The sequence below is a fragment of the Euleptes europaea genome, chromosome 5 (assembly GCF_029931775.1).
Source record: "Euleptes europaea isolate rEulEur1 chromosome 5, rEulEur1.hap1, whole genome shotgun sequence".
NCBI classification, from domain to species: Eukaryota; Metazoa; Chordata; class Lepidosauria; order Squamata; family Sphaerodactylidae; genus Euleptes; species Euleptes europaea.
The window spans coordinates 93,404,246-93,476,334 of record NC_079316.1 but is presented as its reverse complement, the minus strand read 5'-3'; the positions used below and the strand labels follow the sequence as shown (position 1 = coordinate 93,476,334).

General features: G+C 45.3%; 1 protein-coding gene and 1 non-coding gene across 2 annotated transcripts; one reads left to right on the top strand and one right to left on the bottom strand.

Annotated features, from left to right (window-relative positions):
* Positions 1-35,589: 35,589 nt before the first annotated feature.
* On the top strand, positions 35,590-35,671 carry TRNAS-UGA (transfer RNA serine (anticodon UGA)). Its single transcript has one exon. It is a non-coding gene; the product is annotated as a tRNA-Ser (tRNA).
* A 12,615-nt stretch (positions 35,672-48,286) lies between these two features.
* DNAJC12 (DnaJ heat shock protein family (Hsp40) member C12) lies at positions 48,287-59,101 on the bottom strand. Its single transcript, XM_056850202.1, has 5 exons — positions 58,963-59,101; positions 56,592-56,670; positions 53,165-53,304; positions 49,766-49,964; positions 48,287-48,465 (listed from the first exon to the last, which is right to left on the bottom strand). The coding sequence occupies exons 1-5, from the start codon at positions 59,038-59,040 to the stop codon at positions 48,371-48,373; spliced, it is 591 nt and encodes a 196-aa protein (XP_056706180.1). The 5' UTR covers positions 59,041-59,101; the 3' UTR covers positions 48,287-48,370.
* Positions 59,102-72,089: the final 12,988 nt, after the last annotated feature.

Sequence of the window (72,089 nt, the reverse complement as noted above, 5' to 3'; positions counted from 1 at the left end):
AGTGGGGCCTTCAGTTCTGTCAGAATTACAGCTGATCTCTCAGACTACAGGAATCAGTTCCACTGGTGGAGAACATGGCAGCATCAGAGGGCAATACACTATGGTATACTGTAGATTCTAGGTGAAATCCCTCCCCCGGTTCCCCCCTCTGAGGAGTATCCAACAGGGACCTGCATCCAGTCCCTGTCTTAATAAGCCATTATGATGCTTATGTTAGCATATTATGTTACATTCATGCAGTATGCTATTAGAGGTACAGCACACAGGAAAAAAAAATTCAGGTACATGCCCAAAAAGGTAATGTATGATGTGAACCTACCTTATTACAGCATCTCCAAATTGCATTATTAAAAGTAGTGCCTCCAGGAAAATCACATTTTCCCAACAAAACTCTACAATATTAATCTGGTCAGAAAATGAGCTAACTTTCTCAAACACACTCCGCCCTACCCAGCCACGTGCTGCCAGAATTTTCTGTTACCACCATGAGCATAATAAGGGCCATGGCTGTGGGAATATCATAAGACTAAGCAATTGGTGCCTGCACCACTGCTTACAAGGACTCCAAAACTGACGACCTTCAAGCTTGTTTCTTTTGTTTTTTCAAAAAGTATATATATAAAATATGTACTGTATTACTTGCATACTGAACTGCATGCACATCCTTTGTCAGAAAGAGCAAGAAAGCCAACAGTTGCCTTTGCTTCTTCCCACCACTTTAGGGTTAGGTTTCCTCTCCTTGCTTCCAGACCATGAGTCAGGAGGGAACTATGAAAGGTTGCAGCAGCAGCAACAGCTGTGAAGGTATAAGATGAGGCATGATGGTCCTGCCACATGCCTGCATTCCTGTGACACAAAATAACCTCTGGGCAACCAGCAGGGAATCTTGTAAACTGGAGATTATATTATAGCAAAATTCTAAGATGTAGCTTGCAAGGGCTTAGGATGGCAACTAAGCCCTATATTGTCATATCTTGGACAGCTGCTGGTGCCAAACCCTGCCAACATCGTGCCAGTGTAACAACTATGCTAGTGTAGAACAGGGCAGCATTAGGAACATGTAAGTGAAACAGGACTTAGCTTCCTAAGGTGGTAAGTTACATCACTGCAAACCCTGGCATAGCTCAGATCAATCTCAAAGGGCCCTATTCAAAGGAAAAAATAACTCCCTCCACGCCTCTCCAAGCACTGGTGCACATGAGGATGCCAACTAAGACAGTAGCCAATGACAGCCCCTCCCTCCAGCCCTATATAAATCCTAGCCAGGGTACCCATAGCTCAGATTATAGGGCTCACAGCATGGAGCTGTATGTGGCTGATCCATGTTGTCCTACTTAGAGCACCCAGCCTCATTCTATGGTGGAGGGAACTGCACACAAAGGGTACTTAGCGCAAACAGCCAGGGGACAGAACAAACATTGTAATTGCATCTGACTAACACTGCTCTGCTCAGAACCCGTACAGGTACTACATCCCAGAATACAAACACCAAAGGGTGCAATGCACCAGGAGTTACAAGGCCAACGCACCTCACACAGGTAAGAAAAGGTGGGGGAGTCCCTGCCCCCACTTGGGACTGTTGTAACTATCACATCCTGGTACCCTCTGTGTATTGCCTAAACTATTTTGACCCCCACAACTAACTGTGGGTGTATACAGTGTTGGAAGGGGAGGGGGAGGCTGGCAGAAAAGCTGGCAGTACCATACGGTCAGCATGATACCATGCTGGTGTAGCCCCCTTCCCACAGCATGATACCATGCTGGTGTAGCCCCCTTCCCACAGCCTGGAGTAACTACCAACTCCCCTTTTCTTACCTGTGCAGGTGTTGGCCAAACACTGATGGTGCCTGTTGCCTTGAGCTCACCAGCAGAGACACGGTTCCACTGCAACTCCCCACAAGGGATAGTTAAATATTGGCTTGATGATTTTGTCACAACAAGGAGCAGCTCACAAGGAGCTTTGAGGTGTAGCTGACTTGCCAAATACGAAAGAGGATTTTCGGGTGCACTCTCCACCAGCTTCCCTGACATTTCAACGGAACCATTTGGCTATCTTTTTTAATTCTCAGACTGATTACTATAGATGGAGCAATTTTAAAACCATTACCCTTTCATTGAACCAATTGCTTAACTGCAATATCTCAACTATATCCCTGCGTTCTTATTTAAGACTCCCCAGAGTGGGAATTTATAACAGACTGGTTTTACAATTTAAAAATGGAGATATCCCTTCTAGGATGCTGCACCTCCAAAAAATTTTATATAGGAAATACGGAATTCGGGTGACCAGAGTTTTTAAGAACTGTGTGCAACCTCCCCTGTGCCTCAAGATAAGGGGAAAAGATTCTCTATTTAATCCAACAAAGGACGCATCAGGAGTAGCCTCTCTCAGTACTATTAGAACAGAGCAGAAACAGACAAGAGATGGAGACAACCCTATCAAACCTGGCAATTCGAGTGTAATTCCAATTGTTCATCCTCTAAATGGTGAAAGCCTTTCTTCCCTGAAATCATCATCTCAGGACGGAATTTCCAAGACCTTTAAATTGCCAGGGAATCTGGCAACCAATTGTCAGGATGGAGCTCAATATGAGATGGATTTGGACTTAAGGTCGCACAGAGTTACTTTTCAGACACCATGTTTCCCGTCGCATAATAAATCTTTGGCTACTGAAATTTTGGAAGCCGAACATGCTACTGCTCAGCAGACTACTTTACCAACTTTACCCTTGAACCTCCACTTAGAAGGGTCCCCTAAGGAGATGGAAACTAATATCCCTCTGTCTTATCTTCTACCCACTTTACCTTCAACGCAGTCTTCCTTTACTACTGCGACTGTTAATTTGGTCTCACCCTCCCAACAAAATATTCAAACAGATGCTGAGGTGGAAGAATTGCCTTCTCAGGCATCCCAAGCCAGAGAAAATCTGGAGAACTTAACTAAAGACTCCTTTTTACTCTCATTTGGAGATCTCCCTGCCCAGGAACAACAAGCCGTAATTGAGAGATTGGAATGTACAAAAAAACGTTTATTGACACTAAAAATGAAAAAGTCTGTTAGTCCTTCTACTACATCGGATCCTACATCGGATTTCACCCAGGAAACAGATTTGACTGACATTGATGACCCTTATACTGCTTCTCCACAAAAACTGACAAATATATCTCCATCTTCCCCATTGGATGCAACTGAGCCCACTATCGTCTTGGAAATGTCAGGAATGCCCATTGGTACTCTAACCCTTCCTCAATCAAATGGCTGTATTCTTAATGACCCTCTGAAACAGCTTGATCTGATAGAAGAAATGGATTGACTATCTCCAGACTGTAATAACAGAGCTTTTAATGTGTTATCATGGAATATTGCTGGGTGGAATAACAAAAGACAGGATACTGATTTTATTAATTTTCTTAAAGGGTTTGATGGTATATTCCTACAGGAAACTTGGGAAGCTACTGACTTGAGTATAAATGGTTTCCAAACTTTTCTCCTCCCAGCCTATAAAGTGTCCTCAATGGGTCGCCCAAAATGCGGCCTAGCCAGTTTGATCAGGAACAATAGCTTCTTTAAGCAAACCTTTTTGGGAAATTGTGATTGTTTTGCTCAAGCAATATTACTCTCCTCTCCTACTCTGAGCCTTATCATGATTAATACCTATCTGCCACCCTCTAATAATATTAAGGACTTGGACACTATGAGGTCCAACCTCTCTAAATTTACTTTTAAAATTGCTCAAAATCATCCGTTGGCTCAAATTGTTTTATTGGGAGATTTAAATGCTCGAATTGGGTCAAACCAGCAGGAATGGTCCACCTCTATGGGTTTTGATGGGGAAGACTTGTTACCTCCCCAATTAAGTTTGCCTCATTACTCTACTGATAAAATATATAATAAGGCTGGAGTTAGACTGATAGAGTTCTGTGTGACTCATTGCTTAATAACTCTAAATGGACTACCACAATTCCCTTCATCAACAAACTCCACCTTTTTATCTACAAGAGGCTGTAGTGTGATTATGGTTTATGCTCTTTGAACTTATTGCCTCTTGTCAAGTCAGTGAATATTGAAACCTGTACTGAAAGTGATCATCTCCCCCTTTCATTTTTATTAAATTTCCCAATAAAGACCTTCAATTTTTTAAATCCCTCCCCTAATGAGAACAAGGTTTTAATCCTGACAAGGATTAAATGGTCAGAATCTACAGAAATTGAATTGTTCAATATCCTCCAATCTGACTTATTGTCCAAATTAAAGATGTCTATAATTGGCTCTTCCTCTCATGAGGAGGTACTAATAGCCTTTTCTCTAGTTATAGAGAAATGTAGCTCTATAGCCAAACCAATATGTAAAACTACTTTTGAAACATCAACCTGGTTTGATTACGAATGTTTAACTCAAAAAAGGAATTTGCGATCGGTTTTTGTGAAATCTAAGAAAGGAGGCCAAACAATCGATATGGAGCAATATTTTTCATCAAAAAAAGCTTATCAGGAATTAGTGGCTAATAAAAAGAAAGCCTATTATCAAAAAAGATGGGACCAGCTGTTTTTATCTCTGAAATCAAGTGACAGTAAAATCTTTTGGAGAACAATTTCTTGTCTATTAAACAACAAACCCTTTCCTGACTCAAATATTGTCCCTCAAGTATGGGTTGATTATTTTTCCAATGTCTTTGGCTATGCTGTGGTCCCTCCATCTGATAATGAGGAGATTATTCCCTCAAATATCCCTCCATGGCATGCAGTAAGTAGGGAAGAAATTATGACCCTAATTTCTAAACTAAAATCCGGTCAAGCACCAGGTCCTGATGGGCTCCCTGTTGAACTCTTTAAGAAATATGCTGACTGGTGGGCTCCACTACTAGCCAGCCTTTTTACATCAATTGATCATTATGGTATCATTCCTGATTCATGGCTGAGCTCAATCTTAATGCCAATCTATAAAAGGGAGACCCCAATTTACCGGGAAATTATCGTCCTATTAGCTTGCTATCAGTACTGGGCAAGTTATATGCTAGACACCTTGAGACCCGCCTTTCGGAGTGGTCTCAAGCTAAATCTATTATTGGCCCAGAGCAAATAGGATTCACTAAGAACAAATCATCTTTAGATCACTGTCTCGTTTTATCCTTTCTTGTGGAAAAATACATGAAGATTGGGAGGGAATTGTTTGCTGCTTTCATAGATCTAAAAAGTGCTTTTGACTCTATTTCTAGAGAGAAACTGCGGGACAAATTGTCAAATCTAGGAATTGACCCCAGGCTGCTAATACTTTTAAAGAAATTACACTCAAACACCACCTGCCAAGTTAAATACTCACCTAATGGTGGACTAAGAAAATTTTAATTCAAAGAGGCGTTAAACAAGGGTGTGTTTTAGCTCCCCTACTTTTTAATATTTTTCTTTCTGATTTAGCGCAGTCATTGGGTTCAGTTAATGGTCACCCACCTAAATTAGGGTCCCAGTCTTTACCTCTGCTTCTTTATGCGGATGATACCGTCATTCTTTCTTTCACCAAAGTAGGCCTCCAGCGATATCTAGATGCTTTTAATAATTATTGCCATTCGAATTTACTTTCTATTAATTCCTCCAAATCAAACGTAGTGGTATTTTCCAACAAATGGTCCTTATACAAATGGCATATTGGGAAGGATTCAAACGAACAAGATAAAAGCTATAGGTATTTGGGAATTACTTATACTATAATCTCAATTGGTCTATACATCGACAAAATACTATTAAAGCCACCAGGATTTCCTTAAATCAACTCAAGCAATTTTTCTACTCGAAGGGGAATCAGTGTGTTCCTGCAGTGATCAAAATCCTGAATTTGAAAATATTCCCCCAACTTCTGTTTGGTGTTCCCTTATGGCTTGGAACTCTTAATCAAGAAGTGGAGAACATCCAAGCCATATTCCTTAGACAAATATTGGGGATACCTAAATGTGTTTCATATTTTACAATTTGTCTTGAAACCGGGCAAAACTTGATTGCCACCAAAGCCTGGATTCAAACAATAAGATATTGGCTCAAATTATACTTTCAAACTGAGCCAGGTTCCCTTTTATATTTCTTGAAAAGTGAACTTCATTATTTCTCATGGGACATATTGATTAGATCTAGACTCTGCCAAATTGTAATTGATTTAGATAATCTTGCTCTGGCCAATGAATCTTGCATCTTTAAAAGAATCAAGCAACGTCTCCTTGATGTAGAATTGCAGAATTTTAATCCAGCTCTTCCCATCTGTTCTCCGGCAGCCCTAGGCCTTAATAATGGATCAGGTAAAATGGTTAGGTATCTAGATAACCTAGAGATATCTTCTCATCGCCGCGCTTTTCTATTAGCTAGGGTTAACGCATTCCCATCTAGGATGCTCTTAGGCCGATACCTTCAGATCCCTAGACACGAACGCCTATGCACGTGCGGTTTAAATTTGTTGGATACAATTGACCACATCCTTTTAGATTGCCCCTTCTATGTGACTTTGCGGGATAAACTGCTATTTACTTTGCTCCAGTACAAGAGTTACAGGAGTAATGAAGTGAAATGCAAATTTCTTTTGAGTGATCATGATCCTAAAATTACGGCTACCGTGGCTGAATTTCTTTCAGGAGTTCTTAAAGAACAAGAAAAGTTTTATTAACCTGACTTGTAATGTATTGCCCTTTGGAGGTATATTGTTGTTGTTTTTTATCTCTGTCTTTTGGTATGCCAATAAAGGTTAATGAAATGAAGTGAAAGAAGACCGCAGACGAACTCAGTGGTTGGTGGTTTTCTTTTTAAAACCTGTCAACATAAAAGACTCCTATGCTTCAGAGTGCTTTAATTAAGACTTACAACTTTAATTAAAGTTTATTAAGTTAATAAACAGTGTACCTACCTATATAGTTTAAGAAATGAGGCTCTCTAATATATGAGGATGGCCAGATTAACGGACATTCTGCATGGAAATGATTTGGAAGAATTTAAGTTAACATGGTTTAAGGCCACCTCATATTGGGATAAGTTGGCAAAAATGGATTTTACTTTGTTATTTAGTGAGCTATAGAAAATTATTTTTTAAGCAATATTAGAATTTAGATAATTAATAAATAAAGCTACCGGACACTTCTATGGAAGTCATGGTGATGGGTCACTTTTGGTGGGTGGGGGGAAAGGGTATTTTCTTTTGATGAATGTATTAAAAAATGAAATGTATTCAATATGTTATGTGAATACCCTTTTATATCTATCTATATATATATATATTCTTTTTTTTCTTTTTTCTTTTTTTTTTTGTATTGTAAAATTCAATAAAAAATTATAAAAAAAAATAAAGAAATGAGGCTCTCAAAAGAAATCTCAATAGTTGTACTGTTGATATTTGGCTCTGTTGACTAATGAGTTTGCCGACCACTGATCTAGCACCATTGACCCTCTCATAGGCATGCAGGGATTGGTACACCCTCTACCTGTGACTCTGTAGTCTGTTGGTGAAGCTTGCAAAGACACAGGAGCCTGACTAGAACAAGATTGCCACCTGGCAATCAAATTCATCTGACTTGCTTTCAATGTTCCTGATGCTGTTCAATAAACACATGGGTTGTTCTACTGCTGTCTCTCTGTTTAGATTAGGCTCACTTCCCACCCCCAGCTGTGTTCAGTGTGGAGTTCACACTGGTGCGGTAAGGGTTATCCAAGGAGGGCCCAAGTATGCTGTTGCAAGTGGAAGGGGGAAGAAGGGTCTTAAGAATGCACACGCTCTCATCCCACTGCAACCGTCTGAGGGCCTAGCTGTGCAATAGGCATGATGCAAGCCAGGTCAGGTGTCCCCCAACCCAATTCTCATAAAAGGAATTTGTAGGGGTAATTAAAAGCTGCTACCAGTACAGAGGTCTGGATCTTAGTTATGGCTTATTGAAAGGCAGTGAGTCATACACACGCACACAAAAAAGGACAGAGTCGTTGCTCTTATTAAAATAAGGTTTACTTACTAAACTCAGGGATAAGGGATCACTGGGAAAATAAAATAACAAATCCTTTTCTACATTCTAAGTTCCCTATTCTTGCCAGAAGCCTCTGGCAGGCACTAGCTTACTCACGAGTAGGCTTTCTTAAAATAGCAAGATAGCCTCTCCATCTTAGCAGGCTGAAATTGAAACTCAAATTGGACTAATTGCTTTCACTTCTAACAAAGGATATAGGAAAGCAGTTAAATGCAAATTATTTGTGTACGTGACAAGATGCATGTGGTCAACGGATGCTCTCGATGACCAAAAACTAAATTAACATATTGCAGGTTACATCATACCTTGAACTGGTTAACAGCATTATTAACCCTTGCCTGTCTGACATGTAGCAAAGCTCGCCATACCCAACAGAATTGCCTACCAAACTGCACTGTCGCTTGGTGCAGTTTCAAACACGATGGGGGGGAGGGGCTTCTGCTTTCCCTCCTGTGTCATTTTCCCCAGTGGGAATGGCTGCAGGCGGTCTGTGCACCAGCGTGCACAGTGTGGTGTAGTGGTTAAGAGTGGTGGTTTGGAGCGATGGAGTCTGATCTGGAGAACCGGGTTTGATTCCCCCACTCCTCCACATGAGCGGCGGCAGCTAATCTGGGGAACTGAACTTCTGCTTCTGCTGCTTCTTTTTCTTCAGCATCTTCTTCTTCTTGGGCTTCATGTTTCCAGTCACATAATTCCAGGACTTGTGGAGCCTGATAAATGCCCCCCCCAGGCCATTTCTGCTGGGTAAAACAATGTGGAAGGGAAGGCAGAAACCCCTCCCCCTGGCAGCCCTCAGCAATGGAGCAGTTTTTAAGATAAGTCCCTGACGGCATGTGTGACTGTGTGACAGGTTGGGGAGCCCCCTATCCAGCTCACATTACATCCATTTTATAGCTAGGCCCTAATAAGCTCTGAAACGGGCATGAGAGGCGAGCAGGGGCAGATGAAACACAAAGGTCATTGGGCAAATGGGAGCAGGCTGTGGTAATGAGCCCCAGAGCGCAGGAGGGAAATAGCACATGGCAGATTGCTGGCCAATATGATGGGCATGTAGGGCAGCTAATCAGCATGGGATGGCTCATCCTCCATGATGAAGTTTGATGGGACAGAATTTCAGCTGTGCGTGGGAGCTCAGCTGGACTTCCTCAGCCTTTCCCCCCCCCCCACCCGGGACTCAGACCCAGGACCCATGGATGCCTTTCCACCTTGGCCATGCCTGTCTCTGCACCCTTTCTTCCCTGCTTCAGGTAGCTGCTGTGGGATGCCTAATGTTCTATGGTGTGCCTTGTTCCTGAGCATCCAGTTGGGAGAGTGGTTAGAGAACTTCTCTTGAGTGTGGGAGGTGTGGGTCCTAGTCCAGCCTGTCTCCTGTTTTGTTGCTGCCCAGCCAGTTGCCGAACAAAAGGTAAGCTTTGCCTTCTGGCCAGCATCCTCCTTACTGGCAACAGAACCCCTACCTCCCATGTGCCACGTGGTTTCTTTTCCCCCGTGAGCTACTAGCAGGGGATATCAGGATTGCCTTTAGAGAGGGTACAGTTATGTATTCTCTTGGTTCTGCCCCAATGTCTGCATTCCCCTTGCCAAGTTAAAGGCTTGTGCTTCCATGCCCAACCCTGGCTGGGCTCTGAACAATTGACAGGAGGAATCTTGGATAGGCCATCATGGTTCCCTGTGCAAATTAAATGTGAGAACACCACTGCAGATGGAGACTCAAACTCATGTCCTCAGAGTTTGCTGGAGAATGTTAATTCTGGGGCTCCTGCCATTTGCACCACTAACCTCCTTGTTCTTCCCTACCTTCTGGCCTTCTGAGTGTGGGCAGGTAGCTGTGTGATAGCACGGGTCTGTGGACACATCAGCAAGTGGCAGTGGGCTGTGTCCATGTGCCACTTCTGGGGGCATTAGCAGCACATCTGTCCATGATTGGTGGATGTTGGCAGGATTGCTATTTGCTCCAGTGTATGAGAACAGTGCAGTTGGAGCCTAGCCAAGGGGTGTTTGTGTCACTGACTTCTTCTCTGGAGGATGGCCATAGGATACTGACTTACTGATGCAAGCACTCCATTGGTGTGTGTGTGCCACCAGGGTAAAGCTTTTAAGATGGGGAGATGGAGCTGCACAGATGTATGTGTGTGAGCAGGCTAGTTAACAGCCCCCCCCCCGAACTTATTTACAAGGCTGGAATGTATGATCCTTGCCTTGAACATGTGGGAATGATGTACATTGCCCATCCCGCTGGTTGGCTGCAACCTCAGAGTAGGAGCAAAATTCACATACCCCAGCCCTACATGCCACTGCTCTTGCTTACTTCGCCACCAGAAATGGAGATCACTCCCAGCTTAGATATCCCGTGTCAGAAAAACTCTCTAGTCCACATCAGTTGCACAGAGATAGATTATTTTAGAAGGCAATGGCAAACCACCACGTAAACGTAGTCTGCCTAGTAAACGCCGGGATGTGACATCCCTCCATGGGTCAGTTATGGCCCCGTGCTTGCACAGAGGACTACCTTTACCTTTTTAAGCCAAATACTAGTATAGCGTTAACAAAGATTGTTTTTTTAATATATTAGCAAAGCTGCTAAGGAGAGAAGGGAAGAGGGAACAGTCATTCCTGTAATACGAAGAAGAGGAAGGAAGAATGGAAGAGCTCCATGGATGACCATTGCCCTCCTCTCAATTCTCTCTTGTGAATGATGGACCAATTTCCTTGCTGTTCTTCCATGCTTTGCTTTAGGGTTAAACCCGTATCTGCAGTTTCCACCAGTGAATCACTGGGAGCAAGTTTGATGGGACAGTTACATTTGGGACTTTAGAAGTAGTTCCTATAAAATTCCTCTTTGCATCACCTGATAGACGCACACCAGCTGTCTTTGGCTGCATCCACATGGTGACAATTCTCTGTTGTGGACTCACTGCTGTTGTGGATGCACAACCATTCACAGTGGCCATGGAGTGTCCACATGACAGTTTCCTCCATGCTTTCCTTAGTCATCCCTTTGTAGGCACCATTAAACATACATGCACACATACATCACGCCAGAATGCTATAGTGATATGTGTGTGTGTAAAATGCCTTCAAGTCGCAGCCGACTTATGGCGATCCCTTTTGAGGTTTTCATGGCAAGATATAGCAACTACTAAAAGGTAAAGGTCCCCTGTACAAGCACTGGGTCATTCCTGACCCATGGGGTGATGTCACATCCCGACGTTTACTAGGCAGACTTTGTTTGCGGGGTGGTTTGCCAGTGCCTTCCCCAGTCATCTTCCCTTTACCCCCAGCAAGCTGGGTACTCATTTCACCGATCTCAGAAGGATGGAAGGCTGAGTCAACCTTGAACTGGCTACCTGAAACTGACTTCTGTCGGGATCAAACTCAGGTTGTGAGCAGAGCTTGGACTGCAGGACTGCAGCTTACCACTCTGTGCCACGGGGTTCATGGAATAGCAACTACTACTCTCTTTTAAAGCCAGCAAAAAGCCATTGGTGCAGAAGGAGAAATGGTGGGTGTCAGGAAGGTAACAGTAAGGAAACAGGAGGTTCAAAAATGTGCATCTACATGGCAGCAAACCCATTTGGACTGCCATGTTTCAGGAAAGATGACAGCAAAGCAGGTTTGGGAAAGATCAAAGTGATACCTTAAGGCCCTGCAATAACGGGGGGGAAACATTGAATCATGCCCAGTTTAAGCCCACTGCCCACACAGGCCCTGTCTGACCATACTTCCAATTTATATTCTCAGTGTTTTCCCTATGGGGATAGTAAAGTATTATTTTTATCTTAAACTCACATTGTTTTTGGCCTAATATAATCTGGCAGTGCCACTAATCCCAAAAAATTTATCCCTGATTTATCTTCTTATAAATTAAGGCTGTTGTTTTTGTTCTGCTCCCAGTGCTCAAGGGAAATAAGTTTTTCCTTTCCCACACAGATCGCTTGTCACAGCTGTTTAAAGCTCCAAATTATGATAGGGCCACCCATTCCCATCACAGAGCTATTGTTTGCTGTACTTCATCTGCAGTCTGCACAAAGAACACTTGAGGGCGCTGTAGTACTGTATTAATTCCACTTACATGCAACCCACTGGTTTCTTCAGAAAAATACTTGACAAACTTTCTGCCTTCAGGTTCTATAGGGGAAAAAAACACCTTATTTGTTTAATTTCAAGACACATTGAATTGCAGTTAATCTTTCCTAGCACACCTTTACTTCAGCTCTTAAAAATACCACAGTATTAAATGCTGATGAAGTTTTCAACATACAAAGCATGAAAATGCGAAGAAGGGGAGGGGGAGAATTTGAATGAATGTCCAGGACGAATGTAGCTTAGGCTTTCTTGCAGAGATTTATATATTCAAAGACTGCATTATTTATTTTAAAATTAGTTGATGAAAGTCCATCAAGTTTAAAGACCAGAATGGGGAATTCCATCCTTCTCCATCTCATATGGGTTGGGGAAGGCGGGGCAAAGATGAAATAAAATAAATAAATATTCTCTCTCTGGTAACTAGGGTTGCCAGGTCTCTCTTTGCTACCGGCAGGAGGTTTTGGGGGTGGAGCCTGAGGAGGGTGGGGTTTGGGGAGGGGAGGGACTTTAATGCCACAGAGTCCAATTGCCAAAGCAGTCATTTTCTCCAGGGGAACTGACCTCTATTGGCTAGAGATCAGTTGTAATAGCGGGAGATCTCCAGCTAGTACCTGGAGGTTGGAAATCCTACTGGTAACCCACACTCAAAGCAGGAAAACTAGCCTGGACTTGCCCACTAAAACAATCTTCATAAGGCTATTAATAAATGCTAGGCTATTATCCCTCTTTATGGTGGGCAGGAAGGACCTGCTACATATTTTTCATATAGCGATAGTTGTTTACATGTATGGAAGGGTGGAGAATCTATTTACTCCTGTCCTTCATGATCCACAACCATTAAGAATGGAGTCTGATACTATCTGTAAAGTCTTACCCTGGATTCTGTTTCTTGGTCATTCAAATGGCTTTTTAATGTACCTAGATAATTTCAAACACATGATTTAAAGCATTGGCAGAGCTATTCTTCATATTTAAAAAAAACCCTGGAGCCAAATGTATATAACTGTCTTAGCAAAAAATTAATGAGCGTCTACTTACCTGAAATGCCTAACAACGAACACTTTTTCCACTGATTTGAGCAGTAGAGAGTCATTTGCTCTGCTCAATCAGAGAAAACAGTTTTGCTCAATCAGAGCAAAACAGTAGTTTTTCTGGCTTATTTTGATATGTTGTGTTACAAATGTAACATACTGTATTATAGGTATACTGAATGAACACTCCCTTGTTGTAAGATTCGTGTTGCAAGGACCGTGGTTCAGTGGTAGAACATCTGCTTGGCATGCAGAAGGTCACATGTTTAATCCCCGGCATCTCCAGTCAAAGGGACTAGATGTGAAAGACCTCTGCCTGAGACCCTGGAGAGCCACTGCCAATCTGAGTAGACAGTACTGACTTTGATGGACCAAGGGTCTGATTCAGTATAAGGTAGCTTCATGTGTTCATGACCTTAGCTGACAAAAATTGCATTTCATTTGCTGGTAAGCCATAAACCTCAAGGATTTGACACCTAGATGGTTGCCGAGTACTCTACCAGTCTGCTGGGGGGGGGGGCACAGACACTTGATGGCCCATTTCAGTGATGTGCCCCCATCTAACACCTCTGGAGCACACAGCACAAAGGACTTCTGGAGCCCACCCAGTGCTTTTGTACCCTACTCCAAGCTCTACACACAACCTCAAAAGAGCAAGGGAAATAGTTCATTGTTATGTGTAAAGTGCCTTCAAGTCACAGCTGACTTATGGCAACCCCACAGGGTTTTCAAGCCAAGAGACTAACAGAGGTGGTTCGCCATTGCCTTCCTCTGCATACAGATCCTGTAATTCCTTTGTGGTCTCCCATCCAAATACTCAACAGGGCCAACTCTGCTTACCTTCCAAAATCTGATGGGATCAGGCTAGCCTGGGCCACCTATAGTCGGATCCCCCACTTTCTTATTGACCAAAGATGAACTCCGTCCTTCTTATAAAACCCTTGAAATAAGGGCTAACAAGAAGAGAGACTTGCAAGGAAGGCAGAAAGAGCAGTATTTCCCTTTCCCAATACCTTCACTGGAGTGTATGTGCTTAGAATAAACTTTTTAAAAACTGGATCTTAGTTCTTAGAGACGTTGTGCTAAACGTCTTCCACAGGCCAGTTGCTCAGCTCATAAGAACAGAAAAGTAGTGCTGGATCAGACCAAGGCCCACCAGCAGTCTGTTCACACAGTGGCCAACCAGGTGCCTCTAGGAAGCACCACCAACAAGCTCAGTTACAGGAAAGGCTGTGGGTCATGTATAATGCCAATTTTTAAGTGTACATGCAACACAATGGATCATATGTTATCTTACAACAGGGTTATGTACATTCAGGACTGATTCACGTATCACAAAATCTGGGTGTCCACCATATGGACCTTGTACACACATATATTGGGAGTTTTCACTTGGGAACATAATTCCTGGATGCATGTAGGCCTGATTCAGATCAGACAGAGGCCACGAAGAGCCTGGCTCTGAGCTCTGAGCTGTCACGTGTGGTACGGCTCTTGCTCTTCCTTGCCAAGCCTTTTTAGTGCTCGAGGGAGGTGTGCCACGTCCAATCCACCCTGGCCGCGAGGTCTATAGGTAAAGGATAGCGGCACCCCTCAAGGAGTTCCTGCCCCAGGTCCCTGCCAGGCACCGAGGCCCAAGTCCTGGTCTGAGGGTTACTCCTTCATCTTCCCAATTGATGCCTCAGGGTGCTCACCGGAGTTGTACCATAATCATGAAACCACATTTTCCCGCACTGCTCCCGCATACTACCTATCATTTTCAGAGTAGGGTAGGCGAAACCCACCCCCCGGCTTGTTGCCAATTGCGCGGGGGGGGCCCCAAAAATTTTTACCTGGCCCCCAGACGGGCAACCAGTTTGTGCCTACTCTGAATTCGAGGGAGGGAGGGTGGGTGTCTCCTTTGTTCGCCTTCCAAAGAGGGAGGGTCTACGCGACCCAGTCCATAATATCCCTTCCCTTGGCTCCACCCTCATCGCATGTCAGACCTGACGATGCACAGCACTCTGCTCTCTTCTCGCGACCACAGCCAAAATCCACCCCACCCTCACTTCTTCGAAGGCAGGCTGGGGTGGTCTTGTCCACGGATGCGTAATAACGAGAGCTGACACCAGAGCTGGGATAATAAAAGGGGCAACTTTATTTTTATTGTTCAAGAGGGATCTGCAGCGCACACAACCAAAACATCCCCCATAACTGACTGCAGTGCGGGCCATTGCTGGGATGCAGAAGAGTCAGGCCTCCTCTTGTTTTTTGCATCCCCATTCTTAGGGAGAGACCCACCCTGGCTCTGAGCTCTGAGCCGTCACATGTGGTACGACTCTTGCTCTTCCTTGCCAAGCCTTTTTAGTGCTCGAGGGAGGTGTGCCACGTCCAATCCACCCTAGTTGCGAGGTCTTTAGGTAAAGAATAGCGGCACCCCTCAAGGAGTTCCTGTCCCAGGTCCCTGCCAGGCACCGAGGCCCAAGTCCTGGTCTGAGGGTTACTCCTTCATCTTCCCAAGTGATGCCTCAGGGTGCTCACCGGAGTTGTACCATAATCATGAAACCATATTTTCCCGCATTGCTCCCGCCACAGGGGCAGATCACCTTAATGCTTGGTCCGCCCCACGACCCCACTTGCCCTTAAAGGCCCATGAGGCCACGCTGCAGATCCCCCAAGAAGATGTCATAGCCGACATCTGAAACTACCCCACGCCATATTTTGCCATTCACTTTCGCCCGTGCCCTTTCCAAAAGCCCCGGGTTCAAAGCACCCCTCCAGACCCGCCGCTGGAGCATGTCCGACCAAACCAACTGTACCCCTGGCACCCGTGTGCTCAGGTGTTCCGTCCGTCAGGGCTTGCCAAACAATGGACTTCCCAGCCCGTTTTTCTATGCCATTCTCGCCCAAGTGAATGACGATTACACGAGGTGGGGGAGACGCCGTCAGGTAGTCGTGGAGGGTTGGCAAACAGCTGCTCCCATTGCATGCCCCTTCTGCCCAGCCATGTAATCCGCATCGTCTCGCTCACACCCAGCTGTGAGCCGAGGCCTCCCGTGGCTGCCCCGTGGCTTGCCCAAGCCAATGCTGTGGCCACAGATGAGAAACCTGCCTCCTCCGGTGGAGCCCACCTGAAAAACAACATGTCAGTGTGTTGCTGCAGAGGAACCCTGGCCCACCCCAGTCCTTACAGCTGGGCACCAATACCATGGGCCTGACGTAAGACCTAAAGGCAAAGGAACACCACCTGTCAACCGTCTTTACCATCTCATCACCCTGTCCCAAGGCGGCTGCTGTGGAGGCTGCCCCAATACGAAATGAGTGTGTGCCAAAAAGGTGGGGGGGGGGCTCCCAGACCAGCTAACATTTTCTACACCACTGCCCCGAACTGGTACCTGGTAAGCGGCCTGCCATCACGTGTTGGAATAAAAGGCCCACCCCCTGGCCCCGCAAAGCAACATAGCCCGGCAAGGCCTGCACGGGGCAAAGGGCAACTGCTGTACATGGGTACAGGTGAAACACCTCCCCTCTCCCCCTCTGGTCCATCTTAGATGACCACAACCTGACAGCCAATCCCGTGGCCATGATGATAACAACGTGCATTTGCAGTGCTCTGCCTGCTTGATCCCATTTTGACCTCACCAGCCATTCGCCGATTCGCAAGGCCCCAAAGAAGGCCAACAGGACCGCTGCACGGTACAGCTTGACCTCAAATGCAGAGGTACAGTGCAACTCTAAGGCCGGAGACAAACCCGAGAGCAATTCGGGGGAGACTGGGGCCCTTACGCACAGCTTCCGCGGCTCCGCTCCGACCCACCCCTCCAGCATCCTCCTCCCCTAAAGTCCCCTTCCATGTCCGCCCCCCGGTGGCTTTGCATAGAACGGCCAGGCAGACAGGCGGCCGGCGATAGTGGCCACTGTGTATCCCGCACTGTGAGGCAGGACACAATACTGCATGAGATGGTCTACTGGCATAGGCCAGGCTGGCTGGAGCTGTTCCTTCTCCCTAAATTCCTCAATTGCCCAGAAACTCCTGGCATAGCCCTACCGGTACTCGGGGCCACAGAGTTGTGTACAGTTCCCCAGGCCTCACCCCTCCAAGACTCCACTGCGCCTCGGGCATCCCCGCTGATGCTTCCTGAGCTGGTGGAGCCAGGATCCTGAAGCACTCTATCTGGAAACGGGATAGTGCATTGGCACAATTATTTGTTATTCCCGGAACATAGCGAGCTGAAGAAGTGAGCTGTGGCTCACGAAAGCTCATACCCTACCAGAAAATATTTTTGTTAGTCTTTAAGGTGCTACTGGACTCTTGCCCTTTTTGACTACTGCGAACTACTGCAAACAGACTAACACGGCTACCCACTGTGAAAAAAGGATGTTATATGTGAGCTACTGGAATACAAAAACCCGCACTAATGACATGACCTTAGGAGATTTGGGGGACAATGTGCTAACGTTGTGCACCATGGCCCCATCGTCACACCAAAACGCACTAAAGGATTGGCCAGAGCCTCGGGCCAGCTGTAAACTGCCACCACCGTTGGGAAGAATTCTAGGAAAGTGCAGTCTCTCATAATGTCACGACGATTCCCCTCGGCGGGCCATAGCTTGGCACACCACCTGCCCCAAAAAAACACACGCCGAACCCGTGGGCATCAACTGCATCAGAGCTGCATCAGAGTGTATCTGCAGCACAGCCTCGAGCAGAAGGCCTCCCCTCCAGAAGGAAACCCCATTGTAACTTTCTAGCAAGCTGGCCCACGTGCAAAGGTCCTGCCTCCTGTCGCTAGTGCCCTTATGCAGCGGTGGGTGGCCCGCACACCTTCCCTGGCCCTGCAGAGGCGACAACACAAAGGCGCGCCCCGGTGCAACCACCCTGCAAGCAAAATTCAGACGGCCCATCCATGACTGGAGCTCCCGCAGCGTGACTTTCCTTGCCTTGATAGTACCTATCACGCAGACTCGCAGTACAGCAAGCTTCTGGGGCGGCAGCCTAGAAAGCTGCCCCACCGTGTCCAATTCTATACCCAGATAGGTTAGCTCCTGGGACGGCAGCCTAGCAAACTGCCCCACCGTGTCCAATTCAATACCCAGATAGGTTAGCTTGGTAGATGGGCCTTAGCTCGCTTTATGGGCCAGGGGCACTCCAGGGGCACTTCCAACTTCCCCCATAAGGTAAGAAACCGCTGCATTAGCGCCGCACACTGAGGTGACCTGGCGGCGCTTGCAAGAGGAAATCATCTGTATAACCTGTCACGCTGTGGTGGCCAGAAAGCACCTGCACTGCCCACTGCAGCATGGAACTGAATTTCTCGAACGCTGAGCAGGATATGGAACACCCCACGGGCCATGCCTCGTCAAAATAGAATTGGCCTCCCACTGAGAAACCCAGGAGAGAGAAGTCAAGGGGGGTGGATGGGGAGTAGGCAAAAAGCCGACTTAATGTCGCACTTCCCCCACAGGGCGCCCTCACATGTGCGGACCATCTGCACTGCACTGTCAAATGATGAATATTTGCCTGAATAGAGTTCCGGGGGAATGGTGTTATTCACCGACCCACCCTTTGGGTATGAAAGATGATGAATCAGGCGAGACTCCCTCGTAGCCTTCTTTGGGATTATCCCTAGTGGTGAGATGCGTAGGTTTTATAGGGGCGGGGCAGTAAAAAGGGGGCCGGCTACTCGGCCCTTCTTGACTTCCATATCGATCATTTTCCGAACTATGCCCTCCGTCCCATTCACTGACCTCAAATTCCTGCCCACGCTCTGCACCCTAGGAACTAGAGTCTGGATCAGAAAACTAAACGTGAAAACCCCCAATTAAATACAGTGCATCCAATTCTAGGGGGTAGGTGGCCAAAATGCACCTGAGTTCGTGAACTTTAATTGGACTGGGCGCCTTCTGGTGCAGTGTCTGCATTGGTTTTTCCCCCTCCTTTTTGCCCCCCAGCCCTGGTCTCTACGTCTGTGCCTACTGGGCCGCCCCTTGGGGCAGGAAATGACGGGGTGGGGTTCACCACAGATGGAGTAGTCATGCTTGTACCTGCACGGGCGGTGAGCACAGTAGCCGGTAGAACTGAACTCCTGTCAGCCCTTGGCCCACAGAACCAGAAATCACCACAAAGTCATATAGAGTCCAAGCAGATGGCTTTTACTGGTCAAATAGGCATACAGTGCAAACGAATAAAATGACAGCTATGAGAGACTCACTAGCTGGGAGATAATATAAAGCAGAAAAGGCGGGAGATTACAAGCATAGGCTGAATACAGTTTCCCAGGAGCTGAGTTCCCAGGCCTAGGTATGCGACCTTGAGGGCCAGACAGTACAGCGCAGAGACAGAGGCAATAACGAAACCGAGATAGCAGCCTGACATTCTGCTCCCCTCAAGGCCCCCTCCCAGTTCGCAAGGGGGCTGGCTTATCCGGGTAAGCAATGTGAAAGGCGTTGACGAGGTCGGGGGCGGAGACATCCCGTGCGCGCACCCATTCGTCATAGGCAGGGGGGAAATGTTTCCAACGGACTAAATACTGCAGGTTGCCATGGTGAACACGGGAGTCAAGGATCTTGGAGACTTCGAAGTGTTCCTCCCCCCCCACCATGATGGGTTGCGCAGGAGGTGGATCCGGATGCCACTGTGGAGAAGCAACATGGGGTTTGAGGAGGCTAATGTGGAAAACAGGATGCACACGCCTCAAGGATTTGGGGAGAGCCAGTTCCACCGTGACAGGGTTTATGACCCGGGTGATGGGGAAAGGGCCAATGAATTTAGCACTGAGCTTATGGCACGGACGGGTGGAACGGAGATTTTTGGTGGAAAGGTAAACCAAAGCACCCACTTGCAGATCACCCCCGGGGGAGCGATGTTTGTCAGCTTGCGCTTTGTATTTACGCTTGGCCCGGTCGAGGTTGCTAACGAGCCAGGGCCAAGTGGTACGGAGGGCGTGTGCCCAGGAGGCAATGTCGGGGTTCCCCTCCCCCTCTACATCATCTGCAGGAGCAATAGGACTGAAATCTTGTCCATACACAGCAAAAAATGGGCTAAAACCTGTGGATTGATGCATGGCATTATTGTAGGCATATTCTGCTAAAGGTAACAGTTCCACCCAGTCATCCTGGTGGTAGTTAACATAACAGCGTAAATAACATTCAAGTACAGCATTGACACGTTCAGTTTGACCATCAGTTTGAGGATGGTATGCACTAGACAACCCTTGTTCCACTCCCACCAACTTGAGGAAAGCTTTCCAAAACTTAGAAACGAAACCACTTCCGCGGTCACAAATTATCTTACGCGGAAACGAATGTAAACGAAAGATATGCGTCACGAAGAGGCGGGCCAGTTTCTGAGCAGAGGGGATCCCTGCGCATGGAATCAAATGTATTTGTTTAGAAAACAAATCAGTAACAACCCACAACACAGTTTTACCCCCACTGAGAGGGAGATCAGTCATAAAGTCCATAGCAATCACTTCCCAAGGTTTGCTGGGCGTTTCAAGAGGTTGTAGCAGTCCCGGGGGTTTGCCCTGCGATCGTTTCGCAGCGGCACAAACGGGACAGCTGCGGATGAAGGAGTCAATGTCGGAACGCATTCCCCCCCACCAGAACTGTCTGCGCAATAAGTGAAGGGTTTTCAGAAACCCAAAGTGCCCAGCTGTTTTGGCTCCATGAGCTAAATGTAAAACGTCCTTCCGGAGAGCTTTGGGTACATACAATTTCGAGTCCTTGTACCAGGACCCTCCCTGTTCCAAAACACCAGGAGGTAGGGTATGAGCGGAGCATTCTAAAAGGCACTGGGCCCGAAGGACATTTAAAAAGGACTCGGAGATGGGGATTTTGGAGGGGGGCCCCCCGTCGGTCATGGTGATCTTAGAAACAGTTATGGTGCTAGTGCTTACGTGCGGCGGCGCGCAGACTGCAGGCGGCTGGGCGGCCGGAGGGGTAGGAAGGGCGGGAACGCCGGTCTGTTGCGGTGGCGGCTGGGCAGCCGGTTGGGCTGGCGGAGCTTGTAAGTTGGGTAAGGCGTGCTGATGCTGGGATCGAGTTTGCACAGCCAGCACAGGTAGGGCCCCACGTTGCATAGGGGTGAACAGAGAGTTGGTGGGTCTCTCGAGTTTTACCGGATATTGTGGTAAACGGGAGAGGGCATCCGCGAGAACGTTCTGCTTCCCAGGGACGTGCTTCAGGGTGAAACGGAACTGAGCAAAGAACTCCGCCCACCGTTGTTGTTTCGCCGACAGCTTATGGGACCCCGTGAGGGCAGCTAGATTTTTGTGATCGGTCCAAACCTCAAAGGGGACTTTAGACCCTTCCAAGAATTGCCGCCATAGAGTCAGTGCATGATGAACTGCTGAGGACTCTTTCTCCCAGATGGGCCAGTTTAATTGAGCGTGCGCAAATTTTTTTGAAAAGTAAGCGCAAGGGTGAAGAAGACCATCCGGTCCTTGCTGGAGGAGAGCCCCTCCCATGGCTACATCAGAAGCATCGACTTGCACAATGAACATTTGATTTGGGTCTGGGTGCCGTAGCACCGGCTCCGAAGTGAAGAGGCGTTTGAGGGCCAGAAAAGCGGCTTGGCATTGCTCAGTCCATAGGATTTTTGCAGAGGGCAAGGCAGCCGAGCTTACTTTTCCCTTAGTTTTCAGTAGGTCCGTAATGGGTAGAGCCACCTGGGCGAAGTTAGGGATGAATCCCCGATAGAAGTTTGCAAATCCCAGAAATTGTTGTACTTGCTTACGGTTGGTGGGGGGAGTCCAATCGAGGACGGCTTGGACTTTGGCGGGGTCCATGCGAAGACCTTGGTGGGAGATGATGTATCCCAAAAACGTGAGTTTGCTTTGATGAAATTCGCACTTAGCTAGTTTTGCGAAAAGTTGATGGTCACGCAGGCGTTGCAGAACTTCCCGGACCAGAGCCACATGCTCGTTCATAGTTTTCGAATAAATGAGAATGTCATCTAAATAGACCACCACCCCACGATATAGAAGGTCATGTAGGATTTCATTGATGAGTTGCATGAAGACCCCCGGGGCCCCTTTTAATCCGAACGGCATCACAAGGAATTCATACATTCCGAAACAGCTAGAGAAGGCAGTGAGGTGCTCATCCCCTTCGCGGATACGGACTCGGTAGTAGGCTTCCACCAAGTCTAACTTAGAGAACACACGGCCTTCCTGTAATTGTCCCAAAATATCCGATATTAATGGGATAGGATAGGCGTTGGTCTGGGTAACCGCATTGAGCTTTCTGAAGTCAATGCACAGGCGAAGGTCGCCCTCTTTTTTCCGGACGAAAAACGCGGGGGCCGAGTTTGGGGCATTCGAAGGGCGAATGAACCCTCTGGCGAGGTTTTTGTCCAAAAAGTCCCGGAGGACAGTGCGCTCGGAAGCGCTCATAGGGTAAATCTTACTCTTGGTTAATGTGCAGTCCTTTACCACTTCAATCGCACAGTCTGAGGCCCGGTGGGGGGGTAAGGCATCACATTCCCTAAGGTCGAAGACATCTTCAAAGTCCCGGTATACAGCAGGTAGAACCGGTGGTGCTGGGGCAGTAGAGGTTAATGCTGGAACGGGCGGATATAGCAGAGCAAAGTTCTGCCGATGCTGGTCGCAGGTGGGACTAGCGAAGGAGATAGTGTTTGTTTCCCAATCAATACTGGGACTATGTCCTTTAATCCAGTTAATTCCCAAGACCACTTCAAATCGGATAGGGGCTATAGTGAAGTCTATTTGTTCCCAGTGGGAACCAATTCCCATCGCTACCCCTACGGTTCGGTGATCAACTGGACCCCCCTGGAAATCGCTCCCGTCCATTTGGGCAAATTGGACAGGGTTTGGCAAAGCCTCAGATTCGGCTTTGAGAGCAGCAAAAGTGGCCTCGCTTATGAGAGTGCGACAGCAACCGGAGTCAATGAGTGCTTTGACGGGCAATTGGGGGCCACCTTTATGGTGTTGTAGAACTGCGTCCACGTAGACAGTGGTGTCCACTTCCTTGATTTTAGTGGGAGCATTCGGTTTAGCAGGGGAATCTGCAGAGGTCTGTGGAGACGCTCCATTCACCACAGACCGAAGCTGTTTTTTGACAAGTCGAGGGGAGATTCTAGGTTTAAGGCTGGAGAATTCCATGGGTCTCCTTCATCCGAGGATGGAGAGTTGTCCCCCAATGGGGCACTTGTAATCCGAGACCCGGCAGGGTCATCAGTAGTAGGCAGGGAGGTCGGGTCTCCAACGTGAAGTGCAGAGGGTGTGGGTCTTCCCGGCGCTGCGCTGCGGGTGGCCGCGGTGCCTCTGCGTGGTGGACGACCTCTGGCTCGGGTTGTCGTGCTGGGGCGAGATGCTTCCGGGCGGTACGGGCAGACAGCTGCAAAGTGACCCATTCCTCCGCAAATAAGTAAGGCCCCCCTCTGAAACCGGTCTTCCCGTTCCTGGGGCGGGCGTGCGGGATTCCGTGGAGTGGGCGGTGGCGCCTTGGGCTGAGGCTTTTGGGTGCCTTTTTCCCTGTGCTTTTGGCGGACATGGGAAACATAGCGTCGGCGGCTTTCCACTTCCTCGGCTAACAGGATCCATCCCTCAAGAGTATCAGGATCCCCTCGCATGTAAGACCAGTTCAGAATATCAGGGTGTAGGGATTCCCTGAAATGATGAATTAGGGTGGCCTCGGGCCATCCCACAATTTTACTCGCCAGTCTCTGAAATTCATCGGCAAACTCTCGAACCGGAGTGGAGCCTTGCCTGAGTTGTAACAGTTCTGATTTGGCTCGTTCCCCCAGGAAGGGGTCTTCAAACCTCCTCCGCAATGCAGTCATAAAGTTGTTGAGGGTACGGATAGAGCGGGAACGGGTGTCGAACTGGAGGACCATCCATTCCGCTGCTTTACCCGTTAGAAGGGAAGCCACATAGCGCACCCTGCTATCCTCTGTGGGGAACAATTGTCCCTGTTCCCGCATATAGCTGTCCACTTGATGTAAAAAACAAGGTAGAGTCTCGAGGGACCCATCGTAAGTAGTTCTCAATTTGAGTTGCTTCCAAGGTCCGGGTACAGGCTGAACCGGTTGAACAGGCGGTCCGGGTGGCGGTACAACGGGAGCTCCGGGAGGCGGAGGCAGAACAGGCACGTTAGCGGGTGGCTGGCCGGGAACCCCCGGACCCGGGGGTAGAGCGGGCTGTGCCTGGGCTAAGAGAGCTTGTTGTAACTGTCTATTGTCCTGAAGCATACGCTCCATTAGTTCTTGGAGCTGATCGACACGGTCGGAGAGTTCCCGATTCCGGGCATGTAAGAGGTAAACGTCCTCACCTGGGCCGCCAGTGCGCTGAGGTTTACTTGTCCGAAAACTCGTGGCCCATTGAGAGGTGTCTTCATAAAGGTTCTCTTCCTCAGACTCCTCTGGATCCTGACGTCGGCCAGCAAGGCGGCGTGCGCGTTGGGTTGTGCGCGACGGAGCAAAAATTGGGGAGAAAGAGAGACCTAACGGGCCCCCTGTTCTGTCTTTGGGACGGGTGTCCATTGGTGCCCGCTCCTTAGCCCTGGCAGCTTGAGCCTCGGCCTCCTTAGCTGCTTCAGCAGCTTCCTTATCCGCAAGAACCTTGGCGTTCTCAAGTCTTTGGGCTATAGCTGCAGTAACACGCGGTAACAGCTCCGTTTCCAGAAGTGCAAGTATGGGATCGGGGGCCCCGCCCAGTAGTGGCTGTAGCCGAACTGCAATTGCGGGCGCATCGGCCTCGAATGTTGAGGCCAAATGTTGGGCCAAGGTGGCCACCGGGGTGTCCTTTGTACAGTCCACAAGGAGGAGAGCTGTGTGAACGGCAATCCGCTTGGCCTCAGCCTGACAATCGGCTGCATTAGGTACCAGGGAAAAAACTTCCGGCGCGGCTCCTGCCATCGTAGCACTTTCCCGGGTAACAGAGCACGTCAACGTCCTGGATGGGAGAGACTCCCGAGAGATGAGATTGTCCAAAAGTTCAGTCAGTACTTGTAAATCCTCGGATGCCAACCGGGCATCATCCAGTAATTGATCAAAATCCTGAAGATCTAAACGAGTATCAGTAGCTTCCGAAGTTAACATCCAGAGAACCCCCTTTAGAGACTGCCACTGTGTCTGCACCAGTCTCCGCAAGCGGCAAACCTCTAGGGTAGTCCGGAAAAGTTCAGCGATTAAGTCTTGTAACAGAGTAGGATCCTCAGAGAAGGGCTCCAGGGTAGTAGATCACCTGGAGAGCTGCACAGCTCCCATCCAAGTGGCAGGCGAACCCTCCTGGGCTCCAGCCTGGCTAGTAGAATGGTGAAGAGATAGCTGTCATAATGTCAGCCCTTGGCCCACAGAACCAGAAATCACCACAAAGTCATATAGAGTCCAAGCAGATGGCTTTTACTGGTCAAATAGGCATACAGTGCAAACGAATAAAATGACAGCTATGAGAGACTCACTAGCTGGGAGATAATATAAAGCAGAAAAGGCGGGAGATTACAAGCATAGGCTGAATACAGTTTCCCAGGAGCTGAGTTCCCAGGCCTAGGTATGCGACCTTGAGGGCCAGACAGTACAGCGCAGAGACAGAGGCAATAACGAAACCGAGATAGCAGGCTGACAACTCCCAGCAAAGCGAGCGGGGTTAAACCGCCTGGCCCCCTGGGGTGCGGAGGCTTGGGGAGCGATTGAATGAGGTGTCCCCCGCAGGACCTCTCCCCCTGCACTGCCCTTGCCGGCATCATGCACTGCATCCAATAACTCACCCTGCGGGACATCCCACGCGAGGGCTGGGTTGTGAGCTGCTCGCACTCTAAAGTACCTGCCATATTGCAGCCATGCCTGACCCGCCAACTCATTATAAGCAAACACTTGAACACATGAAGCTGCCTCATATTGCGGCCACGTCGGACCCACAAACTCATTATAAGCAACCCTTGAACACATGAAGCTGCCTCATACTGAATCAGACCCTGGGTCCAACAAAGTCAGTATTGTCGACTCAGACTGGCAGCGGCTCTCCCGGTTCTAAGGCTGGGTCCTTCCCCTCACCTAATTGCCTGGTTCCTTTAACTGGAGATGCCGGGGGTTGAACCTGAGACCTTCTGCATGCCCAGCAGATGCTCTACCGCTGAGCCACAGCCCCTCCCCGAGAGGGCCGTGCAGCTTCCCTACCCGGGGCCCCTGGGTCTGTTGCCCACTGTCCCTGCCCTGGTTGATCACGAACATTTGCCCCTAGGCAGCCGCTGCAGGCTGTTGTGGAGCCTGTCGCCCCTGCCCAGATGGGGCTGCCCCCCAGGAACAGCCCCTCTAACTGTGGGGATAGCTGTGGGCCCCTGAAACCTGCATTGATTCATTTGTACAGTAAGGCGGTGGTAAATTCACTGCCTGAGTGCTAACCGACCTCTCTCCATTAGGTTGTGTCACCCCTGAATGTGTGTGCAATAGGGACTCACCTGTACCTGAGGGCCGGGCTGCCGATCCAGACTCATTGCTCTCCAAGGGCTCCTTTGCAGTCCCTCGCTGCAGTGCATCCAGCAGCCCTGAAATCGCAGAAACAATCCGATAGATGGATTAGAGATCATGGACCCCTGAGGCGCCGCACTATCCCCGGCGACCTGTACCCCGCCCGCTGTTGGAGCATTACTGTGTACCCTGCTGGTACCCCGCACCTTGTTTCGACCAAGGGCCCTGATGGCCTGAGTTCCAGCCACTGGCTGCGGATCAATATGCACCCCGCCAGGGCCCTTCTGGGGGGCCGCATCGGCGGCTTGCTGCTGCCGAGCGGCGTGGCTGACTAACCGCCCTCAGCCCGCTTGCCCCTCCTGCACTTTTTGGGTGGACCTTCTCATCCTACTGGGCCTCTTGGCTTGCGCCAGCGGCCCCGTGTGCCCTTGTCTGATCCCATAGCCGGCTTCCGTAAATGTACTAAAACCCCAAGCAGCTAAGCCAAACTTTCGGGCTGCCTGCAGCAGCAAAAACAGATAAAGTTAAATGCGTCAGGCAGTAGGACCCTGGAGACACCGGGCTGCCGAAGCACAGTCCGGCCATCGAATGCACGCAGAGAGGAACAAAGAAGGAGCCGAGAGCCGACCAGTTGGCATATCGCAGCTCAGAGCAAGTCTTCCCCCACAGAGGCAGAATATCCCAGGGGAAAAATGGGGTATTGTGAGTACAGAAGCACCCCCAGTCAAACCCCCCCCCATACTTAGCCACGTGGCCCGATCGGGATTCCTTGCTTCCTAGCTCCCTGAGGCATCAATTGGGAAGATGAAGGAGTAACCCTTAGACCAGGACTTGGGCCTCGGTGCCTGGCAGGGACCTGGGACAGAAACGAACAGAGGTGGTTTGCCAGCTCCTTCCTCTGCACAGCAACCCTGGTATTCCTTGGTGGTCTCCCATCCAAATACCATCTATTTCGATGGGATTTAGGCATGCCTAACATTTGCAGGCCCTGACCTGAACGGCCCAGGCTAGCCTGATCTCGTCAGATCTCAGAAGCTAAGCAGGGTCAACCTGGAGGTTGGCAACCCTAATAGCTATCTTTATGTATTAGTTTCTCTAGCTGGTAAACAGCAATGCCAGAGGAATCCCGATCAGGTCACGTGGCTAAGTATAGGGGGGGTTGACTGGGGGTGCTTCTGTACTCACAATACTCCTTTTTCCCCCTGGGATATTCTGGCTCTGTGGGGGAAGACTTTGGGGTGGAGCCTGAGGAAGGCGGCGTTTGGGGAGGGGAGGGACTTCAATGCCATAGAGTCCAATTGCCAAAGCAGTCATTTTCTCCAGGTAAACTGATCTCTGTCGGCTGGAAATCAGTTGGAATAGCAGGAGATCCTTCCAAAGAGGGAGGGTCTATGCGACCCAGTCCATAATATCCCTTCCCTTGGCTCCATGAAAACCCAAAAAAAGGGGTCGCCATAAGTCGGCTGTGACTTGAAGGCACTTTAAACACACACACACAACATTTGCAGACTATGCCCATGACTAGGAGCTGGCATAATAATTTAGTTTATTAGTTATTTGTTTACATAATGTATAGGTAGCTTTTTCATTAAAATTACCCCAAAGCAGCATACACAACTTAAGACCTCATAAACCATTAAAAGTCACATAACGTAAAGCCAGTATACAGATACCACAAGATTAAGAAGTAGCAGTGAACATTATTGATCAATTCACGTTTAAAAGACCCTGACCATTTTTTTAAGTCTTATTAGTACAGGGCAGCCCTGGTGGGAACCATTGCTGAAAAGGCCCTGCCTGGCCGAGTAAGAAGATCAAAGGATGTACCGTTTTTAATGATGACTTACTGTCTCCAGCTCTTCTAAGAGCCACCATAGGCTCCCAGACAAAGATTCAATCTGGGGGGCCCTCACACATTTAAAGAACAGTTGAAGAAAATATAGAAAAGAATGGTGGGAAAGAAGCAAAAAAGGAGCAGCAAACAGTACTATGAAAGAATAAAAAGACAAATACAAAATGAATATGTATACTCCCCATATGAATATTCAGAGGAAGTAATGGTGGTGGAAAAAGATCCCCGTGGCGCAGAGTGGTAAGCTGCAGTACTGCAGTCCAAACTCTGCTCACGACCTGAGTTCGATCCCAAGGGAAGTTGGTTTCAGGTAGCTGGCTCGAGGTTGACTCAGCCTTCCATTCTTCCGAGGTCGGTAAAATGAGGACCCAGCTTGCTGGGGGTAAAGGGAAGATGACTGGGGAAGGCACTGGCAAACCACCCCGCAAACAAAGTCTGCCTAGAAAATATCGGGATGTGACGTCACCCCATGGGTCAGGAATGATCTGGTACTTGCGCAGGGGACCTTTACCTTTTTAATGGTGGTGGAATCACTTCAAAGTGACTTTGCCACATTAAAACTGGCATGAAAACTAGACATTAGACACCATTTTGTGTTGAGGCTGAAATACACTACGGTAAATAACCGTAGCTTATAGGACACCTAAAGACAAACGTGTCTTCTACATACATTGTAAACCATCTGTGTTTAATGTCTTTGCCTAGTTGGATGACTTCTGTATCCATTCCAGATAGATCAACCTTGTCATTTAAATGTGGTTATTTATACACTCAAACTGTCTCCTGACCCAGTCATAACCCTGTATTACAAAATTAAACCCAAAAATAATCATTAGAAAGATATTATTAAAACAGATGTATCGGACCCACATCTGTAACCTTCAAGCTGCCCGATAAGCTCTTTGAAATAGCTTCATTTGCCAAAAGGCTTTGAAGGTGGGTGCCTGCCTGACCCCTTCTGAGGCTGCTCCCCTGCCAGAGAGCAGCAACAGAAAAGACCAGGGACCCAGGTCATGAGACTATATCCTCAAGGGCAAGGGGACTGTTAGAAGACCCTGTTATGAGGAGGGCAGTTGCCAGATGGGTTCATACCGAGACAGTCCTTCAAGCGTGTGGGCCCCATGTCATGAAGGGCATTAAAAGTAAGCACCAGCACCTTAAATTCAACCTGAAAATAAATGGAGATTTCAGGACTGGGCTAATGTGATCTTGCAGGAGGCCCCCAGTAACAAACGGGCTGCAGTCTGCACCACGGACCTTTCCAAATCATCTTCACAGGCAGCCCTTATGCGTAATAGTACTCTAGCCTGTGTTACCATAGCATGGATCAGTGTGGCTAGATTAGAGGTCTAATAACTTCCAAGCTAAAGGCAGCTGGAAAAAAACCCATTTTTTTACTGCTATATTTAGCTGAGCTTTGAAGTGAGTCCTTCAATAAGAGATCCATCCATTGCCAGCAGGGAGAATTACCCCACTCAGTAGAGATATCTCGCCAGCCAACCTCACCTCAGACACCTGACCACCACATTCAGGCACCGTCTCAGCACAGAAGTGGAAGCTCCTGGCGATTTAGTCAAGGTGTGATCTTATGCAGGGGTCTTACATAGATATTGAACAATGTGGGAGAAAGACACAAACGTTGTGAGACAGAACCCCTCCAATTGTGCATCTCATGGTTCTGGTTTTATATCTCCTACTACTCTGAGTAGGGCATGAAAAAAAAAACCATTTTAATGCTGCTCCATCTAGACCTGCCTTCTCTTCTAGGCCCTTCAGTAGATGGTGTGGTCCATGGTGTCAAAGACGGCTGAAAGATCTAACAGCAGCAGCAGGGATGTATTCCCAGTATCCATTGGGATATGAAGATCATAAATCCTGATTGAAAAGGGTCAGAAATATGCAATTCTTGTAAACCCAAAGTTGTCCTGCCTCTATGTAATCAATAACTATTCCCCGAAAGGGCACATTGCACACAGGTCTATAGTTAGCTAATACCTCCTTATCAACAGAAGGTCTGGTAACCACCTCTTTCAAAGGACTCAGAAAAAAACTCATCCTCCACTAAAGAAGCATCCACAATTTCCTGCATCAGAGGTCATTACCTCATAACAAGAGCTTATAAGCCATGAAAGGCATGAATCTGTACTGTAGGTGGTTGTTTTCGCATTCCCCAGGATCAACATTGCTCAGGTAAATTAAAATGAACTGATCCAAGGAACTGTGGTTAGATGGTGCTGTAGATGCCCCTAATGTATGGTCAATCAGCACAGAGCTGAGAGATTGTATCAGCAAATAATTGTGTAAATATCACCACCAATTGCCAGTTCACAAGCTTTTGTAGCATCACTTGTGGTGGTGGAAAGTGCCAGCAAATCACAGCCAACTTATAGCAACTCAGTAAGGTTTTCAAGACAAGAGACAAACAGAGACAGTTTGACATCGCCTGCCTCTGCAAAGCAACCCCAGACTTCCCTGGTGGTCTGCCTTCCAATACTAACCAGGGCCAATCCTGCTTAGTTTCAGAGAACTTAAGAGATCAGGCTTACCTGCTCCTAGAAATAGTCAAATTGCTGAATTATTCTAAATAATTGTGAAAGCAGTTCAGTTGACACAATGGTAGTGGAGAAGTAACATTTCTCCATTACTATAACTGCCACCTCACAGGCTTTACGATGGGCTCGAAAGCACGTTCTGTCAGACTCAGTAAGTATTCCACCTCCATCCTTTTAGACATCTGTCAGCCCTTTTTAAAGCACCCAGCTCTGCTGTAAATCAGGGAGCTGGAGCTACAAAAGATGATTGTTGAAGAATTTTTGCACTTAGAAAACTCTGGTTTCCTTAAAATAAATCACTCTAAAAGTCTTACCACAACATTTAATTGAACTGAATCATATATCTGTACTAAGAAATCAAATGTTAGCCCAGTAATACAATTTTATGTGACAATAAGATTAATTCTTGTACTCTGTTAAACTTGCCGTTCTATAAATAATTTTTCTATAGTATGTTACTTAAAGAATCTGGATGCTTGACAGCCAAAATTTAAAGCGATAGTAACAAAAACACTGTTTAAGCTTTCTCTCTCGCTGTTTGACCACCTGCCAGCAGTGTGTCCTCTCTGAATCCCTTTCCATCCCAGCTTAAACAAATCGCTACAATATGTGCAATGTGTTTCCTTTCACAAGATAGATTCCTTTAACAATAAACAACATCAATTTATTTTCTAAAGCAAAAAAACAACAACCCATACTGTTTAAAAAAAGATGAAACAATCAGAGTGTTTTGAAAATTCTATTGTACCATTGTACATCCCCAGAAAGCAAGAATCATTAAATGGGTAATTCACCATGCCATATAACTTAGCTCCCAGTTTTCGGCATGTGAATACATATCTTTTAAACTGCTACAACTTATTAATATGAATAGGCTATGATTGAGGCCCCTAACCTGGATGGTCCAGGCTCGCCCAATCTCGTCAAATCTCAGAAGCTAAGCAGGGTCAGCCCTGGTTAGTATTTGGATGAAGAAATAGTATTTCGATGAGACATCACCAAGGAATTCCAGGGTTGCTATGCAGAGGAAGACAATGGCAAACCACCTCTGTTAGTTTCTTGCCTTGAAAACCCTGTGGGGTGGCCATACTTTGGCTGTGACTTGATGGCACTTTACACACATGCTGGAGGCCAGTTTATAGAACCAAATTGGCAGAACAGGAATGTGGATTGAGCACATTGGCTGAGTGGGACTCACAACAAAATGGTTGTTTCACCATATGCACGTCACATAGCTATCCATATTTAATGGGTGACTACAATATTATTAAAAGGACAAAAATGCAGCTCTAACACTCCTTTTCCCGATAGCTTCTGCTGCTGTTTCCACTTGCTAGATACATAGCTGACTACCAGAGAAGCAGTTCACTGTAAGTGAAAAGTGAAGCACATTTGGTTAAAAAGGTTTTGGGGGTCAGAACCCATGATGAATGACCAGCAAAAAGCATGAAGGATAGCACCATGAAAATGTAGACTCTGTGGGTGGCAGCAGTGAAAAAGAAAAATTCTGTGTCATTATTAGAAAAGGAAGTATCACAGTGCTCTGATCTCTGGTGCAGTCCCACCTAGAACAATTTACAGTCCTGGTCCCCCTACTGTAAAAAAGACATTGTGGAGCAAGAAAAGGTGCAAAAAGTAGCAACCAAAATTACCATCAGGTTGCAAAACCTTCTCCCACAGGAAAACCTAAAGAGTTGGAGACTTCTCAAAAAATAGTGTGTATGGGGGCGGGGAATGATAGAGGTTTATAAAACTATACATAGTATAAAGAAAATGGATAGAGAGAACTGTTTCTCCCTGTACCCAAATACCAGATTTTGGGGCACCTCGTAAAATGGATTCAACATAATGATTTAGCACACTGTATTTTTGTTGCTACAGATTTATATGGGATATGTCCATTTTTAGTCTGGTTCTTATATATTTCCTCTGAACCATCAGAGACAGAAATATGCATCTAATAGTCTGAAATGCTTGTATTTATTTTCCTGTTTACAAGTTTGAAATTTCGCATGGAACAGAGTAGTTAATTAGTTACCAAATAAACTTTCCATAGAAAGAGAGGGAAAAACAATTTCTTCTCCTCATCAAAATGTTCAGAGTGAGTTCTTGACGTCAATCCTGGAGAAACTATGTAAATGCATTAAAATGTTTTTCCCCCATATTAAAAGATGCTCTTCCAGTGCAATGAATAAATAAATAGTTTTCCTCCAAAATTATAGTGCAATGATGAAAGTAAGGGACACAACTTTCTTTTTTCCAAAACAAAGTCCAAAACGTGGGAGTAAGGCAGCAAAACAGTTATTTATGCTTTCAAATATGAAACAGCATTGTTCCTATTCTTCTTGGAAACTAAATTTAAAGCAGGTCCTTTTTCTGTCAATGGAAATTGTGTTGACCTCACACTAGTGAAATGAAATGCAGTTGGTCTTTCGGATTCTTTTTCAAAATAAATACTCCAAACTTGCTAAGGTCACAGCCCCTAGTGAGCCACAGCACACACCCACATCCACGGCAGGTGAATTGTGTTGGGCTTGGTGGCTTCCAGGTTGTACAAAATCACACACTGTAATGCATGTTGCATTATCCTGCTGTAGTGATGACCCGGGCACTAGCCAATAGATACCTGTAACAGTCATGCAACTATATTGCAGCTAGTAAATTGCAACGATTTAAGATGGAGATTTAGCACACAGACATGACGTGAGAGGTGAAAGAAGACGGAAAGAGACTGATTGGTGGGAATATTAATCAACGGGTCTATTTTCTGGCTGCACTGTCAGTTGGGAATGTTTAATACCGGATGAGCGGAACTGATGATCCAATTCAGTATAGGATCCCTTCAGATGTTCTGTGGAAATTATCTGTGCCCCACAGTCCCTACCAAAGGAAAAAGGGAAACCCTTGCACGTTCAAGCCGGCAGCCTGTGAGTGGGAAGATTATTATCCCTGGCGGGGGAGAAAGGAGAGTGGCAAATCGGGGATGGTAATTGGTTCTTGTAGGTTATCCGGGCTGCGTGACCGTGGTCTTGGTGTTTTCTTTCCTGACGTTTCGCCAGCAGCTGTGGCAGGCATCTTCAGAGGAGTAACACTTCGTGTTACTTCGTGTTACTCCTCTGAAGATGCCTGCCGCAGCTGCTGGCGAAACGTCAGGAAAGAAAATACCAAGACCACGGGCTGCTGGCAAAACATCAGGAAAGAAAATACCAAGATCCGGGCTGCGTGACCGTGGTCTTGGTATTTTCTTTCCTGACGTTTCGCCAGCAGCTGTGGCAGGCATCTTCAGAGGAGTAACACGATGTGTCTGAACTGCACGCTAATTGGCTATCAGAGCTTCTTCTTCCCACAATTCCTTCTGGCCCGGGTAAATTGAAATCCTTTGTTCTACCAAGACCGAGTCAGAAGAGGAAGGAGGCTCCCAATTCATCTGTTTTTTCACAGACTCTAGATATGTTCTGCATCTACTTCCTGTTCAGCGATGTGTGAGTTGAGAGATTAATCCTTATGCATTTATGTGAAGAAATAATAAAGATGTAATATTTTGGACATTAAGAGTTCTGTTGTCACTACTCAAAAGGGGCCTGGGGGCCGAGCTCCAGGCGCTGGACGAGACAGCTGCTGGCGAAACGTCAGGAAAGAAAATACCAAGACCACGGTCACGCAGCCCGGATAACCTACAAGAACCAATGAACTCTGGCCGCGAAAGCCTTCGACAATATTTTGGGGATGGTAAGTTATAACGAAGAGCTATGTCTGTTGAGGGGGGAAGCTGTTTCGAAGGGGCCTGAGTGGGGTAAGCTAGCAATTGTTGGGATGAAAACAATCCAGTATTGCGGAGACAGAGGCTGTTTAAAAGTTCACCTGGGAGGGTTTTGCACAGTGGAACGGCAACGGCACCCACCTACATCTTGAAGCTGCCTTCGCCTGAATCAGGCCCTGGAGGGTCCATCAAAGTCAGCATTGCCTATTCAGACTGGCAGCGGCTCTCCAGGGTCTCAGGCAGAAAAGGGTCTTTCACATCACCTCCTTGCCCGGTCCCTTTAACTGGGGATGCCGGGGGGATTGAACCTGGGACCCTCCTGCATGCCAAGCAGATGCTCTGCCACTGAGCCAGTCCCCTCCCCGCCTGAGATAGACTGCACCTGTGCATGGAGGCTCCCTCTACAGGCACAAGATGGGGGGGGCTCCCACACTCCCCCCCCCAGCACGAAATCCCTCCCAGGGCCAGGACCGACCTCCCCCCGCCCCCTCCCCACTGAAACGCAGGGCTGAGCAGGGCCCCACCCGCGACGGCACCTTAAAGGCGTTTATGGCGTGAGGCGGAGGAGGGGCTGCGAAGGGGCGGGAAGGCCGGCGGCGGTTTTGTTTTGGCGGGAGCGAGAAGAGAACCCAACTGAGGAAAGAGGCGCTGGGTCGCGAAGGAGGGGGCCGTTGAGCGACGAGGCCTGGCGAAACTGGCTCTACGGCGCCCCCCGAGGCTCCCCCGCAAGGGAAAGTCGCTTTGTAAACAGCGGCGCTGAGCCCGCCCCTCCGCGGTTGGCATTGGAGAAGCAGAGGTGCGGTGTTTTCTCACTGGGTGTCCGCCTCAAGATTGACAGGGGCGGAGGGTGAGCTGCAACGTCTCCTTCCTGTTCTGATAAATACTTGGCTCGGCCTTACGTGGCTGTGTGTGGCAGCGATGGCCGAGTGGTTAAGGCGTTGGACTTGAAATCCAATGGGGTCTCCCCGCGCAGGTTCGAACCCTGCTCGCTGCGGAATCGCGAGAATCGCTTTTTATTTTCTTTACGTGCCCCTTGTAGGTCGTGCGAAGTGGCCAAGTTAGGACCAATTCTTCGACTGTGCTGAAGTATCATAACATTGCGCGAAACGTTTACACCTGTCGTTGCTTGTGTCCCTTTCCACCCATATGTGAAAGCTTGCTACAGTGCATTTTTAAAAATGTGCATTAAAACTCAGTGCAATCGCATGCAGCATTTCTAAAGCCAGTGTTGGGCCACAATCGGCTAACAGGAGAGGAACAGAATCAGCCAGTTCATTGTTTGAAAGTAACGGGCGGGTTTTAATGTTGTCAGCATTTGTCCAGGAGCAAGGAAAGGGTATTCCTGGTTTGCATTTAGACAACCTTGCCTGGGTTAAGAACGAATACAGTTTTTAGTTAATTTGGCCCTTTTCATCCAGGGTGGAACTAGGGTTGCCAATTGCCAGGTAGTACAGAGAAGACAAAAACCAGCACAGATTTCCAATGCAGTTAAATATATTAAGTGCAAAAAAGGTGTACGGTGAAAACACATACAAGAAACGATATACACAAAATACAAAGGATCAAAAAGATAAGGTCAGTACTAAATGTTGTTGCTTATCAATGACTTGACAGTTTCTTTTACAGGGTTCAAACTTCCAGGTAAGTGCAATTGTCCAAACGTTTTGAGGACGTATGAACAACTAGAACGGCTGGGAAAGATGGAGACGGGCGTGTTGCCTAGATCGTTATTCACGTTTCGCCAAGGCTTCCTCGGCTGATCAGTTTCTCAATAAGAATTCTATACAAATATAGGACCGTAATAGCTGCAATTCCAACCGCCCACAGGCTTAAGGATGGATCAATATACGGTGGTGGCTGGAGATCTCCTGCGATTACAACTGATCTCCAGCCGACGGAGATCAGTTCCCCTGGGGGAAAAAATGGCCGCTTTGGCAATTGGACTCTATGGCAATGAAGTCCCTCCCCAAACCCTGCTCAGGCTCCGCCCCAAAAACCTCCCGCCGGTTGAGAAGAGGGACCTGGCAACCCTATGTGAAGCTTTCTCAGGAAAGGCTGCGTCAGGCCTTTGCCGCTTGCTGGAGTAAGGGCTCTTGACATGAGTAGGCCGGGTTCTGGCGACATGACAAGGTTTTGGATCCCCATGCTTGGCATCTCTTTGTGCTGTTTCGCTTGTCCTGCTTACCGCAGTTGTGCCGATGTTATGTCTCCCCTTCCTGGGACTCGCTTGTCTCGGGATGGCTTCGCTTTGTTTTACTTTCTCTGCCTAGCCTGCTTTGAAACTGCCACCTGGATACTTTGGGTCCTTAGCAGCCTTGTGTGTGTGAAGTGCCGTCAAGTCGCTTCCGACTCATGGCGACCCTATGAATGAAAGTCCTCCAAAGTGTCCTATCTTTGACAGCCTGGCTCAGATCTTGCAAACTGAAGGCTGTGGCTTCCTTTAGTGCAGTGGTTCCCAACCTTTTTTTGACCAGGGACCACTAGGACTTTTTTGTTCGGGGCAGGGACCCCAAGGTTCAAAATAAAAATTCAGAGGATTTGAAAATAAACTCTAATCATAACTGTTAGTTAAACATTAAACTTAGAATAATATTTGAATATATATTTTTATAATAGAGAACTTTTAATTGAAAATATTAATTTATTATGGGTTTATAACTTTGTTTCGCGGACCTTAATTTAGTTCTCGCGGACCCCTGGGGGTCCACGGACCCCCGGTTGGGAACCAGTGCTTTAGTGAGTCAATCTATCTCTTGCTGGGTCTTCCTCTTTTCCTGCTGCCCTCAACTTTTCCTAGCATGACTGTCTTTTCCAGTGACTCTTGTCGTCTCATGACGTGACCAAAATACGACAGCCTCAGTTGAGCCATTTTAGCTTCTAGGGTCAGTTCAGGCTTGATTTGATCTATAACCCACTGATTTGTTTGTTTTTTTTTGTTTTTTTGGCGGTCCACGGTATCCGTAACACTCTCCTCCAACACCACATTTCAAAGGAATCTATTTTTTTCCTATCAGCTTTCTTCACTGTCCAGCTTTCATTAGCAGCCTTACCTGCGTGTAAGGCAGTCAGCTTCTTTAATCTGTCTTTTTGCTCCTAATAAAGTAGCATTGCTTAGGATCACCTGCCTGAGCGTGTGTGCTTATGGGATGCTGGGGACGAACGCCTGAGTCTCACAGGCTGCTTGCAAGAATGCGCTATATTTCTCCTCACCAGTCTTCGAGACTGGCCCCCTTCCGATCTTGTTTCCTTCCTGTGGCCCCCTCTGTCCTACCGCTAGAAAGGTAGCTATTTAAATGTTTTGTTTGTAAATAGCCAAGGAACAAAGAACCATAAGCAGCCACACAAAATGCACACATGCAGTTCTTATTGGGAAACTGAAATTTACACACACACAAATCCCCCACAAAAAGGGAATGCAACACGCTAATAAACAACAATGTTCACATGCAAGGGAGAACAAAGCCTCTACCACCGTTGCACAAGATTGCAGCGATACAAAAATCCACAGTTGCAAACGATGCATAGAAGTGCAATGAAGAAAGTCACGTGTTAGGTTTTCATGTGTTTCTGTTTTCTTCACTTCTCACTTCCCTCTGTGGCCCCCTAGTCTCGTGCCGTGGCCCATTTACGCAATTTTCACCTGTGGCCCCCTTGGAATATCCTGGGGGGGCCCGGTTGAGAACCACTGATCTAGACCTTCACACTAGGGTTGCCAACCTCCAGATACTAGCTGGAGATCTCCTGCTATTACAACTGATCTCCAGCCAATAGAGATCAGTTCACCTGGAGAAAATGGCCGCTTTGGCCATTGGACTCTATGGCATTGAAGTCCCTCCCCTCCCCAAACCCCGCCCTCCTCAGGCTCTCCCCAAAAATATCCCGCCGATAGCGAAGAGGGTCTTGGCAATCCTATGTATGCAAGTTTTTCATACATCTAACATTCTTTTTGCAACCTATATGATATTCATATCAGCCCTGCTTGTCAAAGAACTCCTTTTTCTTATCCAAAACCTCTTTTAATACGTCTTCCCTTTCACTGAGTTTATTTTTTCTAGTTGTTCCTTTTCTTCAGGGAAGTCACTATTGTCAACACATCTTTTCCTCACGGGAAATTTGTAAGTGGTAAGAGGCTATTCTTTGGGGACATCGCTCAAGTGTCCTGCTAGGAACTGAAAGATTCAGCTTTGAGTCCACACTCTGCTATGGGTGACCTGGGACCCGTCACTCTCTTGCTGCCTCACAGAGTTATTGTGAGGATAAAATGGAAGAGGCTACTCTGGGTCCCCACTCGGGGGGAAAGTAGGGAGAGCCAGCGTGGTGTAGTGGTTAAGAACGGTGGTTTGGAGCGGTGGAGTCTGATCTGGAGAGCCGGGTTTGATTTCCCACTCCTCCATGTGAGCAGCGGAGGCTGATCTGGTGAACTGGGTTGGTTTCCCCGCTCCTCCACGCAAAGCCAGCTGGGTGGCCTTGGGCTAGTCACAGCTCTCTCAGCTCCACCTACCTCACAGGGTGTCTGTTGTGGGGAGGGGAAGGGAAGGTGATGGTAAGCCCATTTGAGTCTCCCTTAAGTGGTAGAGAAAGTCTGCATATAAAAACCAACTCTTCTTCTTCTGCAATGTTAAATTAAATAAATAACATGCTGGTGAAAATGTCTTAAAGCAGTGCTCCTCAACATGGTGCTCGTGGTGGCTACGGCGCCTGTAGATGTCTTCTTCATCGCCCCATTGCTTCTTCAGGTTTGCCTCACAACAAAGAGCCAGACCTGACTTTTCTCTACATCACTGGAACGGGAAGGGCCTGGGATCATCTTTGTAAGGATAGGGAATACTCAGGGCCAGGCTGCTTCCAAGGATTTGTAGAGCCTCCCTACTTTTGGTGATTGAACAGAGCCTCATGGCAACCACGTTGTTGTGGAGCTCACAGAAACTGCAGAAGTGCTTGACATTCAACAAGGCTGGGGACCCCTGTCCCAAATGGACAACGTTGTAGACTAGAGCCTCTTCTCTATACATTGTATGTAAAAAGGGCAACAGGGTGGAATTTTTCCTTAGATTATTTAGGACACGCTAACCCCTCCGCGCAAATATTTTTAGTTTTTCAGTGTCACAGGATATTAGCCAATGCACGCAATTGAGGCAGCAGACCTGTAAGAGTTAAAAATTGAAAATTATTGTTAAAAAGCTCCAAAACCAGAGGGCCTCTGGAGAGAGAGATTTAGAAGTTACAGACAGAAAAGAATTCAAGAAGAGATAGCTATGTTCATCTCAAGGCTGGCCGACAGACAGCCTGGGTGGCTGGGATGTTAAGGGAGGAAAAGATTAATTGTAACTAGATAGAAATACCAGGTGTACTAACAATAACTCTAAACAAGTATTATCTAGACCAATGAAAATATTGCTGTATTTCTGTAAACCAATGATTTTCCTTATTTTTGTAAACCAATGAAAGTTATTCTGATTTCCATGGATCATCCCCTAGATCTCTGAGCCCAATGAAAAGCTATGATGTAATATGCGTAGTTAAAATATTATAATGAGCTTGTAAAAGGTGATAAAAGTCTAAACCCACTTTTGCAAGGTGCTCCAAGCTCCATTTTGAAAAGCCTGAAAGGGCAAAGTTTGGAGACTCAAACAGCTGTTTGGAATAAAAGAAATGTTCTTCCAGAAACTGGCTTTGAGTCTTTGTGTTTGAAATCCAACCCCTAAAATCTGGCTATAACACAATGCAAAGTCCTCGTGGCCACCGTGAGGACTTTATATCGGTGTGATGGGAATTTTGAGCCTCCCAAATGTATGCCAGTCCAGTGGGCTTAGCGTCCGCTACTCTGTACTGTTTGGGCATCCGTGAGGAGTTGCTCCAGTAGGAACTACCTGTGAGGCTGGCTACATGTAAATTTCCCACCAGTGCATATAGCAACTCTTTAGGGCTGTTTCAAGACACAAAAATGGCGTGGGTAGACAGCTTATCCTGCTACGTCACGGTTATTATCAGAACTAGGTAGTCACATGGACTTTGTATTGTGTGAATCGTCATTTTAAAAAGAGACCCTGGAATTTTGTTGTGAAATTTTAATAAATTCTCTTCTACAGCCCAGTCCACTTAAACTGATGTTCTTGAATTTAAGCCTGTTTAGCCCCATTGACGTCAGTAAGATTAAACTGCCTTGAACCAAGTATTTTGCCTTGGTTCATGTGCGTACAAGGAGATTCTTGAAAGATTTTTCCCCCAGCCCATCCAAAGTTTTTGTTTGCAACATTTAAAAGAATGGAGAGTGACTACCCAGGCATGTGGCACCAGAGTTTGTTAAAGACTTCATTCCAGACCTCTACATAATAAAAAGCATATGTTCTTAACTTTCATTACTCAAACCTTTACAATAAGAAAAGGGGTCAGCAAATCACTATACTTAATAGCAAAGGGTTAATAGCCAAATCTGCCCATGATGATGAAATTGGGATCTACAGACCAGGCTTGCAGAAAAGTCTGGTTTTGATTTTTAGCTATACTCATGGGGGTGGAAACTTTCCAAAACTCGACCTGCAACATCTACTCATGCGCATGTGTTTCAAAAAGCAAACTACCAGAATTGCACTGTTGCCATGCATGAAAAAAAAGGCAAGGGCCAGATCCACAAAGTAAAGGTTTCCTTTGCCAAAAACCACCCCATCACTACAATCTTTGAAAGGAGTTCATTTCCCCCCCAAAAAGGTAGAGAATGTGTGTGAGAAAGATTGATTAATCACACACAATCATCCAGTTGCTATGTAACACATTGCTTTTTGCTGGATGTCCACTACAGGGTTATCTTAATTACCACTACTGTTCAAGGAGTTGCTGGTTGGCGGGGTCTCTCATTCCTCTGAAAATGTTGTCTAGCTCAGAGCATCAGCCTTAAAATTGCTTCTCTGGAGCTTGCCTCCAGTGATGATTGGCTTGGACCACTCCTTGTCCCTTGCAAGGATTCAGTTGGAGGGAAGCAATACTTTTGCCCAGGAAAGCAGTAAAATCAAAGAAAAACAGATACCTGCTGCTGCTGATAAAGGTAAGCATCCAAAACAAAAAACATCACAGATTTTTTCAGGCGGTTTTTTTAATAATGCCAAAAAATCCCAGATTTGTGTTTGCTGTTCTGGAAATCATGGTAATGACCCCAAACAGTGGTTTTTGTGTATTTTTTTTAGTTCAGGAATTTCAAGAGGTACACCCCTACCAGAGATACACCTTTGGTAGGTTCTGTGTCACCACCTGGGGGAATGCTGAGGCTTTATTAGACATACTGATCCAGGTAAGTCTGTACTTCATCCCTGGAACATGCTTGTATAATAAAAGGTCAGGATCCTCCACCCCTACTGTTCTCAGGTCTATACTGTGTAGCAGAGTGTTCTTAAAATAATTGCACATAGGAAAGAGAATCCAGCAAGTTTCCCATATTTCTAAGGGTTCTCAGGGTCAGGGAGATCCCTTGATGGACCTATCATAAAGTGGGGTATCCATTCAAAATTCTACTCACCAAAAGAGGCTTTGACCAATAAACCTTTTTTCAGCATGATTTTCTTGGTGTGTTTCTTTGGGGATGAGTGCAAAGAGGAAGGAAGAGGTGTCAGACTGGGGAAATTTTTCACTGATCCCACACTGGTTTGATAAGTTACTGTGATAGATGGGCCAGAGCTGCAATGTCTTTTCTGGTTCTCTCTCGCCCCTTCCCCCAGTCTGGGATGCCGGCAAGCTGTTCCGTCTCCATGTAATGGAAGTCTGTGGTTTACAGAAAACTCAAAACAGGACTGGACTATTTCCTTTATAAAACATAAGGAATCTGCTTACAACAACTGGAAGGCAGGAGGAAGTTTACCTTCAAATAAGCAACTTTTCTTACATCTTCCCCAAGTAAACAGGCTACAGACATACTTGCTGCAGTGTTTGCTGTTAGTCACCTTGAGTTTGCAGAGATAAGAGGATGTAAATATTTAAAATAAATATGTTTTATTGGAAAGCTGATAATTCAGGTAAGGGGCTTGGAATATCTGGGGGGGGGCAGAGAACAGGCCCTCTTTTTGACTATTGCCCCGCTGATTAAAACTGCAATCCTATTTTGAAAGACTTCTGGCAGCCCTTACATTTGACAGTGAAGCCACCGCTGCCTTCTGCATCAGTCTTCCATTAACCCACAGCCAAGACTCCTTCAACTCAATGATGGGATACAAACAACTATTTTGAAACTGCAGACACAGCCAAGTGTATATATAACTGAGAAGTAGCAGGGAGTGGGCCAAAGGGTGGGTCCATGGAGGATAGGTCTATCAGTGACTGCTAGGCATGGTGACTAAAGGTAACCGTCATACTGAGAGACAGTACACCTCTGAATGCCACTGCTCAGAGGTATCATTAGGAGAAGGCCTCTAAGCCCTGTCTGTTGGCCCACCAGAGCAACTAGTTGGACACTGTGTGAAACAGGATGCTAGACTAGATGGACCACTGGTCTGATCCAGCATGGTTCTTGTGTTCTTAAGGGATCTGAGAGCCCACCCAAATGTTGAAAACTGTGGAGCCTAACTTGAATTACTGACATTGATGGGTTAGACAGATGCTGAGAAGTAATAACACCAAATGCAAGCAGTCGATGGGTATCGCAATAAATGACCCCGAAAAAGTGCAAAGCCTTTTATTGAGCTAGACTGTTTTATCATTCGCATAGCAATTACCTCACCTTCGTAACATTTCAGTACCTGTCAACCACAGCGAACAAGCTTGATGTTCATTTCTTATTAATTTAGAAGAGGATAGCAATTTCTGTTCAGGAAATTAAAAACTCTCAATAACCGTATTACTCATCAGTAACACTTGCTGCTATTGATGATTTATGCCACTAATGTCCTATTTTCTCAAAACAGAAGGAAACCATCCTTCTTACTTCTTAGTCACAGAGCGATAAGGATTTTGAATGACATACTCCTTGCATTCATGCTGCTTTGCATGAAGCAATTTTTCATTTAGGAGGACCTTGACTATTTCAAAAGCCTTGGAACTTTTTAATTTTAGAGTCTCATAAACTCTTAATTTATACCAGGACCTTGGCACTACCATTCTGTGGAGGACTGTAATAATCCCTTTGTTTTATCATGGGATCTCTGTTGTAAAAGGGGACACACAAGGGTTCTGCCATAATTTTGGAGGCACAAATATGGGATGGAGCAAAGAAACCCCCATGGACCAGGAATGCTAAGGGAGGCTGGTATTCTTATAGCCTCATCACATATGGAATGCTGTATGGGGTTGCCTAAGAGCACCCAATGATCTCACAGGCAAGAGGAGATCTGAACAATCTGCTTCTATGATATAGGGTTAGTTTATATATACTTCCTTCTTCCTCTTGTGCGCAGTGATTTAAGTAGCTATTTCTGCTTTAGCACAAACCCTTGTTCACTGCTATTTCTGAACCAGCAAATGGTGGTTTGCACTTGCTGTCCCAGTCAGGATTTACAAACCAATTTCAAAACCCTGATTCAATAACTAACTGGTTTGGAAGGTAGTTTGGGAAACAGAGCAGAATGGTCTCTCTTCTCCATTAGGTAACTGGATTTGGAAAATGTTAGACCAAGAACAAATCCAAATACAATGCATGTTCATACTGTAGGCCTGAGCTAAGGGTTAATTAAAATAAAGAGAGCAGCTTTCTGAAGTAGATGAAAGGAGCTGTAGATTCATGGACTTCTGATGCGGTTGTAGGAGACAAGAGATAAAAAGTGTATCCCTTCTCCCTGTGCCCTGCTCTAAGCACTGATTATTTTATTAGCCTGCTGATGAAGTAGTTGCTTCGGCCAAGGCCAGAGTAAGAGGTGTTGCTTCATTAGCATAGTAAATAGCCCACCCTAAAGGCAGATTCGCCTCCATTTTCTGATCATGGGTCGCATGGAGATATGATGTGGGCTTAACATGACTTCGTATGTCTAAGGGTGGGGAAAGAATGATGTAAAGAGGAGGAGAATATGACGTTTGTAATGATTGACATCTTGGCAAGTATATAATCTTACGTTGGACTAAAAGTGGTTGCTTCTGCTTTGGACTGGTGGAGCCTGTTATTCAGCTGAATAATAAATCTTTAAACCTTCTCCTCCTTGGTGTGCTTATTGGGCCGGGACACCAAGGGACGTATCTGTTGTTTGAAAAACTGTCACCGGTCAACAATATGGCAGAGTTTAAGGCATAGGATCAGTGTAAAAAGAAATTGAGATTAGTAAGATCTCCCTGCCTGCCAGTATTGGATCATAATGAATTTGCAGAGGCCCTTCAAACAAGTGATTTCAGACTATGGGAGAGTCTAAAAGTGACATGGATATCTGACTTCCTTATGGATCAAGCTAGTAAATCCTTTGCAGAACTTCAGTGCAAAGCTGGTGAAACCCCTCTGCCATTCTTTCAATATCTTCAGAAAAAAAGCTTCAGTCAAACTCAATTAAACCAAATGAATATTTTCCCGTTAAATAAATTTTAGCTTATTTTAAACCATCTAGAGCCACACAGGCAATTAGTAGTGACTATCTGTAGCCTGCTTGCTGAATTGGACGGCAGGAGCACAATCTATAAGTACAGGTGGGAAAGAGATTTACACTTAACTATTTCAGAAGATCTTTGGCAGAAACTGCATGAGGATATTGTAGATGTATCATCTAAAATAGGTATAAGGGAAACTATGTTTAAAATCATATACAAATGGTCCCTTATGACTGACAGGATCACAAAAATATCAGCAGGCGCTTCTGGAATGTGTTGGCAATGCAGTAAAGATGTTGGTACACTTCTTCATGCCTGGTGGCACTGTCCACTAACGCAAGAATTCTGGACCAACATACTAAAGGAGAAAAACAATATAGTAAATTGCAAGCTACTATGTGAACCCAAGATAGCTCTTCTAAGTATTTTACTTGGAATCTTCCCGAATGCAAAAAAAAAAAAAAAAAAAGCACTTACAAAAATTACTGGTTGCAGCACGGCAACTGCTTGCACAGGCCTGGAAGCAGCCAGCCACACTTGCTGGGCAGATGAATGGGCACATAAGGCATGGCATGTGGTATTAATGGACACAATTACAGTATACAAGAAGATCTGCAAATGGAAAATAAATTATCAGGAGTGGTTAGTTAAGACATGGCTCCCATTTCTTAAACATTGGAATGGATATAAACCAAAGGAGCAGATCATATAAGATATTTTACTGGCTGAAGTGAACTAGATGAATGATACATTGAATTTTTCTTCTTCTTTTTTATTCATTTGTATGTACTCTATTATTTATTGCTCATGATAAATCTCACTGAATATGTATTTTTCTTCTTGTTTGTATAATTGCTTATTGACAATATTAATATGTTATACTTACACGTGTTTTTAACTAATAAACATTAATTAGGGAAAAACACCCTGATTTGGATGGGAAACCCAAACTATAATTTGTCACATCAGATGTTTGTACTAAAGCAGAAGTCAAGAACAGATTCTGAGCATCATGGGGAGTTTTAAGGAGTGCCAAACGATGGTTTAAACATTACATATCCATACCATTTTCCACAACACTGTTGGGGCCAAGGTTTTGGATCACCAGCAATATCTTGAGACTAAAAAGAATGACATGCACTCATGAAGTGTGTGATCTCTCTGAAGTTGTGGCATAGGAAAAAAACAACAACCAGGAGAAGAGACGTCAAGTCTGTGCTTCTAAAATTCAGTGTTCAGAATTATCTTTTAATATAATTTTTTTAAGGGATCAGGTCTCCCTTCCTATATCTGTTTCTGAGTTTGTCTCATCTAGATTCACTAGGAAATAAACCATCAGTAAAGAGAGGAATGTCTGTACAGCTAGAATGAGCTGCAGAAGTGGAACCAAATAGCTCAAAGAATTAACAAAAACCCTACACACTTCAAGGTAATTGTCAACCATTTTCAGGGTCGGATCCTGTGGGAAAGATATGCATATTCACAATGGAGTATGATTTTTAGTGATCCCACCCCCGCCCCGCCCCCCACACCACTGTAGCTCTCCAGCTTTTTCCTCATGCTGCTCCGAGGGTCCTCTCAAGATCAGCATTTCCAGCTACAGCAGAAGAGGGCAGGCTGGGAAGCTATGCTTCCATGCACAGACTTTAGACAGGATCTAATCTAATCCAGTATCAGCCACCTCAATAGCCCTGATCAGCCCAATTTTGTCAGAGCAAGGTCAGCAATGGTTAGCACTTGGATGGGAAACAGTCAAGGAACCCTGGGGTTGCTATGCAGAAGTGGGCAATGGCAAACCACCTCTGAATGTCTTGACTTGAAAATCCTACAGGGTCACCATAAATTGGTCCCAACTTAATGGAACATGATTCCATTAATCCAGTATCTTTTGGTCAATTTCTGCATCTCATTAAGCACTGCAAGGAAATAGGGCAAATCAACCAAGACAATGTAGTTCTTTCTAGCCAGTCCCTCAAAGTTCAAACTGAACAGGCAGCTGTATTACTAGCTAAACAATTGCACTAAGATGTTATTGACAGTAAGCAACAGTAGACTACCCACCACAGAAGACTACACAATGGAGAAACGTGACTGGAGCTTCTCATTGAGAAATACACATTGTTGCTTATATTATTGATCTTTGTGGGAAGATTAATACATCTGTTATGTTCTTGCACTCTTGGCAACAGGTTATAATTCTGTATTAGTAATACTTTAAAAAACATATTTATGTATATAGGACCATCCATGTCAATGGCACTTACATAATATCAAAAAGCCCCCTACCCCAGGACTGGTCCTCGACTCAGTGAGCTTACAATCTATGTTTTGGAAGTAGAGGAATAGACGGAAGGAAGCAAAGGAAAAGAGAAAATCACAGAAGGCTGAATATAATGGTTACACACAGGGTTGGATCCAGCCAGCCAATTTTAGATCCTACCAAATTCCTTCCCAAGGACTACAGCCCCCATGCCTAATGGCATTTGTTTATGTAAGTCTTATAAACTCAAGTGCAGCCTTTTTTGATGGACAAAAGGGAACCCTTCCTTCCTGAAATGCTGGTTGGATCCAACACATTTAGACTTTGTTTTAGTTGGCCATATGGATGAGAGGTTAGGGCCAAGGCTTGCCAGAAAAGATGGGTTTTGCAGAGGAGTTGAAGGAAAGAGGTAGCAGGTATCACAGATAGCCAGTAAGTATATAAGGAGTAATTTCAGACAACAGGAGACATCTGTCAATGAAGCCCAATGCAGAGTTACTCCAATCTAAGCCCACTGATTTTTATGGGATGGAGCAACTCTGCCTAGGATTGTGTATGTATATGTGGCAGAGTTTTCAAGATGGAGGACTGAAGGTCAGACAGACAACAGGAAATAAAAGTGGAAAGCCATAACAGATAAAGGCCACAGGTGTTTTTCACAACTGTCCAATAATCACATATACATTAAGAAGGAACTCTGGGAAAAGAGACTAGCTGCAACTGATATATTACTTATAATAATAATAATAATAATGCCTGCCCACCATTCAAAAACTCAGCATTTTTGTATGGGAAATACTTACAACAATGTTACACAGCCACATCGTTAAACAACACCCATAGATACACAGACGCAACAGGCAATTCTTTATCAACCAAATGCACACACAAAAAATACTGAATTCGTTAATACAAGGTTCTTCCACATATATTTGGTCTTCTGCTTCATATTTCATAGTTCCTGAACTTCCGCAGAAGTTCAGATGGGGTGTCACCAGACCAACGAAAACGCAAGTGCCAGCCATTTGGATCCGAGAATCCTATAGCAAAGACAATGAAGAGAGGGACAACAGAAACTGAATCAATGAGAAATTGTGTGTGGCTTCCCGTTAAAGGGCTTTAATTTTATTAATGACCCCACCCTTGTATCATCACCAATCCAACAGGCATCCAACCCCTTCAGAAAGAGGGTCAGCAACAGTCAACGGATCAGAGTAACATGAGCAGTAGAAACAGGGCTATCCGTTCTGTGTACTTTCACACAGCAGCAGTCACCGGTCCTGGATACGCCCAACGCATAACAAATATTAAGACTAAATCAGTGGTCTGACACATTCAAGATAGAAACTGATTTTCTCTAAGGTTTAATGAACAAATCTCATCACCAAATTCTCATCTCTTCACACAACTTTTTGTGAGAAGAGAACAAGGGAGTTTCCAGAATATTCTATTCTGTACCCAGTGGCCAATTCAGACACAGGAGTAAATAACTTGATTCTCGGCTGAATAAGTGTACCACCTACACTGAAAAAGCCCTGTATCAAAAAGAATAGGGAAGTTCCTCCCACTGACACTTGACCTGTGATGGCCCTCATCCACACATGCAGATCATCACTTGATCTCTCGTTTGTCAAGAGACAATCACGGGCATGTAAAACAGTTCCTTCTGAGAAATATGAAGTACAATAAATAGTTCTGGGAAAAGCAGGTGCCCGGGTGCCTTGCAAAATAGCACTGCTTCATGCCCCAGATGGACCATACCATCTGTACATTTCTACATTTTCTTGGGGTTTGCTACCTGGGATGGATAAAGGAATCCAGGTAAGACTGGACACAAACACTGGATCGCTTGCAGGAATCAGGCAGACTAATAAGCGTGCCTGATGCTCATGCAACCCCATCCCCAGCAAGGACATGTCCTAAGAGACTTGTAAAAGGTAAAGGTCCCCTGTGCAAGCAGCGGGTCATTCCTGACCCATGGGGTGACGTCACATCCCGACGTTTCCAAGGCAGACTTTGTTTGCGGGGTGGTTTGCCAGTGCCTTCCCCAGTCATCTTCCCTTTACCCCCAGCAAGCTGGGTACTAATTTCACCAACCTCGGAAGGATGGAAGGCTGAGTCAACCTTGAGCCAGCTACCTGAAACTGACTTCCGTCGGGAGCAAACTCAGGTCGTGAGCAGAGCTTTTGACTGCAGTACTGCAGCTTAACACTCTGTGCCACGGGGCTCCTACAAGTGTTGGACTTGTAGGGGTCCATATTGTGCTGATCTGGGACCATTTTCAGTCATTAACTTCAGCTACTGTTTTTTGTAGACACTGAAATACCTGGTATAGCTCACCTGGAAAATCGGGGCTTTTTGGTGACAGCAGCTTTCCACCAGAGGGATCAAAATCTTCTGGCCCGCTTCGGTCTTCTAATAATCCACCATTGTTATTTTCCACCTCCTGGAGACACTCATTTGTCTTCTTGTGGTTGAGATTTAAATCTGGAGCTTCTATCATTGGCTCTTTTTTGCCTTTGACAGCCCAGTGCATTGACTAGACCAAAAAAAGTGACATTTAATTGGATGGATTGTGTGCCATGTGGTTTCTATTAAATCACAGCTTTGCTTGGTTGCCAAAACCAGCAGCAGCAACAAAAGCAGAAAATGACATGTCAAGGAATTTAAGAACATGGATGTCACTAGGAAGGAGCAATAAACCAGATGTATAAGGGGAGGAGCAATTGGTGTCACTTCTGAGTGTCCCTTAAAGCTGTTGAGGAGATGCGATGAAGAAGGGTGCTAGAGAGAGAAAATACATGGAGCAGAATGGGGATATTTCTGCCAGCCACTCGAATACCAATGTTTTATTTATTATTTTTATTTATACTCTACTTTTCTCCTCAATGGGGACCCAAAGCGTTGTACAACATCACTGTCCCCCCTCCATTTTATCCTCACAACAACAACCCTGTGAAGTAGGCTAAACAGCCCATTCCTGAGCCTGGCAGCAGCCAGGGACGGTGTGACCGAGGCGCTGCCATAGTGCCTCTAAAGAAGTTTCCTGGCCACTGCAAGGCTAAAAAAAGGTCTTTAAAACAAAACAAAAAATAAAAAATGGGAAGAAAAGCCCCACTGAAAACAGTGATGCTGTGCCAAGAAAAACCTGGCGCAGCAACACTGTTGCTGGAGTGGGCGTTCCCAGGCTGGGGGTGGGGGCTTAGGAAGCTGACTACAGTCAGCCCCATCCCTGGGAACACCCTGGAAATGCTCCCACACACACCGGCACCATGTTTCTCTTCCGGGGTTTAGGTTCTGGAGAGGCTGCGGTGTCAGAAGAACACCGTGCAGCTCTACGGCATGCAGGCACTCATGGAACTCCCCCTGCCACCAGCATAAGTGCCTCTTTTTCCATGATAAGAGGTCACTTACGCTGGCGGCATGGACACGCCGCCTCCACTACACTTTCAGCCCAATCCTCAGGAATGGGCTGTAAAAGTGTATGGGCATTAACGCATGGGCAGAATGTTCCTGGTTCGCTCCTCTGTTATCTCACAATAATCCCACAATATTTAATCCCACAATATTTAAGTCTGGATAATCAAACGCATGACGCCAGCCTATCCCACATTAAGTCTGAAACAAGTAGCTGCTGGAGGCTCCCCGTGCGTTTGAACCAACCATATAATGTGGGATAGTTCGCAGTGCGGGATAGCAGGGGAGTGACATCACCCAAGGATTGGCTGAGGGGTTATCCAATCAAAGGGCGATTCTCCCCTTTTTTTTTTCTTGGAACACCAGCGTTCCGGTATACCATCGTCTCAACCTGTCAATTAAAAAAAGGCGGGACGGGAGACCGGAAGCAGCAATTGCTCGCACAGGAAAGGGGGCGGGACGGGGGACGGGAAGCGACACTTGCTCGCGCAGGGAAGGGACGGGACGGAGGAGACCGGTAAGGGGCATTAGTAGCGAGCTAGCCGAGTAATTACACGCACGTCGGCGTTCCGGTAATGTAGCGGAATTAAAAAAAAGTAGCGGTTTAGCACTGAAAAGATCGCTAGAAAACAGGGATTGATTAACCCGGGTTTTTTTGCCTTAATTCGCGACTAAGGTGGGTCCGATGCGCAGCCCTTGGACGGTCGTGCGTGTGGACCACGGAGATTCGCTACTATTAAGGCACAAAAGCGAGACAAATTGGCCGTGCGTTAAGCCCCTATGACTTGCCCAGGGTTACCCAGTAGCTTCCAAGGCAGTGTGGGGATTCAAAGGTGGGTCTCTCAGATCCTACTCAGACACTCTGACTACTACACAATGCTGATTCTGGGTTAGGCAATAGATTTAATATACAGGGGGAGACACCTGAGGCTAAGTGTTAGGAAAGGCTATAGCAATAGATCAGCGATATAACTAAGATGCCCAATATGGAGATTGTGGATTCAGTAGAAAAATAATAGTACTTAGCATTATAGCCCCTGAGAGTCAAGAGCATTTCATATGTATTACATCTCAATAACCCTTACAATTAGCCTGTCACACAATTTCTTATTAATATGATCTCCACTCGGCCATGAACTATACTGGGCCAGTTCACTTACCTCTCTCAGCATGACTTGCTCTACAGCATTGCTATGAGGATCAAATAAAGGAGGGTAGAATTTTGTACACTGCCTCAAGTTCCTTGGAGGGAGGGTGGGATAAAAACATAATGTGAAGATAGATAACCCCTATATTATTGATTGGGGGTGGGAGGAAACTGGAGAAATGGGGTTAACAGAACAGTGGCTTGCCTAAAGATGCTTTTTGAGTTCATTTATTTATTTACTTCATTTGTACCCCACTTTCCTGCCCCGTGGAGACTTAAAGTGGCTTACAATGTTCTTCATTTTATCCTCACAACAACCCTGTGTAGTAGGTTAGGCTGAGAGTGTTGGACTTACCCAAGGTCACCCAGTGAGTTTCGATGGGAGAATGGGGATTCAAACCTTTCTCCCAGATTCTTGACCAAAACTCTAGCCATTATACCACACTGGCTCTCCGTTCATAGCAAAGATGTGAATGAGCAGGTGGACATCCCAGCATGCATTTCAGCCATTCACTACATGAACTCTCGGACACTTTTCTGAAGTCTAGAATTTTATGTTTTCAGGCAGAAGATCAACATAAGGAGCCTCTCTTCTGATGCCAGGAGGTTTTCCACTCTGACTCCTCCATTTAGCTCTATGTAGGGAATTTCTAAAGAATACTTAATTATGCCATTTTTATCCCGCTTCTTGTTCAACAGATTATTGAAGAGGGTCACAAATTTGTCTAAAAACAAAAGGAGTAGCAACAACACGGGGAACTACAAAACAATGTTTGATAGAGGAGGGAGGTAGCAGGACCATAGGCAAGTCTGTATCAGAGTAGGGTTGCCCACACCAAGTTGGAAAATTCCTAGAGATGTGGCAGTAGAGCCTGGGGACGCCGGGGTTTGGGGCGGGGAGGGACCTCAGGGGGTCATAGTTGCAAAGAATCCACCATCCAAAGCAGCCATTTTCTACATGGGGGCAAATCTCTGTAGTATGGAGAACAGTTGTATTTCCAGGATCTCTTCAGGCCCCACCTGGACGTTGGCAACCCTACATCGGAGCCAGAATTAAATGCTGCCACAATTTCGCCTTCCCCAAACCGTATCGCCCAGTGATATCTCCCTCCCACAAACCAGCCTAAGTATTCTACACTTCCCCATGAAGCAAAAATGCATCAGTCCCAACCAACCGTTTTGATGGAGTCATTCAGGGCTTCCCACTGCTGGAACGGGATCGCAATTTTGCTTCTCCGCCAATAATCATAACGAGCTCGGCTGTCTTCATTGCTCAGAATCTCCTTGGCATGCTGCAGCTTCTGAAAATTCTCCACTACAATACAGACACAAAAGATAGGTTGTTGATGTTGTCTAAATTGCCTTGAGTTGAATGTGGGGAATCGGAAGCACCAACATCAAATACAGCAAAAATGTTCTGAAACACAATTTTTATTTCCCACCTTTAATGGGAGAATTAGGCCATGGAATGGAATAACCTAAAGAGAGTCACTGCAAGGAACTGGTTCAGACGAATCACCGGAAGATTTATATCTATTTAAAGGAGACACTCTCATTATTTGCAAAACCTGCAATGTAGTGTTTAACAGGGACAATTAGTGACCAATCACTGGATGAAGAGACTGCACCAGCTTCTCACGCTATAATCAGCGACCCACTGCACCAGTGCTAAACTTACGGGAGAAAGCTGTGTGAAATTCACAAGCCCTACCTCCTGCCATCCTTCAATTTTCTGAAAAAGGGCTTTTCTGAAAGAGGGCTTTTCACAAAAAATAGGGGGGGGGCAATGGTCCTTAACTGCCCCTCCATAATTTGCACAAACAGTGCCCACATGACTATACCCGGCATCTTGCATACCAAACCCTTCTCCAGCCTCACCATTTCGGAAAACAAATGTTTGAACTTGCAGATGCAGCCACAATAGGAAAAAAGTATTATACTGGTTTTCAGGATTTACAGTCGTGACAACTAGAAAACACCAGTAACCCAGAGCAACCTGATGGTTCATGGGTCAGAGACAGAAAGTGGAGCAGCCACACAGAGAAATCTTCACATCATCTAGGTCAGTGGTACAGTCTACTAATCACAGAGAACCTTGCAATTAACATCAGCTAAAGAGCCACAATCACTTCCAACCATCGAATGAGACCTGCATCTCGCAGCTTGCCTGTTTCCCCTGCGGTGTCTGCTTCAAGGTGGCAACCCCCTGCCAACCACAAGCACCACCAGGCAAGGCCCTTGCCCACATTCCTGAAACACAGGACAGATGCCACACTGGGGGGCAGTGCTCAGAAGAGACACGGGTGGCATGTCAAAGAGTCACACAGGACTACTGAATGAGCATCACTGATCTAGGTGCACCTCCAATAGCTCGCACCAGCATCTAATCTGTATATTTTATGTACGTATCAAACTATTAACCTGCTCATTGCTTTGCAGTGGCTTCACTTTTTCCAGAGCAGTCAAAAATTCTCATTAGAGTGGTTACCAAGGATGTGGCCTGGAGTTCCTATCTATGCAAAGGTTACAAAGATTTCTATTTTATCTATGAGTCATCTTTCTATTCTAGGTTCATTATTATCATTCATTTATTCCTGTTTACTGAAACAGATTTTCCTTTTGAAAGGTGCTGAACTCAAATGCGAAGTGGAATTGACTAACTCAAATTAAACACCACACAGATTGGTTTTTCCACCCTCTTGGCAAGTATTTTAGCGGGACAGTAATGACGCAAACCACACAAAGTGTATATACGCACACTGGAACCATAAACATCCAACTGATGTTTCCCAGGGGGAGAGCACACATAACTCATCCTTAATTACATGATACTAATTGTGTCATTGCTTTTTATTTAATATTTACAGGCTAAGTACACATTACACATGAAAGGTAAGTAACTGAGCCATTTTTTAAAAAAAAGAGAAAAACAACTTTTAAAAGTAGTAGGGTTGCCAGATCCCTCTTCGTCACCGGCGGAAGATTTTTGGGGCAGAGCCTGAGGTTGGGTGGGGTTTGGGGAGGGGAGGGACTTCAATGCCATAGAGTTCAATTGCCAAAGCGGCCATTTTCTCCAGGTGATCTGATCTCTATCAGCTGGAGATCAGTTGAATTAGCAGGAGATCTCCTGCTACTACCTGGCAGTTGGCAACCCTATTGGGAAGGGCTTTGAGAAGAGAAGTCGCCTCACTACAAATTGACCCGACCCTACCCAGCAGGGACAAGACACCCTCATGGTACAATTTAAATTGCAGAAATAGCTGACATGGAAGAGATTAAGCACCTACCTACTGTTCTGCTCCTAATCCTCTTTCCCTCTTTTGGAAAACAGTGTTGAGATTCAGTAGCATATATTGGTGAATAACGTATAGTAATCCCGCTAGGAAACCCTAATAAGCTATACCTGTAGGCACCATGGAAGCCAACAGATCTTCACCAGTGTGAAACCCAGATTTATGCAGGTTTTCTTATAAGTAAATTGCATGGGGCCTGCTCCCAATAGGGCTTTCAACCTCCAGGTACTAGCTGGAGATCTCTGGCTATTACAACTGATCTCCAGCCGATAGAGATCAGTTCACCTGGAGAAAATGGCCGCTTTGGCAATTGGACTCTATGGCACTAAAGTCCCTCCCCTCCCCCAAACCCCGCCCTCCTCAGGCTCTGCCCCAAAAACCTCCCACCGGTAGCAAAGAGGGACCTGGCAACCCTAGCTTCCAAGGAAGCTTGCATAGGAATGAACTTAATCCTTACAAGCAGATCTTTGCCATTTTAACCTATAGACAAATGCCACTGGGACCTGAGTCCTGGGTAAGTCACACATAGGACGGTAGTCCCAATCTATGCAAGTACTGGCCTCTAAATACCTCCAGGAATGTTAAAATGATTCTGATCTCTCCGCTTCCTCAACAGTTCATAAGAACATTTACTAATCTGCCTCATTCACCCACTCCAGTTCTAGTCATGCCAACTTTTAAACTAGTTCCTTCTAGATATCCCTTCAGTATCAGTTTGACTGGGCCAGTGTTGTGTAAAAGCAGGCATGCAGATTGTACACGTGGCACACATGCTTTTTATCTGCAAAACACATCACAGATTAGTCACCGCTTCCCACACTATGTGCAAGACACTACTTTCTTACTGGATCACCACAGAGAGAGAATACTACCAGTGTAGCTTTTTAACGCTGTCATAATATCAACTTGTTCTTCTTCCAAAGAGTTGCCTAGCAATAGCTAATCTGGAGGAGAAATCCTGGATTACGGATTTAGGAACCAATGCATTTGATATTGTAAACTACCATAACAAACATATGCTCCGAACAACTGTGCAACAAAATCAAGCCGCTATTTTTTCACAGCAAGGTATTTCAACCTGCCAGTAAAAAAGAAGTACACTCCATAAATATTGGTTAGACAAATACCCCCACTTCCTTTCCCAATTCATTATGTCTAACTTAATATAGCCAGCGCCAGAGGATAGCAAAATCATCTGGTGGGCCTGAAGGCTAGTTTGATTTTGCACAAGGCATTCGAGAAGGCTGGATGCTGTATTTGATGCCATCACTATTTAATGCTTAGAAGAGAAAGGGAGAAAAAAACATACCCGCTTCAGGGTTTCCAGGATGCTTGTCAGGATGACACTCAAGTGCTCGGACTTTAAACTCAGAAATGATTTGTTCAGCCTAGACAAAATAAATAAATAAATAAAAACTATCAACATTGATCTGAATATTAGGGCCATACGTTGGTGGCATGGTTACACCTTGGTTTCTTATGGAAAATGCCTGCAGCTTTCAAAGGGCCACTTCATTATCATTATGCTTATAAATAATAAATGTGTATGTTGTCATATACTGCAAAATGGACACCTGTGTCATCTTTGCACATGTTTGTACTGGATAGAGGAAATTGGCAACAGACCTTCCCAATATAAGACCACAGCAAAACAGCCACTTGCACAATCTTCCATTATGATTTTTTAAAAAAATGACAGTTTATGCATGGTTTTTCTCTTCTGCATCTATGTAGGCAGAATGCATGGAGCACTGTTATGGCATATACCCACAGGCTGGGGTGAGAGCACTCTGTACATGGCAAAAGACAACCTCACGATTGCAACCCAAAATAAGTTAATTCTAGAGAACCTCCTCAGAGTTAACGTCACAGTCACTCTCATCAGAGTATACGTCACGCCATCCAGGACTGGATACATGGGATCAGATCATTACCAGTGCAAGCTCGACACATGAATCCCGCATGTGTAGCAGCACTATACCACACACCTCTTCAATAAATTCTACTTCTACTTTAATTCTAACGTGAATGCTGCATTCACGTTTTTAATGCTGAAAATGGCAAGACCGCCTGTTATGGAGCATGGTTCTCAACATTTCATGTGAGCAACTTTCTTCCTTAGGTAAATCACTCTCGTGGAACAGATCAGATTACAGAGCTAGCAGGCAGCTCACTGGATAAAATTTCCTTCCTGGCAATGACTTCAGCAGAACCGCCAGCCTATGATTCTTTTTGCACTGACATAATTCTAGTTCATCAGATGCAGCATCTCCATTACCCCCAGAACAAAAATTAAACCAAACTGACTCTTCTCGGCCAGCAGCCCTTACTTGAAATCGTATCAGCAAATATTTAAAGACATTTTCCAGACTGCAGAAGCCAGATGGTGTTCTCCGCTTTATTAGATAGGCTTTGGTGTGTGCTAAAACACAACCCGCTGGGTCAGAGTTGATCCACAAAACTAGCTCACTTTCCATTACATCTACAGAAGGAAGAACTCTGGCTGTACAGCAATGTGAATTATGACAGCAGGAAAATCCCCAAATCACCCTAAAATCCACTAGTAAGGCTATACCTGCTTCTTGGTCATCAAGGATGATAATGAAATCTCATGAACACCAAGATTGACATTTTCTGATAAAGGTCTTTCTTTTGAATATAGCATCTGCATTGCTACTATGATTTTCAATTAGCTTTCAGATATTAATAGGACCATTGATCTAATTCAGGGCAACTCAAATTATTCAAGAGCTGTTCAGATCACTTTTATCCTACATTATGTACCTTTGCTGCAATAGAAAATAAAAATTCAGCAAACTAGTATGTTGATCACCAACTAATGGCAACAAAAAGTATTTTTAGATAGTGTTATGTTCTTGTGAATGTTTGAGAAAAATCCTGAAGTACTGGAAAAGGTATCCCAAAAAAAACTTACAGACTATACCTCTGCATTTTAAAATTTGTGGTCTGGAATCTGGTGAATGTTGCCAACTCCTGATGAAATCTGTGAACATCAACCATCGTGACTGAGAGTATGTTCCTACTTGGCAGAAATACATCACAGAATGCTAATATACACAAGCAACTGACAGTTTTCACTGGTGTATCAATGAGTTTTCAGACATTCACAACATTAATCATCAACATTCACATGACTGTCAACACTCACAGATGATGATTGTGTATGTTACAGTAACGTACACATTACTATGTCTAATGTTAGAGCAAATGTCCAGCCAAGAACCCAGTTCACATCCCCACTCAGTCAGGAAATTCACTGGGTGATGCTGAGTCAGTCATTCTCTCTCTCAGCCTAACCTACCTAACAGGATAGGTAGGACAAAAACACAGGCAGAGAGAATCACATATACCACCTTCAGCTCCTTGGAGAAACAGCAGTACAAAAATCTAGTAACTTCACATTGACCTTATATATCTACTCAGGCCGGTACAAATAGTTATGCTACCCAAGCAAAGTGGCACAAACAATTCATTTTGTTCAGGAGGAATCATGTCGGTCAGCATCTAGAAGCGGAACAGGTAAAAAACCAACTGCTGAAATAATATAAAAGAGCGATCTCGTGAAAAATTATGGAAGAAGGAAAAAGTACACCCTCCAGTTTCGCATGCCAAGCTATCACAGACAAAAGGGGGGAAATCAACGTTCAGCCTGCTCTTACTGTAGATAATTCATCACATCCTAGCAAACTGTAATAATCTTCCATGTCTTCAGGTCTGCAGCTCAAAATTGCATCCATTTGTTTAAGTCTAACCAGGCACCTTCCCTCTTTCTAATGAGCAAGACGTGGCAGTCCTGGAGACCTTCTTAACCCTTGAAAGTAATTATCCGAACACCGCTAGCTGCAGTGAGGTTGACGCTTCCCTGCAGCTGGCTTTATACGCCGAGGTATCATGCAAGCCTCCTGGATCACACCCCCTGGATTTGTCACGTTTTATTGGAGGAATAAAACGACGAACACCATTTACGGCTGCACAGCTCTCTGGGATTTGTAGTTTTCAGGACAACGTTGGGAAATAAATGTTGCTGGGTAGTTCATTCGCCCATTTACGGGACTTGTAGTTTTTCCTTTAGTTGGTCTTTTATGGATATTGCAGCCTCTGGAGCATGTGCAGAGCGTAAAATAAAACATCAGGGTGGATTCTAGGGTGCAGGGCATTTCTCCTCAAATGTATACATGAAATTGTATGAGCTGATGCTGTTTGACTAATTGCTGAAGCAAATAATAAATAATGTATGTCTCCACTGATGCTTTATCTGTGATATGCTATACAAAACGATGAAAGGACTTACACCAGGCCATACAGTTTTTCTTACATTGCCCCCTTTCCTGTTCAGTACTATCCCTGATAGTTTTCTCTTATGCAAACTTATATCTTGATGTCATTCTTTCTGTTATGGAAGTCTCTCCTTCTCCTGTCCTACCCTTTCTCTGTTTCAACTAGTTTTATTTTAAACATTTGTGGGGGACATGTGCTATTGTGACCATTCACCTAGAAAACTTCATTTCACCTGTTAATTTCTCTGATAAATCTGGCTACTTCACAGACCTTTTGAAGAAAATGAATGATATGTACAAGGTGCACTTAGGAAAATTGTGGGGGGGGACAAAATTCCCAGAGAAGGAAGAGCCAGTGTGGTAAATGTACAAGATTAGTCTAAGGCAGCAAGGGGTCAACGTGGTATTTATTTAAAATATTTATCTCCTGCTTTTTGCCAGACTGGATTTAAAGATGCTTATCTATCATAATTTTGGACAGTCCATCCAGATTAAAATACCACATAGACAATAAAGAAGAGGTAATCAGTCCCCAAGAACCCAATAATGTTCAGAAAGGTATTAGATGAGCCTGGACACCAAGAGTTGGATCACTGTTGATGGGCAGTAGGTTCAGGACGCATGACATCCTTCTTTGTGCAGTGCATAGCTAATACAGAATTCTCTGCCGCTGGATGTGGTGATGGCTACTGGCATGGGTAGCTATGAAAGAGATTAGACAAATTCATGAAGGGTAAGTCCATCAGTGACTATCAGCCATGTTGGGTAAACGAAACCCCAATGTTCTGAGGCAATATGCCTCAAAATACCAATTTCTGGGAATGGGAAAACTGCAGAGGAAGGCTGTGGTCTCTAAGCCCTATGCCTTCTGGAACATCTGGTTAACTGCTATGGGCAACAAGATGGTGGACCTAGAATTGCTAACCTTCAGGTGGTGGCAGGAGATCTCCTGCTATTACAACTGATCTCCAGCCGAGAGATCAGTTCACCTGAAGAAAATGGCCACTTTGGAAATAGGACTCAATGGCATTGAAGTCCCTCCCCTCCCCAAACCCCACCCTCCTCAGTCCCTACCCCCAAAACATCCCGTCGGTGGTGAAGAGGGACCTGGCAATCCTAGGTGGACCAAATGGGCCTTTGATCTGATCCAGCAAGGCAGTGTTGGGAAAGACGGTCCATCTTCCAAATATCCACTATTGTGGTTATTGTTGTTGTTGTTTATTAGGCATGCTGATTCACTTTCACCGAAAGCATGTTGAAGGAACACCATGACTTTGTCAACTTCATGTTTAAACTCTCCCTACCAGCTGCTCGGAGATTAGCAAAGTTAGCATTGCTTCTATCGAAAACAGCAGTCAGTTCACAAAGGCCACACACTGTTGAGAACGTTTTTCTTTGGTTATTTTGCCAGTGCTTCAGGTTTAGAACTACAGTCCTACAGCAGTCCCTGTAGGAAACTGATGTCTGGAAATGACAATAGGTTACAAATAAACTTTATTCCTTTCATAAAGAGCTGTGGAACCAGCATCATTACACAAATCTGTCTCTTCAGACTCTACCTTCCAACCTATCGATGATATGTGGTCTTATCATGTAAAGCACAATGTATATTGATGAAATGATAATATTTTTTTTTAAAAATGCTTGATTATCACACAGGTGTAGTAGACCTAAGTGCGCTCCCCCCATTTTAAAATAAAAAGCAGTGAAAGAATTATAAAAACTTTTAGCTGCTTAATTCCTAGGCAGTAGGTACTACAGGATTAGGGTTGCCGGGTCCCTCTTTGCCACCAGCAGGTGGTTTTGGGGGCAAAGCCTGAGGAGGGCAGGGTTTGGGGAGAGGAGGGACTTCAGTGCCATAGAGTCCAATTGCCAAAGTGGCCATTTTCTTCAGGTGAACTGATCTCTATCGGCTGTAGATCAGTTGTAATAGCCGGAGATCTCCAGCTAGTACCTGGAGGTTGGCAACCTTATATAGGATATATTTAATTTTTAATTTGCAAAAACTCAGGGAGAAATCCTAAAGCAGATGTGCTCTCAGAAGTAAGACCCAATGGAAGGGTGATTGTTCAGTCTTCTGGGACTCAAGGGAACAGGGCTTGTGAGTATGTTCCTTCAAATCCCTTACCTTTTTCCTCAGTGATCTGAGCTGAAAGCTATTCTTATTTCACTTTACAATACAGCTAAATCTGATCAATAAAGCAAGTATGGAGAAACTGAATGAGTTTAGTATGTAAAAGTAGAGTTAAAATGTGCACAGTCTGAAAGAGGGATGATGTAACATCCAGCATAGACAACAAATGTCATGATTGGCTACATGGTTGCAAAACACTGCCTGCAATCCTGTTTACAGAGTGGTTATGTTTTTTGAACAATTTAGTGTACAACTGTGACATGGAAGAGGACAAAATCTAATATTTACAGTCCTGACTGATGTGGACAAAATGTTTCCCACCAGCTTCATTAAAAAATTGGTATCCCCAAAAAAAGCAATAAGGAGCAGACCAACCTAGCTTCACCAGATGTAGGCATGGTGTTATCTTCTGATCAGCCCAGAGTTTTTAAATATTTTCATAAATAGAACTAGAGGGCAGAGATCAGACTGACCGAATAACATCAACTGCAACACATTCCTACTCTTGGTTTATAACATAATAGGGTTGTCAGTAAACGCACCCTTCATTTAGAGAATGGTGTTTTTGTTTTTTGCCATCAAGTCACATCTGACTTATGGCGATCCCTGGTGGGGTTTTCAATGTAAGAGATGTTAAGAGGCAGTTTGCCATTGCCTGCCTCCACATCATGACCTTGGTATTCCTTAGAGGTCTCCCATCCAAATACTTAACAAAGCTGACCCTGCTTAGCTTCTGAGATCTGATGAGAGCAGGCTAGCCTGAGCTATTCAGGATAGGGCTAGCGAAAGGTGTAGCAAACTTAAAATGCAGGTACTTTCCCACACATAGCATTGCCCAACTTTTGTAACGTGTATTACATAAGGGTAAGGATGAAATCAGTTTGGACTGCTAATGGTGGGGATTAGCAGGTGTGCAGAACAGGATGCAGTGCTACAGGGGATATATGCTGGACAAATGTATTTATTCTCATTCAAAACTGTGTGTGTGTGCCAACAAGCCACAGCTGACTTATGGCGACCCCATAGGGTTTTCAAGTCAAGAGACGTTCAGAGGTGGTTTGCCATTGCCTGCCTCCATGTGGCCTGAGAGTTCTGAGAGAACTGTGACTGGCCCAAGGTCACGCAGCAGGTTTCATGTGGAGGAATGGGGAATCAAACCCGGTTCTCCAGATTAGAGTTCGCTGCTCTTAACCACCACATCATGCTGGCTCTCCATTCAAAACTAGCATATGGAGATTAGCATTCAGGGAAACCAATCTTGTTGCATAGGATATCTTTCAATGCAGTAGTGCCAAAACTGCAAGATGGAGCCCCGTTCACAACCAAATTATGCATCCTTAGGATGCGGTTGGAATGAATGCTGGGAACCTAAGGATACAGCAGCGTGAACAGATATTCTGATGCACAACAGACAGCCTGATGCAATCCTGAGTTTTTCACAAGGTAGCTTTGTACTATTTGATCCCTTATCTACATCCCAGCAGTAGAGCATCAGATTTGCACGCAGAAGGTCCCAGGTTCAATCCCCAGCATCTCCAGTTAAAAGGATGAGTAGTAGATGATGTGAAAGATCTACCAGAGATCCTGGAGAGAAGTTACTGTTCCTCGTAAACAGTACTGACCTTACTAGATCAATGATCTGACTCAGTGTAAGGCAGCTTCATACATTCAAAGACAGTTCTCATTACCAGTCTTAGGATGCAATGTGGATGCAATTAATTATTTAAAGTAACTACATTCCTCCTCCATACACGGCAGTTTACAACATAACACACAAGAATGAAGAAAAATCTGCTACAAAATCAGCACAGTTGCCAAGGACCTAGATAAAAGTTAGCAAATTAAACAGCAAAAAACAGCATCATATTTTCAAATTGGAGTTAATGGCCCCTGTACTCTGTACCTGCTGTCCGCCCTAGCTGCTGTATTTGGCCTCAGGAACTTTCAGATTACGCCTCCCCTCAGTTACATTACAAGAGCAAGGATTGCACAAATCAATGCTGTTTAAGTGTTAGAACTGGTCTGTGACAGACCCAGTGTAGGTCCATGAGCAAATTTTGCAACATGACCTGTATCACAGCAGCGGCTATTTCATCAAAAGACTTCAGCCCAGGCACTGACCTCTGATTGCACCGGGGCATGACAACAACACACGCAAGGCGCTTGCGGAAAAAGCCAAAACGATTTTCTTTTTAAAGATTCACTCTGTGTCTCAAAAGCAAACAGCGGTTGCATCACATCAGCGTGAGGTCCATAGCAGACACATCTAGTCAAACAAATAGAAGATAACAAAGCCAATTGGTCTCCTTTGCCCACGCCCCCCTTCAACATTTTTTCTTCCAACAAAGAATTATTCTGAAGATACTCGGCATTTTTAAAAAATCAACTGAAGCATTAAAAAAAAAAAAACACTCAAAGTGGTATTGTCTTTTTAAAGACCTAATCAGTGCAATGAATAATTTGTGTTATGCTATCGAAGATGTAAAAAAGGTTAAAATCTTCCACTAAAGTTGAGTGGCTGCCACGAAGTCACTGCTGCCATTTTAAAATGCTGTGAGGGTTCCCCATTCTGCAGGAGCAGCATGGGGGGAATATTTTAAGCTGCAGTAGGAAAGGAGGGGAGGGCAAGCTGCACTTCTTTGAACAGATTTTAAATGGGATCCAACCCAACTGGGACACTTGATAGCTTTCTTCTCTCCCCCCACCCCCATTTCCATTTTCAGTTCTTCACACTACCACCGTTCCTCAGCAATATGGGCCTTTCTCCTTCCATCTACCTGAACAACCCAATATACTGTTTGATTGTCAGGGCTGCCAGATCCCTCTTCGCCATCGGCGGGAGGTTTTTTGGGCGGAAACTGAGGAGGGTGGGGTTTGGGGAGGGGAGGGACTTCAATGCCACAGAGTCCAATTGCCAAAGCGGCCATTTTCTCCAAGTGAACTGATCTCTATCGGCTGGAAATCAGTTGTAATAGCAGGAGATCTCCAGCTACTACCTGGAGGTTGGCAACCCTATTGATTGCCCTTTTGTGTCCCGCAGTGCTGCCACCAGATATTTTAACCCAAAAGGCCCAAATAACTTAAAATTACATTCAAACAGGAATCTAGCAGAGTGCAAAACTGTCTTTGAGGGTAAGTAAGTAGTCTCCCCCCACTCCTTTCCTTTTGCCATTACACTTATGCTGTGATGATAAATTAGTGAGGCTGCTTTAATGAAACCCAAGACAATATTTATTCTATACAAAATTAAGATTAATAATAAAATAATGAAAGGATTCTCTGAGACTGATAAGGAAAAACCTTTCCCATTTCTTTCCCTTGACTTTTCAGATACACCATCACTCTACGCAACTACCTCCCCCCACCAACAAACATACCATACAAACCTAATGTTACACCAATGAATATGAAACACCCTGAGCATTGCGTAAATGCTGTACCTTATGGAAATAGGTCCCTCTTCTCCACCGGCAGGAGATTTTTGGGGCAGAGACTGAGGAGGGCGGGGTTTGGGGAGGGACTTCAATGCCATAGAGTCCAATTGCCAAAGCGACCATTTTCTCCTGGAGAACTGATCTCTATCAGCTGGAGATCAGTTGTTATAGCAGGAGGTCTCCAGCTAGTACCTGGAGGTTAGGAGAAACAAAGCAGTACTATGACCAAATAATGCCCAAATTAGTATAGAAATTATAATCCTATACTATGAAAATCCTTTTCTATCATTCAACAATAATGAAATCAGTACGATCACGCCCTATGTACTGATTTGACGCTGCGGCACTGATTGAATGAGAGACAGAAAGTATTCCTTTTGAAAAAACCAGCTTTTGGGGGGAAAAAACAACGCTTTTTTGAGACAAATATTTCAATTTCAGGCTGATGAAGCCCTAGTGGCAAAAACGTTCCCTACTTCCTTGCATTTTTGCCCTGACTCCTTGTGCCTACCGACCCTGGTTGGTTGCCTTTGTGACAGTACCCCAGAGATCTCCCGGTAATAATTGGCTTCCAGACTGCCAGGGAAGGAATTTCTGCCTAGCTACAAGCCTGCTCTGTGCACTGGGTAACTGGGCTAAGAGTCATGGAGTGTCAGAGTGAACGATAAACAATGATAGGAGAAACTGGATAGAAATGAACTATACTGCGCCGCCTCTTTGTCTGTAATACAACCAGATATGTACAGAATGTTGATATGCCGTCATAACTTGAATTTGGATAAATGTCTCTGCCTCAGTACAATCGGGACTCAGAGATTTTGGCCCGTTAGGGAATCTCGGTCCAGCTGCAAATAAATAAACTGTTTTCTTGATAACGATCTTGGGTCTCCCTCTCCCCCGCGAACCCGTTTTACTGCAACACCTTGTTGGGGAAGAAGACATGATTCAACGCAGCCCTCGCCCAGGCTACAGAAATTGCTGATTACCAAGCTATTGGATTCACAGTCAGCTTTATTTTTTGACTTCTAGTTGCCTGTTTGTTTCATATTGTATATATCCTTGTACCTTTTTCACGTTTATTTGTGTTATATTGTATACTTTGTATTTCGTGCTTGCAGTTGTTACACTTGGTGTTTTTTGTGGATAGATACTTAAGACTGTCGTTTAAATTTGTAGTTCAAATAGTCATTTGATTTTGACCTTTTTGCTGGTTGTTCTGTCATTTCCTTATTCAGCATAAGGTGTTCTTAGTTGTGCTAGACCACCTGGAGGGGAGGTTGACAACCCTAGGGGCATACCAGGAGAGGCTATCCCACAGATATGAAAGTCCCAGATCATGTAAGGCTTTCCAGCACCTTGAATCTGATCCAGTGTTCCAGTTGGAGCCAGTGCAGTTGGCAGAGCACTGGCTGAATATGCGCTTGCAGCAGGGTCCCAGTAAGGAGCCTCGCTGCAGTTTTCTGAACCAGCTGGAGTTTCCAGGTCAGTCTCAAGGGCAGTCCCACAGAGAGCGAGTTGCAGTAATCTAGCCTGGAGGTGTCCATCACATGGATCACTGTGGCTAAGTTGGGGCAGGAGAGGTGAGGCACCATTTGCCAGGCCCGGCGGAGAAGGAAGAAAGCTGTCTGGGTCACGGCTGTGACCTGAACCTCCATTGACAGGGAGTCATTTAAGGTCACACCCAGGCTCCTGACGGCAGGCAAAGGTGTTAATTGCACACCATCAGGAACCGGGAGTTGGCACCCCATCCCAGCGCCACCCCGGCTGAGCCACAGGACCTCCATCTTCAAAGGATTCAGTTTCAGCCGACCCTTCTTCAACCAGTCAGTCACAGCCTCCAAGCACCTGGCCAGCGTGTCCAGGGCGGAGTACGGATAGCTGTCCATCAACAGATAGAGTTGGGTGCCATCAGCATACTGATGACACCCCCAACCCAAAACTCCGGATAAGCGGGGCGAGCTATTGCAACAGAAGGGAGAGGATCGCCCCTTGCGGAACCCCACACACCAGAGGGCACCGTTGCGATCTCTTCCCCAAGTGCTACCCTCTGTCCCCAACCCTGGAGAAATGAGCACAGCCATTGAAGGGCTGAACCCCGCATCCCAATGTCGACAATGCAGTGGTCTAAAAGATCATGATGCACCATGTCGAAGGCTGTTGACAAATCTAACAGAATGCCGACCCGCCACTGCAACTAATTCCAAGCATTAACCGCATAAACATAACGGTGGAAGGGAGATGGTGCCAGCATTTTTGTACCTTTCACTACAGCTTGAAATAAGTGACTGAAGGCTTCAAAGTTTTTCACTGAACTATTCATTATCTGCAGATACTTGTTTCCCTTTAATTCTGTGCTTTGGACAGAGCGTGTGTGCTAGTGTACCCTTCTATACCCACTGATTTCAACTAGTAGGATCCTTCCAAAGGACAAGATGGCTTTCCAGCCTCTCTCCAGGCCTTTCATTCAAGGATCCCTAATTGGTCCTACTCCAACACCCCTTCGTGCTTTACTTTCTGGCTGTGATTTATTTCAAACGAGGAACCTTCTCCCAGGGCATTTCTTTGATATCATTTTGTAATGGATTTATGGCATATCACTGTACCACTTGCAAATAAGGCATGTGGACAGAAACACATTTTTATTTCAAAGAACGCTTGCCACAAGTTGAAAAGATCAGTATTCTTCTGAAAAGCAAACCAGAAAGACTTCACATCCACTTTTTTGGAGGTATTATTTCATCTTTTTTTCCAGATTGTAAAAATACCTCCAAAGAAATGGGAATTATTGTTGCACCTAAGGACCCAGCCATAAGTCATGGATTCAAAGGCATATTAGGAGATAGACCACAGTTGCACCCCTCTTGTATAAAACTGGTACAGCTACTTAAGCATAGGGCCCGGAAATGGGCACACAGGGTGAAGAGTGAGGCTTAATCGGTATGTTAAATTCCTACAGCTGATATCCCGTTCCAGACACTAGCACAACTTTAGGATAGCCAAAAAGCTAATTTCAATGTAATCATGTCGAGTAAACTTAATGTGAGTGAAAAAGACACTGCACCCACACTGGTTCTCAACACACCCACACAACCAGTGTCATGAAGAATGCCAGCTAACAGCACATTCACGAAATGTGCCGGCGGCCCGACCCAAAGGCCTTAGGAGGCCAACTAAGGCCTCCGCCTGCGCAGGGGCCCACACTGCCGGCCCCAGGGCCAGTGTGCAGACCCGGCCGCCGGTCCCCAACCGCCGCCACAGCGCTGGGCCTGGACACCGCCGCAGCCTCCCACCAGCTGCCAGGCACAAGCTGCGGCGGCGAGCTGGGAGGCGTTCCCAGGGCATTTCGGCGCCAGCCGGGGGACTGACATTAGTCGGCCTCCCGAGCCATTTCAGCTCAGGAACGCCCCTTTTTGTTTTTGGCAAAAAACTGGCGTATCTCCAGCTTTTTTGCATCGAGCGGTTTCGGCAGTGCCGAAACCTCCTTAGGAGGCAACGCCACTAGTTTGCCTCCTAAGCCCGGCAAAGGCATTCCTTTCAGGAATGCGCTGTAAATCTACAGCCAAATGGATATAGCCTAGTCAAGACACGTAAGGTACAAGGCGTGGGGGCTACATCTCTCTGCCCTCACATCATGACACTTAGAACACAGACATCAAAGAGGGTGTTCGGTAATGGGAACTGTAAAAAACAAAGGAAGCCCTTTGCACAAACATGCACAGAGGAGTACAAATATTGATACAGCATTACTTCTAACCAGGTTTCACTCAGAACTGTCATAGGATCCAAATGCTCTAAGGTGTGGGTCACATCCTGCCTTGTCCTTCTAGTTGGCTCTTGATCAGCTTGGTGGTGGAAAGTGCCGCCAAGCTGCAGCTGATTTTTAAGGCAAAAGATGAACAGAGAAGGCTTGCCATTGCCTGCCTCTGCGTAGCAACCCTGGACTTCCTTGGTTGTCTTCCATTCAAATTTTAACCAGGGCCAATCCTGTTAACTTCTGAGATTGGGCTAACCTGAACCATCCAGGTCAGGGCTGTTATTCACCTTGCTGCAGGCTAAACAGGGCGCTTTTTCCTGACCTTCAGCTCCCCCTTGGATAGAATTTGAAAGCTTGACTCATTTCCTACTTGAATGTTTTCCTTCATGAGCTCCTGTAAAGCTGTCAGGAAGTCTTTCCACAAATGGTCTCTTGTGTATTCTTACTGTCTGCGTTTCCTTTGTCTTGAAAAAAAGCTGCTCTTCAGTGCATTCTGCCATTTATAAAATGAATCCCTACCTGTGGTAGATGTTGGATGTTATGTTTAGATTGGACAAGTTCCCTTCCCTATGTATCACCCTGATCAAAGGGTCTGGCAGCAGGAGGGGGATCACCCCAGCATCTACAGGACATGCTGGGGCCCTACCTGCAGTAGTGGCTGTTGTGTTTCCTTATCTTCTCTAGGTTGTAATGACAAGGTGATATCGGGGGGGGGGTGCTGGCATGTGTTGGAGGGCTGCTTCCCTACACGTTGGGGACTGTTAGAATGTTGATCCATGATTGGTGGGCGTGGGCAGTATTGTTAGGGACTCCAGTGCAGTTGCTATACTCTCAGCTTCTTGGAGATGGCTCATTTGAACATATTCATTACCTGCTGAGAGTGTAGGGTAGCAAGCAGTTATGCCTGTGATGTGTCAGCAACACACTAGTAGGTAGGCTTTAGGATGGTGGTCCTTGTGTCTCCATTATGAGTGAAGAGAACATGGAATGTGGCATACCAGTCCTCCCCATTTCATCCAGGCAAGAACTAGCTCCAACAAATGTGCCTTTCAGCAGATTCACGCTGGTCTGCGTGTTTTTGGAAGATGCCTGGTATGACTATACAAAGCTATTTTTAAAGATAAACTTGAAAAACAGGTAACTGACACATTGAAATAAATTGCTGTCTGTCTACAGTTTTAGTGACGTCATGATCACACCTGCAACTATGTCAGCTCCATCACCAAACTCATCTCTGCTTGTTTGCTTGATCTTTCACCACCAGGGGCCACACCTAGGAGACAGTTAATCCCACTCTTGGCAGCTGTTTCTTTTCCTCCTTTCCAAGCCAGTGCATTAACCTGAACATTTTGTTGCATTCTCCCTAAACTGCACCAATGAACTATTTTTCTACTGCAGCCTGCCCTGACATATCACCACACCAAGAGTGGTGAAACAAAAGAAACGAGGCAATTCTCCAATGGGCAAACTTGGCAAAAGAAACCAAAGCCAGCCAGCATCCCTTGGTTGATTTGTAGGCCAATCCTTTTTTTTTTTTTTTTGGAAATTTTTTTATTGGTTTTTATAATATAAATTTTCCATGTTAACAAACAACAATATACGTAGTATTAAAAACTAAATCATAGGTAATGTTGTTATAATTGTTTAAGTGCTAAATAAAAATAAAAAATAAAGCAAAATTTATTGACTTTCCCATCACCTCCGTCCGCCTCTTAATAAAGTATTCTATCCCATCGTGATATGGTCTGATCTTAATTATTCTTATATCTCAATTAGGTTTCTATCACATTATACTATCAATATAATTAATTACATTTCTTTATGTTAACAATGTCATCTAGATCAGATTAAAAGGTATTCATCCATTTTCCCCAGTCCTAGTTCATATTCACAATATTTCATCCACGCCTCCCATTCCCCCATAAATTGAACATTGTCTTTTTGATTTAAAATAGCTGTAAGTTTTGCCATTTCCACCAGTTCAAACATTTTCATAGTCCAGTCTTTTTTCCCAGGAGTGTCTGCCCCTTTCCATTTTGCTGCATAAAGCAGTCTTGCAGCTGTAGTCGCGTAAATCAAAAAAGTCCTGTGTTTTAACAAATCATCAGGTATCATACTTAATAGCATCATTTCTGGTGTTTTGTGTATGTTTTTTTGTACTATTAGTCTTAATTCGTTATAAATCATATCCCAAAAATCCTTAGCTTTGTCACAGGTCCACCACATATGATAAAAAGGACCAACTTCTTTATTACATTTCCAACATTTAGGGGATGTCACTTTGTAGATCTTTGCAATCTTGTTAGGCTTTAAATGCCATCTATACATCATTTTATAGATATTTTCTCGAATTGACTGCGCATTTATTCCTTTCAGGTCTTTCGCCCATAGTCTTTCCCATTTGTTTAGGGCAATATCATGTCCCACAGTTTGAGCCCAATTAATCATTGTTGGTTTGATTATTTCCTGCTCACAATAAATTGTTAAAAGAAGATTATACATTTTAGAAATCAGTTGACTATTATTATCTAATAGCATCCTGTGAAAAGATGATTTTTCTTTAGAGAATCCATTCTTCATATCTTGTGTAAATACTGATTTAATTTGATGATATTGAAGCCATTGTAAATCGTCTAAGTAACTGAAAGTCTTTTAGTGAGCTTTTCTTTCCTTCCCAGTTAATTAACTCTTGGTAGGTGATAAATTTGTCCAATCTAAGTGGGCGTAATGTCAACATTTCTTGAGGTGATATCCACATCGGTGTTACTGGTTCAAGAATATGTTTATATCTCATCCATATATGAAGTAAGGAGGACCTGATTATATGGTTACGAAATGATGCTTGTATCTTAATTTTACCATACCATAAATAGCCATGCCATCCACTTATATTGTTAAAACCTTCAAGATCTAACAAACGCGAATTGGATAAGTTCATCCAGTCCTTTAGCCATACTAAAGCGGCCGCTTCAGCATAAAGTTGAAAGTTAGGTAGTGCTAAACCTCCTCTAACTTTAGAGTCCACCAGATGTTTATAAGCAATCCTCGGTTTTTTCCCTTGCCAGATGAAATTTAATACGTCTTTCTTCCAGGTATCAAAGTATTTAACATGTGATATTATAGGCAAATTTTGGAATAAGAAAAGCATCCTTGGTAAAATGTTCATTTGGATTGTTGATATACGGAT

What these genes read in the sequence shown, in the direction of transcription:
- DNAJC12 (XM_056850202.1), bottom strand. Translation starts at nt 59,040, where the DNA reads ATGGATGCAATTTTGAGCTGCAGACCTGAAGACATGGAAGATTATTAC. An exon ending in TCCTGGAAACCCTGAAGCGG is followed by an intron (nt 53,305 to 56,591) that starts GTATGTTTTTTT and finishes TCTGTATTGTAG; the next exon opens with TGGAGAATTTTCAGAAGCTG. An exon ending in TGAATGACTCCATCAAAACG is followed by an intron (nt 49,965 to 53,164) that starts GTTGGTTGGGAC and finishes TTTTTGGTCTAG; the next exon opens with TCAATGCACTGGGCTGTCAA.